This window comes from Artemia sp. Qi Xiang Cuo, chromosome 5, assembly GCF_049724085.1.
Source record: "Artemia sp. Qi Xiang Cuo chromosome 5, ASM4972408v1, whole genome shotgun sequence".
Taxonomy (NCBI): Eukaryota; Metazoa; Arthropoda; class Branchiopoda; order Anostraca; family Artemiidae; genus Artemia; species Artemia sp. Qi Xiang Cuo.
Window position 1 is genome coordinate 59,622,298 of NC_142798.1, and position 72,089 is coordinate 59,694,386.

Here is a 72,089-nt window from a genome sequence, read left to right on the forward strand (position 1 = left end):
GGCTCATTCGAGAACTTTACTTCCACAACAAAGCAAACGACATTTCCGCCTACAAAATAAAATGGAAGTAGGTATCAAAATCAAACAATATGAACAAAAAGATCGGAATACAATGAAAGATACTCTCTTTATGACCATCACAAAAATCTCAGCTGAACTTAAAGAAACAAATATTAAAGATTGTTTTCTCATGTTTGTTTATTTACCTTTGATAATGGAATATTACAATTTATGATATATTATTTAATGTGTTTTGTTTTTGTCCCCACGATGGGATGGCCTCATCCTCCTGCCGACGCCCCTCCTGCCCTCCCTTCCTTTCTATTTTTCCTTGTTTCTTAGGGTTTTGTTATTTTTTTTTTTTAAATCATGTTAATTTTTGCTATTATTACTATTATTATAACGAGATGTCTTGTTTTGTCTATGTCCTATTACTTACACACCCAACCTTAGGAGCTCTGCTCTCTGTTGGGGGTTAATGTTTTCTGTATTTTTAAGTATATTAAATAAAGAAAAAAAAAATTAACTACTTTGAAAAAATAACAAAATGTCCACCATCTAACTGCTAAAATTTGAAGATTCGCATTATATGTTGTAGTCACATAGATATGACAAGTGATAGCACAGATTCGTTTCGAAATGCTATGGGAGCTAAAACGCCAATAATTTACTCAATTTATTGGGCTTCACCTAGCAAACCTATAGCCAGTCACAAGAAATACTAAAAAATGGAAAACCCATCAGAAAAAGTACAAAATCGAAAATCTTTCATATTGCGCCTGATCAAGGAAATATTCACATATTTTGTCTCATCAGTCAGTGTAACTGATTTTACTAACGAAAAAAGAAATGTAAATAAAAACAAGCAAACATCTATACAAAGAACAATGCGCACTCTTTTCGAAAAAAACAAAACAAAAGAATACTAGTCTTTTTCTCAAAACATTAAATCAGGTGCTTCGGCTTCGAAGGGTTTTTCAGTTAATTCTTTGTAATTTAATGTAATTGATTTATATGTAATGTATTTCACCAGTTAAGGTGTAATAATTACACCTTAAGGTTTATGTTTTCTGTGAAATTTTTGGTATGCTATTTTTCTGTTTTCTTACGGTTTTAATATATCACCGAAAAAAAAAGATTTTGCTATTATTCCATAGTTGAGATTTAGGTCTATCCATCTTCCGAATTACTTGTACATTTTTGAAATTTACTTTAATAGTTTTTTAGGTCGAAAATACGCTAAATATTTGTTGAAAATTGCAGAAAAAAGGACATTTTCCTATTTTATAAGCAAGTTTATATCCTTTTCCAAGAACAAGTAATATTACAATTCTGGCTCAGTGGATGGACAGGTCTGAGACTAATGAATACAATGAAATAAGTATCTTCCTTTTGGTGTAAGTTACAGCGCAGCTGTTTCGCAAAACCGCTTGTTTTAGAGAATAATCTCACAAAATAATCTTTTTTTCCTTGTTGGCAGCTCGATATTCAAAATAAATTGTTTGTCTTTCTTTGACTTTAGTCTCAAGAAAATTTTTCTCATGCTGTCTATTGACTTAGCAATACTACTGTAGGCAAAGATAAGGCACTACAGGATCTCTGGAACACAAGAAAACAAAAATATATAGAATCTGCAAACTGGTCCACTGTTTCCTTCTTAGAAAGAGAAAAATCTCATTTGAAAAGCATCCACACTACAAAACAAACAGACAATAGGCGTAACAGCCTATGCAACCATCACTAAGACAGGTAAGACAGAGCAATATCTACTTCCCACTGTGAGTATTTAAGCTAATTTGAGAAATCACTCTATATTAAGATCGTGATAGAACGACAGCGAAAGTTTCAAATAACATAAATTAGGCTACTTCATTGGACAAAATAAATACTTTTGCATCATTTAAACATTTAATAAATGGAAAACGATAAAAGGAACATGACTAAAACTGAACTCTGGTTTTGTTTGAGAATTGTTCAGTTACAGAACTATATATGTCCAATTCGACCGTCCAATAAATCACCGTTGACATAAACCAAACAGGACTCAAATGCACTGTTTTTTTTATGTGGTGTTACTCAATAAAACATTATTGGAGAATAATCTACATAAATCATTTCCGAATTCATACACCCACGCGAGAAAAAAATCAATTTTTTTCAATGACAGCTTAACTTTCTTTCGATGTAGATTTTCAACGTTTTCACTAAAATTTAGATCTTTCTCAAGTCTTGATTCCTCAGATTTTGGCTTCTGGTTTAAAAAACTATTGAACATGGCTTTTATATCTGAGAGGGCAGCCATGAGGTAATAATTTGGAAGAAGGGCATGAGGACCAGATAGGATCTTCCGAACACCCTCACGCGCTGATTTTACAATTTCTGTAGATGACTCTAACTCTTGGAACTAAAAATGAAAACAAAATTAGAAAAACAAAACAAAAACAAATTGGATAGCTAAGTTTAAGCCGCTGAAACCGGTATCGAATAGATATGCGTAAGGGTACCGATACGAGGATAGCTTACACCACTACCCAAATTTAGGATAGTTATAAGCCCCTGTCATATGCTAACTGACTACATATAACTGCCCTGAATATATTGGTGCGTAAAAACCAAATATCCGGGTATTTCCTGTCTCTAGGGAAACCGATGCCGAGCCCGAGGACAACAAAACAAAAATTAGAGTAAAAACACCATTGAGACTTATCTAAAGAAACAAATGAAAAAAGCACAAATATGCAGTCCAATTCAATTTTAAATAAAAGCTGATTTAAGATTAAAAGTCTTCTGGGCTAAGTTTTTCACCGGTGAAATTTTTTCATTTCGAATTTAAATGCATCAACTTCATTCACACGAGTCCAGACATTGTAATAAATCATAAATGGATAATTCATATTGTTCTTTTAATTTTACCGTGTGCATAGCACCTGAATAGTGCAGAGCACGCAAAACTGCGTACCTGCTACGCGATGAGTCAATTATCTATCCCTACTGCACTTCCTGTAACTGCCAGAGTCGCCAACGTAAGTTACTAACTGAACGAAATCAACATTCACTTGTTTAGATAACAAATGCCACATAAAACAAAATTAAGTTTCATTCTCAAAAGCAGTTATCACAATCCGAATTTTCATTCACAATCCAAATTTTTTTTAGCCAAACTTACGGTTCACAATAAATAAAACAACGACAAAAAAAAAAAAAAAAAAAAGAACGCTAAAAAAAAATTTGCTTAGTCAGAAAACATTGGCGCAGCGTACGCCGAGTAGTACATTCATCAAATGACCACGCGGCCGTCCAAGAATAAGATAGTCTAATAGCCTATATCAGTTGCTAAGCAAGGCAAGAATAAGACCAGAGACCCGCGGCTGCTCAAGACCAGATGTCCTGGAAAAGGATGATTACTGCTCTCCCAACGTTGGCGCAAAGCTGCCAGGAGAACTAATTCAAGTCAGAAAGTCAATCAGCCAACATTTCTAAGAAGTTCTAATCTTAGGATTAATTCTAAGAAGCTCTAATTATAGGATGAGATTTTCCTCAATTTAAGGATACAGCCCCTAGGCAGGTGAATTTTGGTGCTGCTAATTGACAAGAAAAATGCCAATCGACTAGCAAAGAAAAGAATATGAAAGTTTAATTGGATCAAATAAAGAAGCTATCACAGCAACTACACACATATGGAAAGCTTAAAGAGGCTTGGAAAACAACAAATACCAGACCAGAGAGTAGTACTAAATAATGAGAAAAATCACAATTTATATAGAGTTATAAACAGTGTAAAATAAAATACAAGACCTGAAGACTGATTATCCTATAGAAGGATAGAAGAAAAGTTCTAAACTTCAGCCGACCAAATATTATATGTTATAAACATGTAAGAAATCAATACAAATTTAAAATAAAAACCAAACAATATCATATGCACAGAGAGAAAAAAGTAAAAATTCGCAAATTGGCCATTAAAACTAACCAATTTCTTTTATCAAACAGTTCGTGGTAACGAACTGTAAGTAAGGAGTGGCCCGGCTCAATAGTAACCAAAACTCCAAAAAACGGAATTTTAATATCAATATTTTAATATCAATATAATATTATATTGGCTTATTATTCTGATTCCAAATATATAAGTTTCATTGAGTTTAGTGTCTTACCCATCAAAAGCTACGAGCCTGAGAAATCTGTCTGATTTTCGAAAAAAGGGGGAGACACCCTAGAAGTCATAGAATTTTAATGAAAATCACACCCTCAGATTCAGCGTATCAAAAAACCCTACTGTAGTGGTTCCTAGCTCTTGCCTGCAAAAATAAGGAATTATTTTATTTTTGCCAGAAGAAAGATCACGGATGGGTGTTTATTTTTATTTTCCTAGGGGTGATCGTATTGACCCCGGTGGCCTAGAACGTCAGAAGAGAGCTCATTCTAACGGAAATATAAAGTTCTAGAGCCCTTTTTAAGTGACCAAATAATTGGAGGGCAACTAGGCCTCCTCCCACGCCACTTTTTTCCCAAAATCGTCCGATCAAAATTTTGAGATAGCCATTTTGTTTACCATAGTTGAAAGCCCAAATAATTATGTCTTAAGATATAACATGACTCCTCACAACTCCAAGGGAAAGGTTTTTAAATTAAAACATTTGCCCATCGTTTAAGTGTAGTATTTGTTTTTGGGAAGTATGCATACAAGTTTAAGGTGGGAGGGGAGGACAAATTTTTTTGCTGGGGGGATTTTGCACGGGGAGAAATTTTCAAGGAGAGGGACGTTTCTAGAGGGTGAACTTTTCAGGGGAAATTTACACTGGGGGAATTTCCCAGAATTCCTATACGAAATTTCTTCATATGTCTTGCTTTCTCTTTACCGATTCAAAATTACGTGTGGAGATGTTAAGGGTAATTGTACAGGGAAGTTTTCGCCAGGATTGTCCAGAGGATAACTCTGTGGTGAGGGGGATTTTTCCGTGGAATTGGAGCTAGACGTCCTGGCGTTTTTTTTTTTTAAACGATCAGAAATTAAATAAAAAAACGAGTTTTTTCAACTGAGAGTAGGGAACAACATTAAAATTAAAAAAACGAACAGAAATTATTACGTATATTAGGGGGGTTACCCCCTCCTTAACATCCCTCTCTTTACGCTAAAGTTCGAATTCTTTAATTCTTTCAGAGCGACGGCTGAAACACAAGGTTCGTTTAATTAGAACAATAAGAAGTTTTTTTAAAGTGCTAAGAAAGTTTACCATAAAGAGCGAGGTGTTAAGGAGTGGGCAACCCCTCCCCCCTAATATGCGTAATAATTTCTGTTCGTTTTAAGTTTTAATGCTGCTCCTTACTTTCAGGTGAAAAAACTCGTTTTTGTTAATTTAATTGTTCTGATAGAAGAGTAAATAAACCTTCTAATGTATCTTATCGCCTGTAAAAATATGGGAGACAATTTCTGGTTCTTTTTAAAAATATCCCTTCGTAGTGCAAGTCTGATTAGACAACGTGGTAAGGGGATAACAGAAATGTATTAAGAATAACCACTTGTTCCATAAGACCCATCGCTAAGCCCCATTAAGTTCCTAAGAGAAACACCAGAAAATAAAAGAGTACAACTACTGATTTGATACCAATGTATCAACTAGATGGTGCAAATATTTATCCAGGAGTTTTGGTGTTCACTTTTGCGCTTAAGTAGGGATAATTTTAATATATAATTAGTCAGTTTGGCCCATAAAAAAAAAAAAAAATTATTTATCATTCAATGGGCAATACGAGTTTTTGAATTTTTGAAAGTTATTTGAACTCAGCATTTGAATGTGGTTTTGTCATTTTTGAACGTGTTCAAACCCTTATCAAGTACTAACTTCAGTAACAGGTGATTTCAACCTTCTGGGTCTTAAAAAAAGAAGAAAAGAAACAGCACTCTTTGGTCAGCAATTATGGAAGAATATGTTGAACAGAAACACATATCAAATTGATTAAGGCTGAATGTAGATTTTTATTTGCAAAGGCTCTTTTTCCGTCATGTCTTTTGACCAATTCTGCTGACACACACAAATGCATTTTTCTCGTTAAAAATGATATATTAATTCAGTAGTACATGATATATTATTCCAGTAGTACATGATTAGCAAAAACAATACATATTACACACATTCGAAATTTCTTTAAGCGAAAAGAGAACCTACAATGTATATTTGCTGAATTGCGTCTTCAATTGCCTCTTCCGCAGAATTAAAATTGACTGATAAATTTAAATTTCTTGAGACCTTCAGCAGATTCACGATCGCTTCACCTGAGAGATCTGACAAATCACCGTTAAACAACAGCACAATATAACAATAGCCAACCAGCACATTGAATACGTTGAACTGAACCAAAGGCGAAGGATCTCTTTTCTAAGAGAAAATTAAATTCAAAACACAAATATACAATTTAAGGTCAAAACTCAGCACAGAAGTATGACAACAAAGCCAGTACTATACCTTTTTAGTTATGTTGATATCCATGACAGTTGTCGCATTGAGGGGCCCTCGAAAAAAAAGAGGCTGAATGTTTTACACATAGTAATCAATTTAATACAAATTAAAACTTATTTAATTTTCTTTTAAAAATAGAGTCGGCAAAGCCTATCGGATGTCATAGATTAGAAACAAAACTCAGCGTAAACTCTTTTACGAGGATCGGGAACCTAAGGATTCTGAAAGCATAAAGAGAGTATAAGAGTGACCAATATATATCCAGTAATATAGGTTAACGACAATATAATATAATATGACTAATTATATAGGTAGATATTCAAATAGATAAGCATAATAAGCATAAGCTGGCCTGAACCATTTTCTTTCTATCTTCAAGAGTCTTCACGATTCATGAAATAATATTTAGCATAAAATAAGCTAAACATTTCCAGTATATTATATTTAGAAAGCCCATGCATAATCAAAATTTACTGTCCAATATTTTTTAAAGAAATAACAGTTTGTAGTATTATTGAAATGTTTGCTCCAAGAGTTATGCACATATTTAAGTTTATTTTTTGCACATATAAAGCCGACTGAATTTTAACCAACATATCTAATTATCTCCCTATTTGGTCGCGAATATCAAGCATAAATTTTTATACTAACATGATTTCATCAAAGAGGAGAACCCTAGAAAGATTTAACCCAATTACCATGAAAACAGAATACATTTCTTCACCTTTGATTACTTCTTTGATATATAGTAACGGTATGATTAATTGGAATCTGGATTTTGGGGATGACTCTGAAATTCCATCGTAAGGCACTGAAAGCTTTATAAGATTGAATGCTGAGAATCAACACATTGAAGTCAAGGCCTTATTCAGGGGAGCAGTTAGGTAGTTTGACCCCCCCCCCAAGGCTTATTCTCATAGAGAATATGGAGGCAAGGGCTGTAATTTATGCCCCGGATGCAAATAAGGTTTTTATGGAAGGGGTGATCGTATTAAATTTAGAGGAGGCTCATTTAATTGTAAGTTGAAAGTTTTAGTCCCTTTTCAGAGCCAAATAGCTATAGAGCAGTTAGGGAGTTTGACCCCCCCCCCACCAAAGAAAAAAAATCCGACTCGTAAAAACGTAATAAAAATGCATAAAAACATATTTTTTATACTTTTTGTAGCCCCCCCCCCCAAACAAGAATTCTGGATACGGCCCTGATTGGACCATATAAGAGCTTATCACCTGACAGGCTTATTCTCATAGGAATGGCAAGATCATTTGGCAAGGACCGAATGCCCAAACGGAAGCGTGCTTTTTACTAGACGAAGAGGCCAAAAGCCGACTCTTTTGTCTAGTTAGCAATAAGAAATTGTTCCAATTTTTGATCAATCCGGGTAGCTTGAATGAAAAACTTTTGTTTCTCCGTCGTGGCTGAACCCGTGTAAGGTGACAAAGTATAGATTCTTTAACAAAATTATTTTATGATTTTAGTTCAAAAATTTGTTTTATTGATGTGATTTTTCGAGTAAGTTTTTTTTTTCTGTTTATTTGTGTTATATTTTATTTCGTTTATTACGGCTATTGAATATATATACAAAATATTAACACATGTTGCAATTACGTATTATTCAATGTCTCCACAAAGTTCCTCGTTATCTTCTTTTTTTTTATATTTACAGCAGGGCGGGTTCAATCTTTTATGGTAAAAAGTACTTAAAAAAGAGATTGTTCTGCTTTCACATTCGACCGTTATTCACACTGCCACAAAAAAAAAAAATTAATGATTTTTTTTTTAGTTTTTGACTTCGAATCTGCCCTACTTGGAGTTTTAACGTTGGAACGGCTGTTCCCAGGATCTGACCCTAATTCTGATTCAAAACTTTTTTTATTTTTTTAGGTTGGGACTAATTACTTTGGTCTTTCAAGTTTCAAATACTACAACTGGAAACAAAGTGAAAATAGGTGCTTAAAAACGTCCCTTTCGACCATAATTTTGGCTGCAGATCTATTCTTTAAAGTTTCACACACGTAACTCAATTAATTGTTGAGTTAGTTAAAAGCCCCTCTTCTTAATCTTTACTTTGATTATATAAAAAAAAAATAAAAATTTTAACTGAAAGTAAGGAGCGATATTAAAACTTAAAAACGAACAGTAATTATTCCGTATATGAAAGGGGCTTTCCCCCCCCCAACGCCTCGTTCTTTACGCTAAATTTTCTATTTTTTTTTAAATGAGAGGTTTAGGAAAGTTTCAACCTTTTGTTTAAGTCGCGAGGGGGCGTGGAGGGGACAGCCCCTTTCATATACGGAATAATTTCTGTTCGTTTTAAGTAATTAATGTCACTCCTTAATTACAGTTAAAAAAAACTTGTTTTTTTTTTCTTCTTCTTAAAAAAAGCACCTGGAATCCTAAAAGGACTCCTTTTGGCTTCTAACTACACTTTTATTCTTATTAGTTACAAATCACTTGGACTCCAACATTTGGTGTCTTTCTGGCTTCCAAGTTGGTAGATTCTCCTCCATGGCATTAGGGGGGGGGGCGGAGAAAACTAAATTGGCTTTTTAATAAGGGCCAAACAATGGAAGCGTAGGGTCCTGCTACCATTTCTCCACAAATTAAGAGTAAACTCGGCAGGTACCTCTACGGCTCTTGCGACAGGACCCTCCCCTTCTTCTGTTTGTCGACCCCTCTTCTTTAAATTTACGATACTTCGGAAGAAGTTACTCACTCAAATAACATCTAAATTCATTAACACACCAATTGCCTCTATATAAAACTTCTTTTCGATGGAAGCTGGCAAGGGAGCATCCACAATCAGGTTAATATCTGGTGGAAATTTATACGGTTGAGCTAGGGCATTCAGTTTATGAATCTAAGGAGTACTTGCTGTGCATTCAAAGAGAAGGTGTTGCAAAGTTTCTTCAGTCAAGTTGCAGAGTCAACAATTTGGGTCACTATACTGCTTCCATCTGAATTCTTCTCTTTTCAGTATTACTGCTAAGCCTTTTATTTTAAAGTGCGCCTGATGCATTTCAGGCTCTTTGAAAATTGGAGCCCTAACAGGAGGAGGATTTCTATAAGGATGGCGGTTTCTAATTGCATCTCTATGTGCGATTGAATAATTTTGAGCAAGCTGTGGGTAGATCGACTTTGCAGTCTCTGCGGCAAGAATGTCCACTTTTTCGTTATAGTGGATGCCTACATGGCTGGGAATATGCTGGAAATTCACTGCTATGTCAATCTTATATAGAGAATCAAGTTGTTCTCTTATCTCCTGCAAATTAGTGTCCTTTGCGTTCCAGGTTAAGGTTTTCATTAGTTTAAGAGCAGTCTGAGAATCCGAACTGCTACTACTAACAACTCACTGCAGCACCAAACCACCTGAAGCCAACAAAGCTACGCACGCTCCTGCTCCATCCCAATCTAATCAGGGCCTCCTTGTCTACGCTCTACAAGAAAGTTCCCATTTCCCTTAAATCTTTCCTTACGACATCCTCTCACCCCAACCGGGGACGACTGGCTTTTCGTTTGGCCGTAGACTGTTGGCCAAAAAGGACAATCTTTTGCAATCTGTCATCCTTCGTCCGCAGAATGTGTCCTAGTCATCTCAATCTTTCTCTCATTATAGCCCTAGAAAGAGGGATTGAATCACAATTTTCACACAGTCTAGTGTTTGAGATACGGTCAGTCAGTCGGGTACCCAAAACAATCCGTAGGCAATTTCTCTGGAAAACACCTAGCAAATCTTCCTCCGTTTCTCGGAGTGCCCCTGCTTCAGAACAATACTTGACCACTGTCATCACTGTACGGAAGAGAATTACCAATTATGCGTATGAGTGTTAACCTAACTTTTGTCTGAACTTACCATTATCTCACTAAGTTTTTTAGTAGTGCAGATCTCAGGACTACCATTTTTCTTCAATTCATCTTTGAAGGCTCCTTCGCTATCGAGAACTTTTGACATTGACCTTGAAAGAAGGTATAAACAATACAAGATAAAAATAGATTTGAAAGACTTCTGAAGAGAGGTATTGCCTTTTACTCAGAGCATTTCAAAAACATGCACCCCTAAAATAAAAATATCAAAGACTAGTAGCCTACTTACCCTTTCCCCTCACTGAGGCCAGTAATCCAACAACTCCATAAGTTATCGTATCTGAGGCCGACATAATGGAACTCAATACAACATTTTGTACCGAGTAAGGTTTTTTTTTGTTGTAAAACTATCATTCAGAGTAAATATATTATCATTTATTTGCAAGTTTATTCATAAATAATAATAAAACACAAGGCAATAAATTACCCCATCAGTATAATTTTTTGCCATCGAATTCCTTAAAAACAAAGAGATTGAACATTGAGCTGTCAAAAGACTGAGGACAGTCGCCAGCCCTAATTAAGTCTAAAATATATGATTTACCATACTTCAGCGTGAGACCTTTCTAACCGTCCATGTATCCTTGGACCCCTCTTCAGTCCCCCGTTACCGAATCGGGTCATTACGTTTTGTCCTCTACGAATTTTAATCATCTACAAAAAAAACAAAGCAAAAGACAAAAACAACTAAAAACACTAATAATTCTAGAACATAGTACAAAGTGTGTATGTCAAATACACCCTCATTATTGTCTGCTCTCTAAGCCAAAGAGTAATAAAGGTAAGTGCTTTTATTGACAGATTCAAACTACAGCAAATATGAAAAAGATAAAACACTGTATGCCTTACTCGAAAAGATAATGAGAACTCCTTGTGTAATATTGCGAAGATATTGGAAAGAGCGTGGTGAAGACATATAGTGCCTTTCACGCTCATAAGATATAAAACATTGATTTTTCCCTGGGGACATAAGATAAGGGTGAAGCCACTGCAGTGCAGCTGCTTTATAAACTGATTGTGAAAGTTATTGACACCGTCGTTTAGGGAATAATGGAGCAGACCTAGATGGACACCAATAGCAACTCTACAAAAATTCTACCACCACAGGAGCCAGGTCAAGATATTATGATTTACGTATTTGTAAAAAAATTCATGCTTCATGCAACTTATGAAAGTCAATGCAAGTTTCTAATCTTTATTTATTTGGTAGATGGACTATCTCTAAAATTAGAGCATATTGTATCAAATAAACTTTCAATGAATAACACTTGGATAAATAATAAAAAAAATACTGCTTTTTAGAATTAATATCTTTTATAGCACTCGATTACTCAGGTTTGAAAATATTTGCGCAAGGATTAAATTTTAATTTGGTAGCATTTTGCAAGCTATTGTAAAAGAAAAATCCATAAGAAGCTGCAGCGCCTACCGAAAGTTCCACCATGGTTTCCATTGTGGGACCATTTTGATAGCTTCGCCGCTAGCGAGAAGTTTTTGAAATTCAATCTTTTCTTCATCTTTTAACAAACTCCAAATTGTGTCTGCGCTGGCAACATCAATTTCAGCAAATTTTTTCTCAAGGTCGTCAACCCCTTCGTTTTCCTCATCTGAATCTAAAAAGACAGATTTAGGTTATTTTGCCAGATCCAGAACTAGGTATTTGTGTTCCTTTATTAAAAAGGATTTTTTTTAGAACCCAACAAACCTTTGCTACTGTTAAGATCACAAAGAAAATGCAAAAAAGGGTCACTTGTTACATGAAGTAATAAAACAGGATACAGAGGAGACTGAAAATCTGTTTGTACGGCACTTGACAGGTTTTACTTTTGTTTTGATGTCTAGTAAGTCTGCAGATCGTTGGGGAAGGTGGAACAATATATTGGTCTCTCACTTTTCTTCTTGTTATGCCATTTGAAACACTAACAGCCTTTACCGTGACAAGCTGACAAACAGGGAGGGATACAAGAAAAAATCATCAGAGTAGGTCAGGGAGTAGATGGAAAAAATCAATCAAAATATACAAAAAAAGTATCATAGGCTTTTTTCTACCTTTTTTCTAAACTAAGGCACAGTCAACACATACAACTCAACTCCAGCTGTAAGGAATTTCGCATACTCAATGTTTACGAAAGTAATTTTGTGATAATATTAAAAACAATGATATTTGGTGATTTGAAATTTAAAAAAACTTCAGAATAAAATACATCTGGATTTTAACTCTCAAATGATCAGCCACAAATACATTTTTTAAAACTACAACAACAGGCAAATTAAATAAAAACTACACAAAAATAAGGGTCAATCGTAAAAATCATGGTACTTGAAAGGAATATGCAGTGCAGGTCTCGAGCCTTCATATCCTGCATACAGCATTCATCCCATTAAATATGATATTTAATTAATCCCACCTACAATTACAAACTTGTTGAACTGTTAAGTCCCTAAAGGCCTATGCAATGGGAAGCACTTTTAATAGCGTCTTTATGTGATTCTGTTTTTTCGATACTGGTTCCTAAATTATCTGGAAAAGAATTAAATCTGCTCACATATGTCAATATTGGAAGCAGTTACCCTATAACGATTAAAAGTCGGATTATTGCTCAAGGAAGAAAACAATTTGAAAAAATATAAATTTAAGCAAGGAGATTCCAATTTCGAAACCAAAACTTGAAAATACAGTCTACTTGAAAATATATTATCCTAGTTCGCATATTATCTAAGTTAGTAAAAAAATTAAGGAAAATTCTACAGGAAAATAATGTTACACTAATTTTAACGAATGAAATATCGACAGTCAAACCTTCTAGCCATAAGAAAACTTGAAAGAAAACAAAAAACAACAACAACTAAGAAACATGACTTTCGGGTTTCCTTTATTTTTATTTATTTTTCTTCTCAGTTTTCCTTAAAAAATAATCGACGCCCATTAATTGCTTGACATCAGGTAGGACATAACCCCAGCTGCCTCTGAAATTGGAATATACAAAATATTTGGGTAGAAAAATGTAAAAAATTTCTGGTTTTAACTTCGGTGTGGAGCATATCCTTCGGTGCTTTTTAGAATGTGACTGGGTCAAGTTGGCTTCCAAAAAAATTGTACAATATCCAAAGGCAAAACAGTCTCTTTTTTTGGAATAGTACTTGCTGCACAAAGTTAATAGGAAAAGATATACTGCATAAATCATGACTTTATTGAGTCAACTAATGGCTCTGAAACTAAAATCAATCTCGCTCATGAGCGATCGACACTTTAAGGCTTAAGGTTCCAGAAACTTTAAGACAAAATTCCCTAGAAATTTAAAATATTAAGAAGAATGTCTAAATACCCAATTTACCAAACATACCAAAGCCCGGGGAAAATTGAGGGTTAGAATAACGCATAAATCACATTGCAAAACTTCGAAGATTGAGCAAAACTTCCGAAAACTTTGATATTGTAATTAGAAATCATACTTTTAAAAACCCATTAAACGTCATTCTGTTTCTGGAATCTAGATTAGGAAAAACTTCGTTTTAAATAAACAGTAATAAAAAACAGAATTTTGTACAGAATTATGTTTTCAAATTAATTGCAACAACCTTACAGGAAAATAGCCTGCTTATTTACAAAGCAGATTACATTTTCTTGTAAAAATCCAGATATTTCTATGCTTATTTGTACAAAATAGATATCCAAGATTATATTAATTACATGATAATTGATTATATATATATATATATATATATATATATATATATATATATATATATATATATATATATATATATATATATATATGCTACAATAATGAGCCTGTATTCACAGCCTGTATTATTTTCTCAGTGAAGAAAAATAAAAGAACGAAAACGATAAATAAAAGTTCAAATAGGGATAAAATCCTTTTAATAGACAGTGATGATGATAACAGTGATAGAAATTCACAAAAATACCAGATATTTCGGTCACATATACAGTGACCGTCATCAGTAGTAAAACTAAACTAAAACAATTTAAAACAAAAGTTTACATACTAAATCAAATAACACTACATATTGTTTAAATCTCTAATTCTTTTCAAAGCAAAGGCGAAAGCTATTCTCTTTGACCTTCTTGGATTCGGTTCGTTAGCGTTCAATGATATAACATTTGGACAAAGGTCAACTACATTGGGTGAATTGAACTTTACTCTGTCAGATTTTAATAAATTATCATAGATAGAGTTCAGCCCATATTCACCTGTATCCCGGTTCAAAGCTATATTCTTGAAATAAATTTCTTCAAGTTCAAGAGTTCGACGAAAGTTTTACTTTAAACCCCTGTCCCTATAAATCAAAGAGACATCCTCGAACAAAATAATATGATCCGGAAAATTAAAAATATGTCCCGATCCGAAAGGGCTGAAGTAAAATCTTCAGACTTAAAATATTGCTTTAAAGCCGAAGAAATAGAATCTTTGTGTTGTAATAATCTCATTTCCAAACTCTGGTTAGTACGTCCCACATATGAGCTTCCGCAAATACATGGGATCTGATAAACCCCACTTTGTTGCCCCAATGAAGTTAGATCCTTCCCGGAATTTAGAAAACTACCCAAAGTATTATTACTCTTTAAAGCTAACCTTAGACCATTGCTTTGTAAAATTCTTTTAAGTTTTTCACTTAGCCCGGGTACACATGGTAAGGAACAAAGAATGCCCTTCTCCCGAGTTGTTTCCAAGACTTCCTTAGAAACCTCTAGAAACCTTTTTCTTCTCTTTGAAAAAGTCTGGTTTATTAACCACTCTGGATACATGTTGCTTATTAGTATTTTCCTTAGAAAAGACAATTTCTCCTCAACAAATTTTGGAGAGCAAATACTAAAGATCCGATCAGTTAAAGAAATGATCAAACCAATTTTTACTTGGCGAGCGTGACCGGAACTATAAGACAAAAATATACCGGCCCCAGAAAATATGTTTTAAAAAATATGAATCTAACGCAATTGTTTCAATATTCTCCACAAAAATATTAGCTAATAAAGGGGATAAAGGGGCCCCCATAGGTAAACCATTTATTTGTTCGAAATACTCCCCTCTAAATTGAAAAAAATAAGAGAACTTATTGCGCAATCTTAATAAATGCATTATTATAGAAAATTCTAAATCGTTTTTGCCGCTAATCAAATCCAAATTTATGAACAGCTTTCCTTCTAAAAGAGTTTTGGCTGCTTCTACATCAATATTTGTGTAAATTGATTCAATGTCGAAGTTTTAAATCAAAGAATTCGAAGAAATTTCTACTGTTTTCAGTTTTTCAACCAAATTCGAAGAATTCTTAATATACGAAATTTGTGTAGATAAAAGTGGTTTACAGATTGACACAAACCATTTGCTCAAAACACTTGTTGGTGACCTTGTACTTGACACAATTGGTCACAATGGTAGGTTAGGCTTATGAATTTTGGGAAGTCCATATAATTTAGGGCACAAGGAACTGCGTGGCAGGCATTTGTTATAAAGTTGAGGTGTAATTTTTCCTTCATCCTTTAAACACTTTAAATCATTCTTAAACTTATTTGTAAAAGAGTCTGTTGGATTATTCAAAAGCTTCTTGTATGTTTTTTCACCATTAAGTAAATTTTTTAATTTTGATCCATTTTCCCCAGTATTCATGATAACTAAACTGTTGCTTTTATCTGCATTTGTAATGGTAATTGAACCATCTTTTTTCAAGTTTTTAAGAGTTCTTATGTCTTTGATGGCCGTAATAGAAAATTCCAGCTTCAATACAAATTTAGATAGGGTTTTAACGGTAGAAGCTCTAACTAAGCTAACATCTTTTGTTAGATTTGCGTTTTTATTCAAAGAAGTTTCTATTGAAGAGATAATATCTTCCATGGGGATTTAATCCGGTTTAATACAAAATTTCGGACCCTTTTCATGCACCGATTGTTCCTGTATCGTTAAAGTTCTTGATGAAAAATTAACCACACCTGGTCCAAGAATTGACGAAGGTATTACAGCATTATTTGTTGATAATTTCGAAAACTTTTTTAGATAATTTCGAAAACTTTTTTCGATAACACATGTTGAAAATAATTAAGCTAGGAAATGGGAGGGAAACAGCCTGAGAGAATTCCAAAAGGCCTGCCTATCGATGTTAGCAGCACAACATATGAGCAACAAAACTGCATTAGAGAATACGAACACATTTTTCAGCTATTTTTACTGTTTAACTGATGAAAAAAAAATTATAAAAGTTATATTTTTTACGTCTTTACGAGTTTTTTTCACAGTTCATAAAAACTCTCCTGGGACCAGGTGCTGGGTTTCCAGCCGAGAATTTGGGGAGAACTGTCTAGCCTAAAGAGCATGGAAAACCGACAAATACAAGCTAAGAAAACAACTTTTCCATCGGAGAAAAAAAAAACAGCAAACAAACAACATTATCTTGTATTATAGACCAAAATTCAGAAGTTAATTATAAAAAATACCAAAAAACATTTTTCTTTATTTTACATATGTTTTTTTTGTGCTTTATTACAGGTTTCAGATAAAAGAAACACTGTGCCAAAAGGAACAAAATGTTGTTCCATTTTAAATCTTTTTTAGTAGAAACTTCAGAAAATGGATGAATCTATTTTAAATTCAAAGGGCTAGTGCCCTTTTTAATAGTCAAAAGGGATTAGTAATATTTTTTTTGTTGTTTAGACCAGGGCTCTTCGCATCGAAGGAGTTGTCTTGGGAACTTCGAAAGGAGCTCATTCGATTGAAAATAAAAAGGGTTGATGCCCTTTTTGGTAGTCGAAAGTGAGTGGAGGGCACCTAGTCCCCCTCCCACACCCACCCTCCCATTTGCCCATTATGTTTAAAAACTAAATGTTGTCTCAGGTTTAAATAAAAATGCACTGTGATAATGCTAATTCCCAATAAGGCATCTCAGCATTATCCCAAGAACGACTGAGGATATTATGTTCAAACTTTCGAGGCTACTTCTGTTCTCAAAATTTAACCAAATCAAAATAGTGTAAGTGTATCAAAGCTATCAAAGAAAGTAAACAGTTTTTTTTTGCGAATCGTATCATGTTTTCCATTTCAGGTCAACTAGAGGAGGTATGAAACTAAGTTAAACAGTACAATTTGTGTCCAGATAATGTCCATCTGTGTCCAGATAATAAATGTTTTTACTTTTATAACTTTAATAAATCAAATAATTTTAACATTTTGATTACTAAATATCAGTATATGTATATTAAACTGACAATGCACAGTCATTTGTATTTTTTCAGCAACGTGCAAATTATTTTCTGGCCATGGGAAGGCATAGTGGTCTTGAGTCCAATTTATGTTAATTTCTACTCGTTTTGAGTTTGACTCGGTTATTTATTGGAATTTCTATTCGTTTCGGGTTTAATTTATTTGCTATTGCTGGTTTGTCGTAGTTTTAAGCTTGGTAGACTATTTTATTCTATTTTTGCTCATTTTTTTTTTAATGGAGTTCTTTACTTTTATTTGAAAAACTGATTTTTTGGAAAAAGTTTTTTTAATTAATATGGCTAAACACCTGTATAATATGATGCAACTGCAGTGGTATCAATTCATGAAAATGTCAGCGGGGGGGGGGGGAGCGGGGGGGTGAATGTGCTTCTCAAGATCTAGAGGGGGGGGGGGAGTTTTATATTTTTCAATGAAAATAACAAAAAGATTGTTTTAATCTAGGGGGATTAAGTCCCCCCTCCCCCAATTTGATTTACAATTATTGCAAAAAAGATTTTCTTGCTTTTGATTTTTTTTTAATTGATTGCTGAATACTCACACAAAACAATTAACTCTGTAAACTAATGGTTAAGATTGTAAAGCTCTAAAGCTGAGAATAAAACTTTCTAATATGAACATGGTAAAACTCAAATAAACTTTCTCATTTTCATATCCCATATAGAGAAAAACCTAACCTATGCAACCTACTGCAAAATACTTGATAACTTCAATTCAAAATCAACGGACTCGGTTACCTCTGATTTTTCTGATTACCTCTGAAAATAGTCAGCAGTTTGTATTAGAAAAAAAAAAAAGAAATCAAAACTCTCCAAAAATATACACCAATAGTTACCCATAGTTCTAATCCAAGCTTTCTTGAAACAAATCGCAGTTTCGGAAGGTGTACAGGATTGTTTAAAAAGAAGTTTTTGCTTTATCAGTTTTTTCAAAAAAGAGGGGGTTTTCAAGTATAATCAGGCTCAAATAGTAGTTGAAAATTCGAAGAAATAAATTAAAAAAATTATTACGCCACAATATACTTATGAAACTGGTAGAAGAAGTCATGAAAAATATTTACCAATGTCTTCATATTCATTGTTTTCATCTTCATTGAATCTTTTCAAAGCTTTTAGAATGTTTACCTCACTTTTATTGAGGTCTTTTCCTCTTGCTTCTAGCTCTTCTGATATAAATTGTCTGTAAAATTCTTCTGAGCAAGCTAAGTGGTCTTGAGATCTATAACAGTTTATGCTGCAGTATAGAATGTTACACTTTGGACAAACATACTTAGATGTAATGGTTTTTCATCTGTAATTGGAGAAAAGAAGAATTATGAAAAGAAGTCAGTTCTTGAAATCTGTAAACGGAACAGAAAACCTCATCCACTTTACCAGTTCTAACTAAATGTATAGAGGTCTGACTGTTGAGTGGCATCGGAGTAGTTTTCCCTTGAGGAAAGCAAACTTAAATATAAAAGGTATGTTTTCGGGGCACGATTTCTATTTTTCAGGGAGTAAGGAGGTCTTTAAACTAATTTTAGAGATGATCTACTATTCCCATTGTCTGCAGGTTTGGTTCTTTTATTAGGCTCATATTGTTGAATGCGCACTTATTTTGCTCTATTGAAAGTGTTCAACACTTAATTTTACATAAGTAATTTGAAAATTGGAAGAAACTGCCAAAGTCTAGCAGACTAACTTTCACTCTCTATACATCTATGGTTTCCTATTGTACCAAAAATCATATTTGAAAGAAAAAACAAATAATAAAGTTTCAAATCTTGTAGCTCCATATCACACTTAAGAAAGGTTTTGACAGGAAGATTATAATTTACCCTGAAATAAACAAACCAAGAATTTTCTATCCATAAAATAAGAAATTAGCCTACAAGTTATAATAATAATGATAATAATTTATTTATGGCCCACCTTTAAACAAAACAAGTAGAGTAAATTTCACTTAAAAGGAAGAAAAAGCAAATACAGAGATACACAAACAACTTGAACCTTAATCTTAGACAAAAACACATGCATAATATTATGGTATGGGCCTAGGGACACAAAGGCCTGTATTGTTTAAACTAGCACTAAGAAACTCAAACGAATGAACAATGTTGGTAGCCCCATACTTTTCAGTAATAAACCTATTACAATATGAAGTTACAAGGTACAACAAAAATTTACAATATCTAAAATAAGCAATACAGATCCAAAGCAAATCTTTCTTATTCAATAAATAATAAACATACCTACAAAAAAAGACAGAATGGTCACAATATGTTGAATACAGTTTATCTAAATCTTGATGTGAATATTTCAAACAGTTAGGTACAATAATCGTATATCCAATCTTCAACTTTTCTTTAACATCTCTCAGAAACTGGGGTCATAAAAAGGGCTCTGATTGAGCTCTGATACACAATAAACTAATAACAAATTTAATAAATGTCAATGAGTGCTATTAAATGCAACTGCCTATTGAATACCAAAAATTAATTGCAATAAGCTTACTGTATGCAGAAATAGACATCTACATGAAAACACTGTTGGTACTTATCTAACAAAAGATGTTTGATTTTCGCACGAAGTAGGCCTATTTAAGGATTTTTAGGTTACTGATTGTTATTGATATAAGGTTACAATTGAAATTTGAAGGTAGTAAAAAAAAAAAAAAAAAAAAAAAAAAAAAAAAAAAAAAAAAAAAAAACGCCTTCCAGTTTCTACTGTAATTTTTAACAAAGAATTAAATTTGAAAAATATTGTAATAAGGAAGTCCAAAAACAAAACTAAGCAAGCAAATATCTTAGGGATAGAAAGTCTGAAAAGGGCTCATTTGATTGTTAATCTTAAGATCTTGTGCCTTTTTGGATTACAATATGGATAAGAGGGCACTCCGCTACCTGTAGCGCTGCAAGTACTCTCCAAACTCCCAATAGCATCAGATCAAAATTTTAAGATAGCCCTTTCAGTCAAAAAGCTTAAAAATATGTATCCAATGGCAAAACAAGGTTTGTGTATAGCCTAAGCTGTTGTATATAGCCTAGAATATATATATATATATATATATATATATATATATATATATATATATATATATATATATATATATATATATATATATATATATATATATATATATATATATATATATATATATATATATATATATATATATATATATATATATATACTCTTTCTACAAAGGTGTTTATGTTACTGTTGAAACCAGAATCATGCAAGAACTCTGAATAGGTATTAATGGAGGGCCCCAACGAGTCTGGAGCCCTTCCCTCTTCTAACCTTGCATACATAAACATATTGTTTATGTATACAATTATTGCCTTCCATCTTATCATATTATACCCAAAACTCATCCGTATTCTTATATTCACCATTCAGGCAGTAAGAGCAATATTTATCACATTATTTGCTCAACTAGTATTACTACATCAATAGTGTTTGTACATGCTGAAGAACAAGATTTAGACCATCTCCCTATCTCACTTACTCTTACGCTGAGTTTAAACCCTGCAAGTTTTTGTGAAGTACCCCGGTCTTCAAAATGGTTTGAAAAAAGTAATTGGAAGAAAGCTGATGTTCCTCTCTATGCGTTAACACTAACAAACCTGCGGTCTGCTATACGAGGTCCCTATAATCTGCTTCAGAGCTCTATACAATTGACTTGCAAAAAGGACCTAGATTGCTATTGTAATCAAATAATTAAATGTCTAAAGATGCCAAGGCAGTTGCAGTGCCGCTGCAACGTGTTAGACGTGGTACGCAAAAACCTATTTGGTCTTTAGATGCTAATTTAAAAACTTTGAAAAATAAAGCTAAGTTTTGGTTAAAAGTCTGGAATGAATGAGATAGACCGCCTTGTGAAATTGTATCTGACCTTGAGCGTAAGACGCGGAGTGAAAATAAAACAGACTTCAAGTCAGTGCGTTATCGTGGAATGGATTTTCCAATGTGAAAGAGAGAATAGTAAGAGGTTACTAATTCTGAGTTGATTAGAAGTGATATGCCAAGTTGTGATTGCCTTCCTGCATCTGCTTGGCCTGATCCGTACTCGTCTATTTTTTTCTCATGTTGATTACCGTGTGCAACCTTTATATTCTCATTCCCTTTCTGATATTTTTTGCACCCGTCTATCTCAGCAGCCTTGTGTTCCTATTTCTCTTTCATCCGTAATTGAAGACATTAAAAAACTTAAATCAGATAACGTTGATAGTGATGGTATATCTAGATTTCATCTTTTATTAGATTGATCCCCCCTTATTGACCATATACACTTACTTCTCCAGATGTGTATTTATACTTCTAGTGTACCAGAGAGTTTTTGCGTGGTACTGTTTCTTCAATTTTAAAGAAGGGAAATTCTCCCTTTATTTGCTCTTCTTACCGACCTATTACTGTCTCTTGCACTTTCAGTAAAGTTCTTGAGCTTGTATTACTACCTTTTGTGACTGATAATATGCTTGAGAGAGATAACCAGTTTGGATTTAAGCCCGGAGTAGGTTGTCAACACGCATATTGTGTATTATCATCTTTGCTCCTTGAAAATTCTTCTAAGTGAAGGAGTATATATTTTTGTACTTTAAAACTATCAAAAGCTTTGGATAGTGTATGTCATAGTCAGCTTTTTTCTGCTCTTCGTGGTTGCGGTGTCAATCTATCGGTTATTTTGCTTCTTTGGTACTGGTACTCTAATTCTTTTCTTTGGCTGAAATCTGTACCAGCATCTATTATTAAATTGAAAAGAGGTTTAAGGCAAGGTCGAGTTTTATCTCCAACCCTTTTTAGTTTATGTATTTCAGGAGTTCTGGCAAAGATATCGGTTACCTATCTCTCCGGTTTTTCTGATGTTTCATACCTGGCTTACACTGATGATCTGCTTCTTATAAGCAGTACTAAAACTGGTTTATCTAACATGGTTTCTTGTGTTGCCACTTCTTTTTCAGACATAGGCCTTTCTCTTAATGTAGATAAATGTAAATTTCTTTCTCTTAGTAACATTTCTAGTACTTCCCTTCACTGTAGTGGCTTTACTATCCCTCTCGTAGATTCTCTTTGATGGCTCGGTATTTTTAATTACTAATAGTCTTCCGAGCTTGCGCCAGCGCACAGTCTCAGATATTAATATGAAAATTAAATTAGGATATGCTAAGATTGTTGCCAATAGAGGTAAATATAATAAACTCGCCTTGGCCAAGCTCTACTCAACTTTTTGTGACCATTCAATTCTTTTTGCTTCTGGAATTTTTCTCCTTCTGAAGAAAAATGTGTTAAAAAGAATCCGGATTAATTATTTTAGATTTTGTAAATTTTTGTTGTTTCTTCCACCTTGGACCAAAAACCAGGTAATAATTAATAAATTTCTTGTTCCTAATATTACTGAAAAACTGGAAGCACTACACAGAAAACTTTCAAATACTGCTTGTATCCATTTTTCTCTGCACCATCACCTTATCAGGTTTTTTTCAGTCGTAAGTTATTTTTCTTTTATTTGTTTAGTTGTTTTTCTCTGTTTGGTCATTCTAACTTTTTTAGTATTGTAAAGAGTGAGTAAACATCAAATAATGATAATAATAATGACAGCTTGTGTCCAATTTCTGCACATTACTACTTATTAGACTCTGCTAGTTGTCAGTTTTTTTCCCTTCCTCTTTTCCCCTCCTTTCATGCTATTTCTTTTTTGTTTTAGTTTCTTTTAAATTATTATGTGTTACACTGTAACTGGTAATCTTTGATTTATATATTGATTTGTTTTGCATTTTATGTGTTTTTCCTCGTGATACTCCACGTATTGTACCTCTGTACAGTGTGGGTTAGAAATAAATAATAATAATAACAATAATAATAATAATTGTATCTATATTGATTCATTACATAAAAATGTCGAATGCATTACATAAAAGAAGCTAAAATTTGAAATTTGGAGTGCATTCAACCATCCCTTATCTGGCTTATCTAGCTAGCCCTTACTTCCCTGGATGTAATCTGTAAGAGATAACAACAAATACTTATCCAGTCAAATGCCAGTTGAAATACTTATGGACAAGAAGGCAAATAAAGACACTCGTCATTCTTCAATGTAAACATATTTTATTTATAGATCCCTGAAGGTGTACCACTGTTCACTATTACTGTTTTTTTTTGTTCTCTGCAAACAATTTCTCAAGATTTTCTTCTACTTTTGAAACAAATGAATTCTTTGTTTACATATGATGTTACTTATCATATATTTTCTATGTATAGCAGGTAAAACTTGCCCAACAACTAATCAGGACCAATTCACAAGTAGAAATCCTCCTAGCCTCTCAGATAATTTATCTCTTGTGAAATGCTAAGAGTAAGTAATCGGGCTTTTCATATATGGTAGGTAATCTTGATATACTTGAACACACAACTGATAATGCGTTGCTTAAAAAAAACTTTTTCCACAAAGTAAGTTTTTCAAAGAAATGTAAAAAACTCTATTAAACAAAAAATGATCAAAAATGATATCATTTATTTATTGATGCTGATTTGTGGTAGTTTCATGCTTGGTAGATTATTTGATTTTATTTTTGCTCATTTTTTGTTTAATGGAGTTCTTTACTTTCCTTTGAAAAAATGTTTTTGGGGAAAAAGTTTTTTCATAATTAATTTATTTTCTTTTTATAGTGACATCATTTTCAGGGAAAAGAAGGCGCCTGGGGGCATTTGCCCCCCCCCCCACCTGGCCGCCACCCTGACACTGCCGGACCGGGAGGTCCGGTATTCACGGGACAGGCGGCCGATGATTATATGGCAGAAGTTGAAGGTGGACAGATGAGTACATATCCCTGTGAGTACAAATGATATCTGGGTTCAAACACACTTGCCAGTTTTAAGAAGTATTGTAGAGTGTATAAGTGAATCAAATGTATGTCAAACATTGTGACTGGCAAGACCTAAGCTTTCACCCACTAATTCCACACCAAAAAGTGCATTTGCTACTACAGGAAGCACATCAGCATAATCAGTTCTTTAAATAAATCCAAATTGATGCAGAGGTGTATAGCAAACTGCTTGAGCCTCATCTTGAAAATGAAGCTCAAGAGGTTTACAGAGAGTAGTTGTAATATTAATAGGGCAAAAAGAGGTGCACTAGGGATGAGCTTTTTCCTTCTTAGGAATTGAAGGAAGTTCTCCAATACCTTAATCAATTTGAGAGCTTTAAGGTCCTCTGGACCTGTAGTGCTCTTGAGTTAAGGACTCCCAGTCAAACCTTTACTGCTTCTTCTCCCACCCTCCAAGCTGTAGAAAACTGGAACAGTCTCCCAGAAAGTGTTGTGAAAGCAGCACCCTAAATGCATTCAAAAATGAACTAGACCAAGTCTGCAAAGAACACATGTACACACACAACTCTTGAACATCTGACTTTATTTACTTAAAACTGCTAACACTACCATCTGTGCAGACTCCTCCAAAGTTGATGTTGTGCTGGCCATACACTCTGAGGAGACCCTTACCCATGATTTAAATTGCAGAATTTCAGATAGCCAAGTATCAGAGACACAAGACTTGACAAACCAACTGACATCCATCTAGAGAGTGCCATAACAGGGATGTTTCCCTAAAGGCACTGAAGATCCTGCAAGTTATAAGTCAGCATCATATCACTGTGCATGCATCTGTAGACAAGGGTAGGTAGCTTGAGATGTTCCTCATCAAGATGGGGTCTAACAAGAGCCTTAAAAAGTTTTATGAATATTGTTGCCTCTTGGCTACTGATGGTTCTTTTTAATAGGCCAAGGATAGAACCATTCTTTTTAGAAGGCCAAAAAAGAGTTTGCTTGGGAGACAACATGCTGCATGTGGCTGTGGAACCTCAACCCCTTATCAATGATCACATCAAGGTCACTTTCTTCTTCTTTTTTCACTAGATGGGCGATTATAGTAGTGAGTGGATTCAAATTGAATAGGTAGCCATTGGGTTATTATGTCCAAGGTGCGGAATACATCATTTGCTAGTATTGAACTGGAGAAGCCAGTCTTGAGTCCAATTCTGTAGCCTGTCTAGATTGTGTTGGATTTTATGTGGGTTAGCAATGCCAGAAAGTCTGGCATCATCAGCAAACAAATGCATATTGTTATCCACATGATTGGAAATATCATTGATATAAATCAGGAGAAGGGTTGGGCCTAATACAGTTCCCTTGAGTACCCCACTCATTACTATGGCCTCATCAGAGTAGATGGGCTGGCCAACCATCTCAAATAAACGGACTTTCTGCTTGTGGTTAGTGAGGAAATCCATCAGCCAGGCTATCAGGGATGAGTTGATACCAGTAGCAGACAATTCCAAGAGCAGTCAACTATGGGGCACTTTGTTAAAGGCCTTAGCAAAGTCTAGCAGCAGTAGGTCAACTGGATGTCCTTGGTCAATCAGGTTTGTAATTATTTCATATGAGTCCAACAAGTTTGTTTGATTGATTTTCCTGACTGGAATCCATGCTGCTTGGGTGACAAGATCTTGTTTGTGGTTAAATATTCAAGCAATGAATCATTAATTATGTGTTCAAGTATTTTAACCACATCTGATGTTAGGCTGATAGGTCAATAATTCTCAGGCTTGGTGCAGTCACCTTTTTTGAATACTGGAGTTATGTTGGCTACTTTCTAGTCTGCTGGGAGATAATACAGAATGTTGAAGGCACAGTGGATTGCAAGAATATCATATGCATCAAAAGTATGTGGCATTGAATCAACAAAGGACTGCTATTTTTTAGATGCATGGCTCCCAAGCAATCAATGCTGAAGGAAGACTTCCATTTTAAATTTTAGATCACTTTTTCAATTGCTTGAGTTGACAGAGTGTAATGCATTTTTGGCAAAAAAGCTAAGGTGTTCAATTCCTTATCATTACAGTTTTGAAGATGAGGATCTGGAAATGAAAACTCAGACTCAAAATGTGCATGCCACTCGTTATCATAGGCTAAAAGAAAAATAGGGGTACCATTTTATTTCTTATGTTACGTTATTTTACAAAACAATTTACATATTTGTGACAATGTACCCATCCCCTACTGGTTATAGATATAGTCATAAATATTGCATTTATTGTTTATTTATATTGTTGTGATGCATATGTCAACTTAGTTAGTTGCGTCCTTATTAGGGGGGGGATCAAAAGACACTACTCTTTTGTGATTATGGTATTTCCTTAAAAAGAGCCCAGATAATGGAGGGTTCTCTACATTTATTTAAAACTTCTGATTATTTCATAATGCCATAAGCTGATGGACCAGTTAAAGAATAAAATGCTTTTTTAACAAAGAGATTTGATAATATAGTAACACCAGAGTTATGGCCCCTCTGAAAGAAACATGTTAATAAAATAAATGTAGTGCCATTAGATTTCTTATTTTACACCCTTTACAAACATTATGATCAAATTTCTGACAATCCTCCCGATTCTCCCCCCCTCCCCCCCATGTCCGGCACTTAGTCTTAAGACTATATTTGTTTATTGATATTTACACTGATTGAGATGTTGTAAACCTGGTTACTCTGTGTAGACCTGAGATATCCAATTTAACCCAAGGGATTGTGAAGAATATTAGATAAAAATATACAATTTTAAATGAGTTAAAAATGTGAGAAAGAATAGAAGGAAACATGATAATCTTATTAACAAAACTATAATACGTAATTCTAAAGCAAGAATTTCATTTATTTAGGCTTTTTTTCGTCTGATTGTCTATATATCCTAAAGCTATACATGAGATCATCAGGGGGCAAGGGTGAATTGTTACAAATGCATGTTTAATTGTAAAAAAGAGCATAAAATTAGCAATCTAAACATGCCTCCCTTATTGTTCTAGATGCTTTTCTCAAGGTTCACCATGTTTCCTTATGGAGAATAAGAGTAGTAAACCAATACCATTTTAACATATGGATGATAATGAAAGTAAACATAATTATCTGATTAAAAGAACTTTGTTGGTGCTACCATTTCAGCAACCTGTCACAAGCATAAAATTTCATAACATCAACCAGTCAGAACCTCAAACCATCATAACACATACAAAAATTTATAAGTTTATATAATAATAATAAGTATATAACATCTTAGAAAAAAATTTTGGCCATATATTTACACATACGGGGGTGGGGGTAAGGCATTGCATATGTTAAATACATAATCTAACCTAGGTATCTTTTTCCCTCTAAACCCCAAAAAACTAAAGTTTTAAAATTTTCAATGTTATGATGATTGGAGGTTCTGATGGAGTTTTTTGGTGATGTTATGATGGATTTTGTACTGCTCCTGATGGTTTGATGTTATGACACCTTCCCAAACTTTCTATAGCTTATAAAGCAAGAATTCCATTGTTTTCTTTTAGTTTTGTATATATTCTGAGGCTAAATCTGGGACCCGCAGGAGGGTGGGGACACTGTGATACAAGCAACCATGATATTTGGAAAGAGCAAAAATAAAAAATCTAATGGTAGTCTATTAGACTACTTTCATTTTATTAACACATTTCCTTCAGAGGAGCTTTAGCTCTCATGTTGCTGGTGATTCAGGCAACAAAAACAATGAATATGAGATATTATTTACTGCTATAGGCTATGTTCCCTATAGGGCAGATGAATGGAGCAAAACTTTTTTGATGGTGACAATTTTCTTGACTTGGAAATCAGATGGTAGTACTACTATTTGGTTATGTTCCCTTCAAAAGAGGTCATATAACAGACTGTTACCTTGAATAGGGAATGATAATAGCCTACATTGCTTTTTTCTAGGCCTATCTGATTTCTACCCTTTCAATGTCACATTCAGCCCCCCCCCCCCACATGAATTTTATTTTAGTGCACTTGTCATATTGCCCCCCCCCTAAGAATTTGCCCTAAATCTGTACCTGCTAGCCTACATTATAAAGCAGTGTTCACAAGCATGTCTAGCCAGAATTCAATGTCTAGGCAATGACCCTTCACACTTTCAATTTCAACTGATTACTTGCTGTTTTCTAGGCCTCTCTGAGTCCTACCCTTTCAATAGCCTACCCTATCACTGTCACATTCAGCCCCCCCCCACATGAATTTGATTTTAGTGCACTTGTCACATTGCCCCCCCCCTAAAAATTTGCCCTAAATCTGCACCTGCTAGCCTACATTATAAAGCAGTGTTCACAAGCATGTTTAGCTAGAATCCCATGTCAAGACATGTGTCAAGCCAGAATTCAATGTCTAGGCAATGACCATTCACAAGGCGCTTGGCTAGACATTGAGTTCTAGACTCTAGAATTCAATGTCTAGGATTTTTTATTAAGCCAATCAGAATGTGTCAAGTTCCACTATTTTCATCATTTTGTTTACCTTTGTAAACTGAAATTTAATTTCTGTTTTCTCATTAATTATTTTTTTTCATTTTAGGCAAATATGCAAAAGTATACATAATTTTGAACCCCTTTAAGCAAATTTCTTGGCTTGTTTCGTCCATTACCCTATGAGAGTAAAAATAGGTATTGCTATTTTGAAAGTTTTTACGGCATAAGCTCTCTTGATTGGCTAGAAATGACAATTTGAAACTAAATTTGTAGTTTTAGATAAGCAACAAATTTTACTTGTGAATGGTTGTTGCCCAGACATTGGATGGTAAATATTTGCCAAATCATATCATTGAGTAACAACTAAAGTGAATATAGGCTACCACTCAGTGCCTTTTTTTATGCTCTTTAAGAATGTAATAACAATTTTTGTCGGACATGACTTTGTGCCCCCACCAATATATATACACCTTCAAGGTTTATATGTTAACAGTGGGGGGTGGGGGAAAGATTATACGTAAGTCTCATTTACCATAGAAATAAAATTACCCCCACACCCCTAATTTTTAAATATATACCCTGAATTGTTAGGCTAGCCTAGATATGGGGTTGGGGACTAAAATTTATTTCAAGCAATAATGATTATCATATATGTAAAGAGCACAAAAAAGGGCATTGAGGGGTATATTCACTTTAGTTGTAACTTAATAATATGATTTGGTAAATATTTACCAATTGGATTCAGGCTAGACAAATGTCTACAAATGAGATTCAAACTAGACATGCTTATGAATGCTGCCTAAGCCTGGAATTGGGGCTCTTGAGAAGGAAATATACAAATGAAACAATTCTTAGCCTAGGCCTACTTCATAATATTCAGAATAAATTGCTGTTAACCAACTTTGACTACATGTCCATTACACTTTACCATCACCCACTAGTGTGCAAATATATAGGCTGGCCTAGCCCAAATTATATATTTCTCATGCGTTTTTCCATTTCTTGATTTTGTCACTGGAGTATACCCAATGGATAATATCTAAAAATTTCTATTCTATAGAATGTAAGAATAATATCCAACCATACTTAGTTATTTCCAATACTATCCAACTAGTTAGCTATCTGAACAATCCTTTTAAGCAAGTTGGGAATTATATAACTTGAGAAATAACAGAAATTTTAAAGAAAAACAGCTTTATCTTGCTAGTCACATAAAATAGAGCGTTAGAGCCAAGTAAGCATCTCCAATTAGATGGATAATACTTTACCTTTTTGCTTCCGTTATATATCTCTAACTAAACAGATAAGTCAATTCTTCATGCAAATTAGTGATAATATCCAACTAGTCAGACAATTTTTTCTCTTAGACATAGCATAAACATCTAACTTGGTGGATAATACTTTATCCTAGCCCTTCTGATATTAATCAAACTAGGTAGGCTAGTTAAGTAACTTCCTGCCTAGTTAAATATATATAAGAAGATCTAAGATTCAGCATTATCCACTTAGTTAGATATTCTTGCTGTGCCTAAGAGAAACAATTTATCTGGCTAGTTGGATATTATCCCAAAACTGCATAGCCTAATGGAATTTACTTATCCAACTTGTTGGATATATATCAGGAGTGTTAAGACTTGGTATTATCCACCTAGTTAGATGTTTATGCTGTGCCTAATGAAATAATGAATTATCTGGCTAGTTGGATATTAACCCCAAACTGCTTAGAGAATCTTCTTATCTGCCTAGTTGGATATATATCAGAAACTCTAAGCAACATTATTATCCATCCAACAAGGTAGATATTCTCTCAGCCTAAGAGAAACAATTTATCTGGCTAGTTGGATATTAACCCCAAACAGCTTAGAGAATCTTCTTATTTGCCTAGTTGGATATTTATCAGAAACACTAAGCTACATTATTATCCACCTAGTTAGATATTCTTGCAGTGCCTAAGAGAAACAATTTATCTTGCTAGTTGGATATTATCCCAAAACTGTATAATGAAATTTACTTATCCTCCTAGTTGGATATATTAGGAGTATTAAGACTTGGTATTATCCACCTAGTTAGATGTTCATGCTATGACTAAGAGTTATGAATTATTTGGCTATTTGGATATTAACCCCAAACTGCTTAGAGAATCTTCTTATCTGCCTAGTTGGATATATATCAGAAACACTAAGCAACATTATTATTGAACTAGGTAGATATTCTTTCTGCCTAAGAGAAACAATTTATCTGGCTAGTTGGATATTAACCTCAAACTGCTTAGAGTCTTCTTATCTGCCTAGTTGGATATACATCAGAAACACTAAGCTACATTATTATCCACCTAGGTAGATATTCTTGCTGTGCCTAAGAGAAACAATTTATCTGGCTAGTTGGATATTATCTGAAAACTGTGTAATGGAATTTACTTATCCTCCCAGTTGGATCTAGGCTATATCAGAAGTGTTAAGACTTGGTATTATCCACCTAGTTACATGTTCATGCTGTGCCTAAGAGAAATGAATTATCTGGCTAGTTGGATATTAACCCTAAACTGCTTAGAGAATATTCTTATCTGCCTAGTTGGATATATATATCAGAAACACTAAGCTACATTATTATCCAACTAGGTGGATATTCTTGCTGTTCCTAGGAGAAACAATTTATCTGGCTAGTTGGATATTAACCCAAAACTGCTTAGAGAATCTTTTTATCTGCCCATTTGGATATATATCCAAAACACTAAGCTATGTTATTATCCAACTAGGTAGATAGGCTATTCTGTATATTGCATAGACAGTCAAATATTCAGCTAGGTAGGTAAAGGTGTAAGAGTCTTAAAAATGTTAATATCTGTCTAGCATGATATTTTATCTTGATACTAAGTGTAGTTGGATAATATTTTTACATTCTATAGAATGTAATTTTTTTAAGAATATCCATTGGGCACCTTCCCGTCTTCTTCTCAACAGCCCAAATTATAGGCTTATATCCTTACTAAAAATTGGTTTTACTAGCCTATGATAAATCCTACCCAGAAAATTTCTACAACGTACAGCTGGCATGGCTCCATGATTTTATCCTGTGACATTCTGCAGTAATTTTTAAAGTTTCGCCAGTGCACCCTAAAGTATTGCCGACACGTGAAAACAAAATGTAAAACAAATTGCTCGAAAAATGTACCAGAGACAAAAAAAATGTACCATATCTCAATTTTTTTCATGTGTTATGCTTTGCGTAACACGTAGATCGTCGGTGAAGTACAGAACTATCCATGAAAATTTTGTTTCAGATATTTTCATTCACTTTCTTTCTCTATTCCTTCATTCTTCTTTCTCTTCTAATACGGTACATGTGCTCCTGGCAGTACTCGAAGAAATTGTTCTGAGCAACAGGTATCACTGAAATAACATTTTACTATAGGCCAAAAAAAAGTGTTGTTTTTGGCCATTTACGACCGTTTATAGCCCCGCCCTGAAATTGGCCCCAAATAATGATTTTAGTATACATCAGGGACAAAAATTAAATTTGAACCTTGTATTCTTACAAAATATTGCCTAAAGTAGTTGATGGGACCTGGTTTTCCATTTAATAGTTTACACACAAATCCTCCTTTTCCCTTTTATGAAGATCTTGATGGAGGGCAGGATCGCTCTTGTAGCCCTCTCCTAATACACGCTTCTGCCTACGAACAATACAGGAAAAACTTGTTGTTGTTTTTTTTAATTGAGACTGATCAAAGAAGTGACTTTAAATATTGTTTAATACTTAAATATTTATTGTCTTTTTATAGTGACTTTATTTATTAAATAAATGCTATAAATATTGACCAGCCAATTGGGAGACCAATCCCAATTAGAGATATTTACCGATGGAGGCTATCAGATATTAATTTTAATAAGATTAATCCTATCCTTTCCCCCTTTCCGAATAAGTATCTTTCTAAAATTTATCATAGAATTTGTTCTGGAACAAATGGACTAAATTTCCTTGCATTCTCATATAAGTTTTCTAATTCAAGTGGTTCAATTCCCCTGTCCCCTCTTTGCAGGCATTGTAATATGAATAATGAAACAATTGACCATTGCCTATTTGAATGTAATATACTGACGTCTGAACAACATACCTTGCTTTGTAAACTGTTAAAATGCTTCAAACACCACAAAATCCCACTATCAGCCAAGAGCCTAGCCAACTATAACTGCACACAGAGCATAGAAATCGACATCTATCATCTTATATTTGAACTCCTAGAGTCGAAAGATCTGCTGAAAGATATCTGAACATATCTAATAAATATGAGGCAATCAAGCCAGTAGCTCTGTAGCCCACAGAGTGAAGCAAAAGGAAAAGGGCTAAATAGTTTTACTGAAAAGCCCGCCTGCTGTTAAATAGAAGAAGAAGACTTTGGGGACTATGGTCTAACACGTAATAATTTTTATGTTAAAACAATATTTTCCTCCAAAATGCCTTTAAAAGATCTTTCACTCACCTTGTAAGGTCGAGTTGGATATATCCCCACAACTGGTAAAATAGACACCATGTCTTTCACTATTTTTGAAATCACTTTAAACATCTAGATAACGGCATCTTTTATCTTTAAAACTGGAACTTGCTTTAGAAACTTTCAGTTGTCTGAAGTTCCAAATACTCTATACTACAAAAACCATACAAAAAAAATGACCAAAAATATGACATTAAACATCACTATCTGAGTAAGAAGCCATGACAGCACTTGTAGTGGCAGATTTTCTGTACCCTTTTCTGGCCTTTTCCAGTATTCCAACAGTTGGGGTGTGTCAACATATTGATGGGGGTTTCCATTCCCTGATAACGGCCCGTTTTGCACCCAGAATAGGATTGAAAGCAGTAAAGCCAAGTGTATTTCTCTTTTTTTTTAAATTGACATCTGAAAGGGCCCAAGCCGAAAACACAAACAGAAAAATCCCGTACAAGCAGAGGACTGTTGCATGATAAGCATTTTCATCATGAATCAACCCAAGAATGAGAAAATTTTGACTTTCGGACCATCACATCCTTTCTAGTGCTTTAAATCAGAAATAAACCGGATAAGAATCTGAACATTTCTTGAGATCAGCACAAAATGGCAGCCTTTTCCATTCTTTGGCAATATTTTTCACATCCGTCTCCTTTGCCAAATTTGCAAACTGGACAAGAATTGGGACAATGCTTAAATTTGAGTGGTCAGGAGACATAGCTATCTTTGGGTCCACTCTGTTTAAGTTTTTAGCCAATGAGTATTTTTAACAGAAAAACCTTTGCCTTATTTCGTTGCTCAGTTCAATCATGTATTCGGTACATATTGTTTCGAAGGCAGTTTCAGCTGATAACGGAATTTCATTGTTGATAAATATAACCTCTACACAACTGCCCCGGTCTACCATTTTCATGTCTCGAAAGTGTTGTGGGTCCTTGAGCTATGCCAAAAGTGCTTCATCGATGAAAGAGTACAAACATTAGTACAACAATTCTGAATTGCGCCAAATTGTACCATAACTTTGTAAAATGCACCATATTTTGTTGTATTGTACTAAATTGTACGAGTAAAGGTGAAATGTACCAAGATGGTACAATTGTGCCACGTCTGGCATCACTGGCAACCGGCGGTTTTAATCTCGACTTTTGAAATCCAGGAAGAAGTTGTCAGAATGTGGTGAATTTTAGGGGAAATAGAAGCAATGGATTTTCAGTGAGAAATTCTGGGAAACCAAATTGAACTTCGTCTTCAGGTTCCACAACAACCTGGATTCGGGTATAGAATGAAGCGTTTTTGCAAAGTAGATACTAGAGCCAAAGCACAAGATTGGAAATCCTATCTGAAAACACTTTGTGCTGAAATTGCAGTAGAAATTCAAAAAATTTTTTCGTAGTAAAAAGAATTGGTGAAATATATTCTGATACTCTGTTGCTTTAGCTTTCATGTTACATCGTCTTTTCTATTTCGTTCTTGTAGCCTGAAAACAAGCTTTTAGATCACTTGTTTTTAGAAAGATGAAAAAAATAAAGCATAAAAAAGGCAATAATTCCATACAAAGTAACAACATCTGCAATAAATTCTTTGAACTAAAGGATATTCTTTTGTAGGCAGACACCAAGAATGACTTTTATATTTAGATAGTAGATTGAATTGCAAATCGAGGGATATGTTCATCAGAGAAAATCATCAGATATTTTGTTTATTATTACATAAAATAAAACTATGAAAATCAATTGAAAATAGTATTTGTTTTTTTGGCTTGCAATAGACAATATGAGAATGGAACAATTGAAAAGACAACATATAGCCGTAAAAACTAGGAAAGTGCACTAAAATCGGCGAGCCATTAAATTGGACTTCCGGATATAATCACAGCTACTTCTTTGGCAGTCTCCGAAATCTTAATAACTGACAACGGTTTAGCCATCTCGCTATTTACGACAGAAGAGGACGAACCCACCTCCGTTCGCTTCATTCTCAATTTGGTTTGCCTAACAGGTAGTGCCTAAATTGTTGACCAAGAGTTTCCTTTGTTTGTTTTCACGTCATTGAGAGTAACTGAACAAGCGTTCTGCCAGGAAATGACCAAAAATTAAATAAAAGGAAGCAATTTTTTCAAATGAATGTAAGGAGCAACATAAAATATAAAATGAACAGAAATTGTTCTGCATATGAGGGTCGACCTCCTCCTCTGCCTGTTGCATGTTATGCTCAAGTGCTTAGTGCTTTAAAGAAGCTTCATAATGCGATTCAACGGCTTTTGAGTTTCAGCAGTCATTCTTACAAAATTGGGAAAAAGGTAAACTTTAGCGTAAGGAGCGAGGGGATAAAAAAAGGATAGATCTCCTTCATATATGGACTAATTTCCGTTAGTCTTAAGCCTTCCTACTTTTGTTAAAAAACTTACCTTTTTAATTAATTTCAATTTGAACCAGATGTGGTGATGAATGAAGGATTTTTTTTATCCTTGATCCTCAAGATTTACTTTTGGCTGTTCATTTGGAATCTGTGGATCATTAAGAAAAATTAAGCAAGAAAAAACGGGTCTTAATTTTAATAAAGCATTGAATAAATAACAACAAAATAAACACTTAATTAAAAAACATTCTGAATATTTCGGCTCCACGTCCGGTAGCCTTTTTCAACGGAAATAAAAAGAGAAAGACAAAAATAAAACTTACTTTAAAAAAAAATACCATACATTGAAATACAACAAAACTAAACACGTGAAGAGAGAGAAAAAACAAAAGAAAAGGAAAGAAATAGATATAAATAAATATGACTAAAAATCACATCTTAAATAGAAAGACAATGAACTGGCGTAATTAATGCAATAAAAAAAAGAAAATTTATATTATGTTAATACTCGTCTCCTCAAAATCAATGAATAAATTGAGATCTATCAAAAAATGAAGAATATATTTATACTTGAACAAAAAAATAAAGGTCACCTAACCCCGGGCCCATAACCCCTAATTAAACCTCACAAGTTCATCAATCAATGTATGAATTATAAATTGAATGGATTCTTTTGGTTGCAAGCCTAGCTGCAGCTCGTTTACTTCTCCCAGCACTTAAACCGTTCTGATCTTTGTTCTCAAGGTCATCATTTGTTTCATAACAATTATTAAAATCAGTACCCGTTAAATATATTACCTGCACCGGTTGAATATTTTAATTAAAATATTACAAATAGAATTGATCCTCAAGACTACTTCCCCTCTATTGATAATAATACCCCCAGTGAGTATCTTTTTTATTTCTATAATTTCTCTGAAACTTTATAAAGTCCTACAGTCGTATCTACCATTTTTGTCTGATCAAATAAAATACTGTGATGACGAAAATTATATACATGTTCTGCACCAGCTGACTCAAACGTTTCCGGTTTTTTATTATGTTTTAGAGAGTAATCTATGGCAGTTTTGTGTTGCTGTAGCCTATTGTCTCAAATCTACTGTGTTCTTCCCACATAAAATTTGCCTCAAGAGCATGGACTTTTGTATGCTCCATTGTGCACATTTCCCGGTACCTTGTCTTTTCCATTATTTAGCAATTATCTCATAGTTTGTCCTGACTTAAATACTGCTTTATAATATATTTTTTAAAAATTCTCTTCTTAATTTTTGTGAAAATAATTGGATTTAAGGCAAAGTTATGTAATTTGTTCCTTGATTTGGCCCATCGTTTTCTAATATTTCAGATTCTATTATCTTTTTTTTCGTTTTTTCAATTATTTGAAAAATCATATTTTCGTATAGCCATTACCTGCTAGAATATCTTTAATAAAAATTCGTTCATTACTCATGTATTCTGGTGATGCTAATTTCAATACCCTATCAACTAAAGAAATAACCACACCCCTCACGGTTGTTATTAGTCAGTTTACGGTAAATTGAAAACGCTAATTCATTATTATTTCTATGGATCAAAACCTCTAGAAACGGTAACTCATTCTCTGTTTCTTTTTCAATTGTAAAAATTAATTCTCCTCCCAAATTATTCAATTGTTCCAAAAAATATTCAATTCATGATTCCCCATTATTCCAAATAACTAAAACACTATCTATATATCTGCCCCAAAATTTAGGTTTTAAAAAATATGTTTCTATAGCTAAAGTTTCTACATACTCTATATGAACATTTGCTAACAGCAGACTTAAGGGCCCTCCGAGTGCTAATCCCCCAATTTGATGGTAAAAATTATCTCTAAATGTAATATAATTAGCATACCTTCTAGTTATTTTAACTAAATTTAATATAGTTTCCATTTCGAATCCTGCAGATAATTCTTTTATCTCATTTTTATGTTCCTCCAGATTTTTTTGATAAAATACTGAAAGATTTATCAAAAGGTATATATGTATACATTGATTTTATATCAAAAGCAAACAATCTATACTCATCTTATTTTTCAATGTTTGTAAGTTTATCTTTTAAAAATTCCTAGTTTTTTTATTTACGAATCTTGGAGATATAATAAAGGTTTAAGTGTCATTACTACCCATTTTTAGATTTTTACCGTTGGTGAATTGGTTCTTGAACTATAGGTCTTAAAGGGATGCCTACATCGTTTTTTTTTTCAAAACCATATGTTCTTGGCTGACTGATCGTCTCAGACAGAACTTGTAATACATCTGTGGTGTGATACTTCCATTTTTTTTAAGGTCATCTAAGTCCTTTCTTAATTTTTTAACATACAGTTCAGTTGGGTCTGAGTAAATTTTTTATATGTTGAAGTATCCTTTAGAATTGTTTATGTTTTACTATCATAATCATCTTTTTATAGAATTACTAGGATTACTATGTTTTTTAAAACATATCCTGTGAGTTTTTATTAATAAGAATGATTTCCAACAAATTATATTAATCTTCAAAAATTCTTTTGAACTTGTTTTAAGATTATATAGTGAAAGATTAAACCAAAAATTTTTGCAATTGAAAAGGGACCAAGAAAAACAAAAACTATCAAACAGTTCGTGGTAACGAACTGTAAGTAAGGAGCGACCCGGCTCAATGGTAACCGAAACTCTAAAAAACGGGAGTTTGATACCAATAGATACATCAAAAGGATCAGATTTTAATTCTGATTTCAAATATATAAGTTTCATTAAGTTTAATCCTACCCATCAAAAGTTACGTGCCTGAGAAAATTTGGCTGATTTTCGAAAAAAGGGGGACAGACCCCCTAAAAATTATAGAACCTTAATGAAAATCACACCATCATATTCAGCGTATCACAGAACCCTACTGTAGAGGTTTCAAGCTCCTATCTACAAAAATGTGGAACTTTACATTTTTTGCCAGAATAAAGATCACGGGTGCGTGTTTATTTGTTTGTTTGTTTTTTTTTTTTTTTTTTACCCAGGGGTGATAGTATCGACCCATTGTGACAATAATAAAGTTGGTGGGGGAATTGGAAAGGAAATTAAAATTTAAATTGCCATTTTTAATTTACCAAAAAAAATGGAGGGCAACTAGGCCCCCTCCCACGCTCATTTTTTTCCCAAAGTCACCCGATCAAAATTTTGAGATAGCCATTTTGTTCAGCATGGTCGAAAATATGATAAAAATGTCTTTTAGGATGACTTGATCCCCCAAAGTCCCCAGGGGGTGGGCTGAAAGTTATGAACTTTACTCAATGTTAACATATAGTATTGGTTATTGGGAAGTATACAGACTTTTTCAGAGGAGATTTTTTCTGGTAGGTGGGGGAAGGAGAGGGTCGGGGGCTATATGGAAGGATCTTTCCATGACGGAAGTTGTCAGGGGGGAAGGGACATTGCAATGAAGGGGGCGCCGGATTTCCCAGCATTATTAAAGAAAAAGATCAGGAATTAAATAAAAAAAACAAGTTTTTCAACTGATCAACTGATTGTGATTAAGAGGTCATTTTTAAAGAACTGGAAAAAAAATTCGAACTTTAGTTTAAAGAGCAGGGTATTGACTAGGGGGCGAACCCCCTAATATACGTGTTAAAAATTTATGAATATAGAAGTTCGTTACATAAGTTAATTCTAAGTTACGTATATTTATTGCTAATAAAAACGTTCGTAAATAAAATTAAACAAGTTTCGAGAAAGCCATTTAACCAAATATAATATGCAAATTTTGTTTTAATTATTCATGTACGGTGAGCCAAAATCAAAGCCTGCATTAATTCAAAAACGTTCAAAAATTAAATAAAAAAAACAAGTTTATTTAACTGAAAGTAAGGAACGACGTTAAAACTTAAAACGAACAGAAATTATTCCGTATATGAAGGGGGCTGTCCCCTCCTCAACGCCTCGCTCTTTACGCTAAAGTTTGACTTTCTCAAAAGTTACGCGCCTGAGAAAATTTGGCTGATTTTCGAGAAAAGGCGGAAAGACCCCCTAAAAGTTATAGAAACTTAATGAAATTCACAGCATCATATTCAGTGTATCAGAGAACACTACTGTAGAGGTTTCAAGCTCCTATCTACAAAAATGTGGAATTTTGCATTTTTTGCCACAAGAAAGATCACGGGTGCGTGTTTATTTGTTTGTTTTTTTTCCCAGGGGTAATCGTATTGACCCAGTGATCCTAGAATATCGTAAGAGGGCTCATTGGAAAGTAAATTAAAAGTTCTAGTGCCCTTTTTAAGTAACCAAAAAAATGGAGGGCAACTAGGCCCCTCCCACTCTCATTATTCTCTCAAAGTCACCCAATTAAAATTTTGAGATAGCCATTTTGTTTAGCATAGTCGAAAATCTAATAAATATGTCTTTTACGATGACTTAATCCCCCAAAGGTCCCAGGGGATGGGCTGTAAGATATGAACTCTGCCCATTGCTTACATTTTGTATTGGTTTTTGGGAAGTATACCGACATTTTCAGGAATAATTTTTTTCTTGTGGGGGGGGGGGGCTGAAGGAGGGGGTTACTCGGGAGAATCTTTCCGTGGAGGATGTTTCTTTTGGGGTAAGGGACATTTCTATGAAGAGGGCGCCGGATTTCCAAGCATTATTTAAAAAACGATCAGAAATTAAATTAAAAAAAAATAGTTTTTTCAACTGAAAGTAAGAAGCAACATTAGAACTTCAAATGAACAGAAATTATTACGTATATGAGGGGGTCCTCCCCCAAGTCAATACCTCGCTCTTTACGCTACAGTTTTTTTTAGTGCTTTCAAAAGAGCTATCTATTCTAATTAAACGGCCTTTGTGATTCAGGGGTGTATTAATTAAATTTTTTTTTTAAATTTTAAAGTAAATAGAGTGGTATTTACTAAGGGTATAACCCAATAATATACGTAATAACATATACGTAATAAAAAAAAAAAAAAAAAAAAAACAAGCGATACAGCACAAAATTAAGCCAAAATTTTAAAAACGGGACTTTGATGTTAATAAATGTATCAAAAGAATGGGCTTATAACGCTGATTCTAAATATATGAATTTTATTAAGTTTAGTATTTTTCATCAAGGTTACGAGCCTGAGAAAACTTACCTGATTTTTTAAAGAGGGGGAAACATCCCCTAAAATGAAAAAATTTTGATGAAAATCACACCATCAGATTCGGCGTATCAGAAAACCCTATAACATAGGTTTACAGCTCATATCTGCAAAAATCTGCAACTTTGTATTTTTTTGCCAGAAGAAAAATACACGAATATAGAAGGTCGTTACGTAAGTTAATTTGTAAATTATGTCAGAACCAAATTTAGAGACAGCCATTTAGCAAAAGAAAAGTAAAATTTTTATGCAAATTTTGTTTACTTATTCAGTGACGGCGAGCCAAAATAAAAGCTGCATTAACTAAAAAACGATCAGAAATTAAATAAAAAAAATAAGTTTTTTAAACTGAAAGTAAGGAGCGACATTAAAACTTAAAACGAACAGAAATTATTCCGTATATGAAAGGGGCTGTCCACTCCTCAACGCCTCGCTCTTTACGCAAAAGTTTTTTATTGTTTTAAAAAATAAATTTATGAGACAGAGGCAAACTTTAGCGTAAAGAGCGAGGTGTTGAGGATGGGACAGCCCCCTTCATATACAGAATAATTTCTGTTCGTTTTACGTTCTAATGTCGCTCCTTATTTTCAGTTAAAAAAACTTGTTTTTTTTCTTTAATCAATGTATAGACCAGTATCATTTCCCAGGCCCTGGTGTGATTAACTTAAGCAAAAAGGAGGTAATCTAAGAACAAAAGAAAATCCTTGAAAGAGGTTTAAAATTCGAACTAAACCCTAAAAAGCACTGATAGAGGAAATTATTTCAAAGATTGAGATAGGGCTTCATAAGTTTCCCAAAAATATAAATAATGTAGATGACTTAAGACTAGGGGTCGTGAATATTTTGAAAAGTTTCGGTAGTTATCAAGAAAACCTTAAGAACAAAGATATAAAAGATTTATAAAAAGATGATTCTCTGATAATAACGAAAGCTGATAAGAGCAATACGGTAGTAATCCTAAAGAAAGATGATTATTATAGTAAAATAGAAACAATCCTAAAGGATACTTCAACATATAAAAAACTTTTGATAGTAAAACAATCTCAACCATAAGTTATGCCAAGGTTTTGCTGCTTTTACTCATTTTGCTTATGAATCACGTTGAAAAAATAGACAAAATACAAACCTGATTTTTAAGTAACTTAGATCAGGAGACAAGCAGAAGAGCCTACTAAAATACACATACTGTCCGCTTTGTGAAGAAATGCATTTGGTGAAATCTAGTTTACTTACTTTGAGTTTACATATCTCTGTACAAAAAACTACCTCTCTCTTTTAAGAGGTGAGTTTTCTCTACTGTCTAGAGACGCCTGCTTCAAATGCCTCATTATTATTATTATTATTACGCGGGGTCGACCCACTAGTATTTGGTCGAGGCTCATGCCGTCAATGCACTTTTTCTCTAAAACCCAAAAAAAAATATTCATTTATGATTGGGGGAGAGGATACTAATGGTGGGTTCAGCCTCCCCACCCTTACCATATATCTTGCCAACTGTCGCTCAGTTGATGATCGATTATGTCCCCTAGGTCTTTCACCTCTTTTTTAAGGGATAATTGATGATCATATGTTTTTAGAGCAAAGGGAGCTTGCTATTTCCTCTTTTTTGTGAATACTACTACTTTGATCTTTTCAGGTGCTAAGCGTAGTTTATGATTTTGTCACCATATTTGGATTTTGTCTAGCATGTGCTGTCCCAGTTCAAACAATATCCTCAGACATTTTCCTCTCAGTAAGGATAGTATGTCGTCTGTATATGAAAGGATATATCCAGATTTATGTTTTAATAAATTCAGCAGGCTTTTCATGAATTGGTTCCACATATATAGGGAGACAACCCCCCCCCCCCTCTGCAGGCCTTCCTTTTGAATAGGCTTCTATTTTTTATTCCCTTTAGCTCAACGACTATCTATCGAGTCCTGAGTATATGAGTATTATATTTCTGAATAGATCTTTCTAATCTTGCTTCCTCCATGGCTATTTCTATGGATTCAAAAGTAGCATTATCAAATGCTTCTTCTATGTCAAGGAAAATGCCTAAGGCGTACTCTTCATATTCTAGAGCTTGCTCTACCCACTACATTGATTGGAGAAACGATGCGTCTGTAGTGCCTCCTATATTAAATCCCAGGTGATTTTCGAGTTTGTGTTCTGGGTCTTCGGATAAATCGTTCTATCTCTGTCAATTGAATGGAGTTTAACTTAATAAGCCTGTTATACTTGGGATTTGAGTAGTCCTCTTTCCCCCTTTTCATTATAAACACGCCCCTGTACTTGAGGCATATACGGGGGCTATAACCCGAAGCGAGGCTTCTCTTTAAAATACCAATAAGAAATCTTTGTATTTTCTCCCATACTTTCTGGAGCATTATAGGGCATATCGTATCAGCTCCAGGGGCTTTATCAGGTTGAAAATCATTCATAACTTTTCTGACCCACTCTTCCCTTATAATTCGGTATGCCATCTCCTCCCCCAAATTTGGCTTTGTAAAGTAACCTGACGTAGAACTATTTTCTTTAGGGCCCTTTACATGTATTTCGACCATGCGGTTCAGGACTTCTTCCGGGTCCGCTTTAAGAGTACCATACCTATTACCTACTTACTGTATTTTAAATGCTCTGCTCTCAAATTGCTTTCATTGCTCCTGGCCTTGATTTGTGAAATCTCGGGTAAACAAGAACCCATACTAAACCATAAAAAAAACTCTTCAATTTTCAAAATCTCCTGTTTCGGAGGCAGGTCCCAAATGGCTTGTATAGAAAGCAAAGTATAAACACATACAACAAGTACTGACAAAACTCTCCAAAAGTGACCCCTCGTACCTCAGCACCTCTAGAGGAAAAATGCTGTACTACTTAATCGCTCCGAGTCAATAAATTGAATTTAATACAGCTTTTACGGAACAAGTATAATCACCTACGGAACTTGTGCATTTATCCCCCAGGTTCGCATAGGTATGGAATCGTCTCCGGAGACGCGGACAAAGGGTCACATTTTTGTGTTGATAAGATAGGTTTTGTCAGTACTTGTTGATTATGTTTATACTTTGATAGAAAGTAATATCTATCTATGAATAGTTTAAGAGAAGAGAAAAGGGCGCCTCAGCTTTTTCATGACATTCCATCAAAAACCATAGAAAGCATTTTTATGGGCCCATGGCCCCCATTGGGAGTTGGAGAGTTGTTTGTGTGTTTGTGGATTTCTTAGGCTAGCCGAAATTGGCTCTTTTGTGTCTACTATTCATTACATAGTTGGGATCTTGCTGAATCCCAAGCCGGATCTATGACTCAGTTTTAAAATAATTTGACATATATCTGATTAATTTTGACCTTTTTTTTTGTTATTGTGCCCCTTAAGTCAAACTTTCTTTTTCCAAGGAACAATAGGGCTGTTTAATGTTATTTCACGTGCTTTTTTAAACAATATAGTGTCCCTTAAAGTTTTTATTTTTGAAATCTTGGACAATCTCTCGCACAAGTCTCTGAAAGGACAATTTCATTATTAAGAGTTTGGTGCTCTTTTGACAGCGACGAATCTCTCAGGGCTACGGTTTTGGGCTTGTATCTGTGTGTATCTGTGTTAGCAGGCGCCGACTTACGTGCTTCTTTGGTCGCAAGCTGCTTTCTAGTGCCTTTCCGCCCGTTGATTGTCCCGCACTTTGTTTTGTCCTAGCCATATTGCTAGTTTGCCACTCTTTAATAGAACGCGATGACACAAAGCTTCATCGCAAAGTTCTTCGTAACAATGTTCAGGGAATCTGAAATCCAGCTATCAGAAGACTGGTTCGTCGAGGTTGTGTAAAACGTATAAACCTGAGGTGTTCTTAAGTTTTACTATGAAATGTTATTCGCGATGCTGTCACTTGCACAGAGCATGCCAAGAGAAAGACTGTATCTGCAATGGATACAGTTTACGTTCTGAAGAATCAAGGTCGTACATTGTATGGCTTTGGTGGTTAATGCAGGGCTTCAACTCTCGAATCTTAAAATTCGGGGATGAGTCTTAAAAATTTGGGGAGTTTTCGGGGACAAGTCTTCAAAATTCGGGGAATTTTTGGGAAAAAACAAAATGGAATTTCGTTGCAAAAATTTGGAAGCCAAAATTTGTTTTAGCTTCGTTTTCAGGCTCAAGTAGGGCTTGGATCCGCGTAGTAAATCAAGCGTTTTACAAATTAGGGTTTAGAGCCAGAGCACGGGATCGGAAATCATAGCTGAAAACACTTATTGCTGATATTGCGGCGAAAACTTCAAAATTGTCTAAGAAAAAATGGTGAACACATGTGAACTGTAAATACCAGTAGCAGTTTTTCATTATTTCATCAATCTCAGTAATTCATTAATAATAATTAAAAACAAATATTGTTTGTGATTTCTATATATGTATGTTAAACAAACAAAATTCAACCTATAAGTATGGAGCAACATTAAAACTTAAAACAAACAAGAACTAAATGAAATTGGTTTTTCATACTGATTCTAATGTTTTAGATGTTTACCCCCCCCCCCTCTGGAAAATACCCCCGCGGGGAAAAAAATTGGGGTAATTGTTAAGAATCCAGCAAACACGCAACGAATCAGATTTATAATCTAATGAAATCCTACTGAAAAACACGTTTCCGCTGCCTGTTGATATATTGCTCACTCCATGAAAAATGTTTATACTGTAGTTTTAGGGTTTGAAGGGGCAAAAAAGGTACCTAGTTTAGATTAGGTAATATATTTAATATATGCTATGCTTTAGCCCCCCCCCCCACCCTCTGAGACTATATAGACACAATTTGTCTATCACCTATTACATTTTTATCACACTTTGTTTTATTTAATTAGAATTAACGAAACTTCACTCATCGCATGTTTACTGGATTCTTAACAAGTACCAAAACCGAAAAATACCCCTCCCCCTCACAAAATTCAGAAGAGAACTTGAACTTTTCTATCTTCTAAGAAAAATTTGGAACAGTATTTTAAATTTTTTCATCTCTTTGAGAAAAATCTGAACTGAAGTGGAAACTTTTTATATTATTTTGGGAAAATAGAATTGATCAATAACTTATTTCATTTTCATTGAGAAAATTCAGAATCGAAGTTGAACTTTTCTTCTTCCGGGAAAATATTTGGAACAGAACTTTAAATTTTTTAATCTCTTTGAGAAAAGTCGGAATTGAATTTAAGAAAATTTAGAATTAAAGTGAAATTTTTTATCTTCATAGAAAATAGTCTGTGGAAGCTTTTTATTTTCTCTAGAGAAATTAGAATTGAATTATGTTCTTTGGTAAAATTCAGAAGAGAACTTTAACTTTTCTATCTTCTATGAAAAATTTGGAAGTGAACTTTAAATTTTTTATGTCTTGATGAACTTAAAACTGAAGTGGAAGCTTTTTATTTTCTCTGGAGATATTAGAATTGAATTATGTTCATTGCTAAAATTCAGAAGAGAACTTGAACTTTTCTATCTTCTAAGAAAAATTTGGAACAGTATTTTAAATTTTTTGATCTCTTTGAAAAAAATCTGAACTGAACTGGAAACTTTTTATATTATTTTGGGGAAATAGAATTGATCAATAACTTATTTCATTTTCATTGAGAAAATTCAGAATCGAAGTTAAACTTTTCTTCTTCCGGGAAAATATTTGGAACATAACTTTAAATTTTTACATCTCTTTGAGAAAAGTCGGAACTGAATTTAAGAAAATTTAGAATTAAAGTGAAACTTTTTATCTTCATGGAAAATAATCTGTGGAAGCTTTTTATGTTATCTGGAGAAATTAAAATTGAATTGTGTTCTTTGTTAAAATTCAGAGGAGAACTTGAACTTTTCTATCTTCTAAGAAAAATTTGGAACAATATTTTAAATTTTTTCATCTCTTTGAGAAAAATCTGAACTGAATTTAAGAAAATTTAGAATTAAAGTGAAACTTTGTATCTTCATGGAAAATAATCATAATCATGGTATAACTTTTCCTATTTTCTACGGAAAATTTTGAAGAGAATTTTAAATTTTTTATGTCTTGGTGAACTTAAAACTGAAGTGGAAGCTTTTTTATTTTCTCTGGAGAAATTAGAATTGAATTATGTTCGCTGGTAAAATTCAGAAGAGAACTTGAACTTTTCTATCTTCTATGAAAAATTTGGAACAGTATTTTAAATTTTTCATCTCTTTGAGAAAAATCTGAATTGAAGTGGAAAATTTTATATTATTTTTGGAAAATAGAATTGACCAATAACTTATTTTATTTTCATCGAGAAAATTCAAAATCAAAGTTGAACTTTTCTTCTTCAGGGAAAATATTTGGAACAGAACTTTAAATTTTTTCATCTCTTTGAGAAAAGTCGGAACTGAATTTAAGAAAATTTAGAATTGAAGTGAAACTTTATATCTTCATGGAAAATAATCAAAATCATAGTATAACTGTTCTTATCTTCGAAGGAAAAATTTAGAACTGAACTTTAAATTTTTTATGTCTTGGTGAACTTAAAACTGACGTGGAAGCTTTTTATTTTCTCTGGAGAAATTAGAATTGAATTATGTTCTTTGGTAAAATTCAGAAGAGAACTAGAACTTTTCTATCTTCTATGAAAAATTTGGAACAGCATTTAAAATTTTTTCATCTCTTTGAGAAAAATCTGAACTGAAGTGGAAACGTTTTATATTATTTTAGGGAAATAGAATTGATCAATAACTTATTTCATTTTCATTGAGAAAATTCAGAATCGAAGTTGAAATTTTCTTCTTTCGGGAATATATTTGGAACAGAACTTTAAATTTTTTCATCTCTTTGAGAAAAGTCGGCACTGAATTTATGAAAATTTAGAATTAAAGAGAAACTTTTTATCTTCATAGAAAATAATCACAATCATAGTATAACTTTTCCTATCTTCTACGGAAAAATTTAGAACTGAACTTTAAATTTTTATGTCTTGATGAACTTAAAACTGAAGTGGAAGCTTTTCATTTTCCCTGGAGAAACTAGAATTGAATTATGCTCTTTGGTAAAATTCAGAAGAGAACTTGAACTCTTCCATCTTCTAAGAAAAATTTGGAACAATATTTTAATTTTTTTCATCTCTTTGGGAAAAATCTGAACTGAAGTGGAAACTTTTTATATTATTTTGGGGAAATAGAATTGATCAATAGCTTATTTCATTTTTATTGAGAAAATTCAGAATCGAAGTTGAACTTTTCTTCTTCCGGGGAAATATTTGGAACATAACTTTAAATTTTTTCATCTCTTTGAGAAAGGTCGGAACTGAATTTAAGAAAATGTAGAATTAAAGTGAAACTTTTTATTTTCATAGAAAATAATCACAATCATAGTATAACTTTTCCTATCTTCTACGGAAAAATTTAGAAGTGAACTTTAAATTTTTTATGTCTTGGGCCTTTTCTTCTTCCGAGAAAATATTTGGAACAGAACTTTAAATTTGACTCTTTGAGAAAGGTCGGAATTGAATTTAAGAAAATTTAGAATTAAAGTGAAACTTTTTATCTTCATGGAAAATAATCACAATCATAGTATAACTTTTCCCATCTTCTACGGAAAAATTTAGAAGTGAACTTTAAATTTTTTATGTCTTGGTGAACTTAAAACTGAAGTGGAAGCTTTTTATTTTCTCTGGTGAAATTAGAATTGAATTGTGTTATTTGCTAAAATTCAGAAGAGAACTTGAACTTTTCTATCTTCTATGAAAAATTGAGCCTGCTAGTAGTATCAGAACTTTAAATTCTTGTTCTCAAATCTATGACCTTTTTAATTGATACGCCGAACGATATACTTTCTAGCATACTCTAAAAATAATGAACAATTAACAAAATCATGCATTAAGTATTTTTAATTAAGTAACGATATATATAATATTACTAGGGAAATACGTTAAATACATTATTAGTACACTTTTGCTTCACTTTCCGTCAATTCAACTTTATATTCATTGATGATATTCTCTGCTAATGTCATTTTTATTCCGGTTGCGAGTTCACTGTCTCTTGTCATGTTATTTTTGCATCTATAGGACTTCTGGCATATTGACATGATATGATTTATGATGTTGGTGCAGCTGTATGCATGTCTTCTTTTTCCTTTTGCTTTCATTCGAATGCTAACACCGGAAAGATAGCGATAAGATCTATCAACGGCTATCATGTTACCAGAGCCAATAGCAAGAATTTGCCCCTCTTCATCAACATATTATTTCTAAGTTGGCATTCTCTTCGACTATTAATTTCTCTGGTAATGTTACTCTTGCACATCCACCGTTTACATGATTGAAATTCTTGGGTACTCTAAAGAAATCTAACTTCTCGCTGTCATGACAACGCATGCATACAGTTCCAATAGTGTTACCACTTGCACTCGTTTCATAGTTCAGGTATTTCTCCTTTTCAGCATTCAACACGACGATGATTTTATCATGTGTACATACTTTCGTCGAATAATTCATCTTCACTTTTTTACAGATATGAATTGTGTGTTTATCCTTCCACTGCGTAAAAAATACTGATTTAATGCATGCAATAGACTAGGTAGTGTCGATAACCTGCCATAGAGTACCAGTGAGAAAGCCACGTCGTGTCTATGAACAAGAACAGAGTACGATTTGTAGAGCCGTAAACATATTTCATGTCATTTTAAGATACGTAAAAAAGTTTAAAAAAATACTGTAAAATGGGTTTAGGAAGGACATTAAGAAAAGAACTTGTTGTGAAATGCCCTTAGAAAAGTATTGCTTGGTGTTGGAGCATTCAAAAAGGCAGTATAGTAAAGTTGTGGGTGAAAAGGATGGGTACTTCAATTTGTAAAATGGGTTTAGGATGGACATTAAGAAAAGAACTTGTCCTTAAATGCCCTTTGAAAAGTATTGCTTGGTGTTCGGGCATTCAAAAAGGCAGTATAGTAAAGTTGTGGGTGAAAAGGATGGGTACTTCAATTTTTAAAATGGGTTTGGGAAGGACATTAAGAAAATAACTTGTTTTGAAATGCCTTTTGAAAATTATTGCTTGGTGTTGGGGCATTCAAAAGCTGTAAAGTAAAGTTGTGGATGAAAAGGATGGATGCTTCAACTTGTAAAATGGGTTTAGGAAGGACATTATGAAAAGAACTTGTTTTGAAATGCCTTTTGAAAAGTATTACTTGGTGTTGGAGCATTCAAAAAGCTGTAAAGTTGTGGATGAAAAGGATGGATGCTTCAACTTGTAAAATGGGCTTAGGAAGGACATTAAGAAAAGAACTTGTTGTGAAATGCCCTTTGAAAAGTACTGCTTGGTGTTGGAGCATTCAAAAAGGCAGTATAGTAAAGTTGTGGGTGAAAAGGATGGGTACTTCAACTTGTAAAATGGGTTTGGGAAGGACATTAAGAAAAGAAATTGTTCTGAAATGCCTTTTGAAAAGTATTGCTTGGTGTTGGAGCATTCAAAAAAGCTGTAAAGTAAAGTTGTGGTGAAAAGGATGAGTACTTCAACTTGTAAAATGGGTTTAGGAGGGACATTAAGAAAAGAAATTGTTATGAAATGCCATTTGAAAAGTATTGCTTGGTGTTGAAGCATTCAAAAACGCAGTATAGTAAAGTTGAGGGTGAGAAGGATGGGTACTTGAACTTTTAAAATGGGTTTAGGAGGGACATTAAGAAAAGAACTTGTTCTGAAATGCCTTTTGAAAAGTATTGCTTGGTGTTGGGGCATTCAAAAGCTATAAAGTAAAGCTGTGGATGAAAATGATGGATGCTTCAACTTGTAAAATTGGTTTAGGAAGGACATTATGAAAAGAACTTGTTGTAAAATGCCTTTTGAAAAGTATCGCTTGGTGTTGGAGCATTCAAAAAGCTGTAAAGTAAAGTTGTGGATGAAAAGGATGGATTCTTCAACTTGTAAAATGGGTTTAGGTAGGACATTATGAAAAGAACTTGTTCTGAAATGCCTTTTGAAAAGTATTGCTTGATCTTGGGGTGGGCAAAAAGTCGTAAAGTAAAGTTGTGGGTGAGAAGGATGGGTACTTCAACTTGTAAAATGGGTTTAGGGTGGACACTAAGAAAATAACTTGTTCTGAAAAGATATAATAAAGCCTTAAAAAGGTATTAAAAAATGGGAAGGGGGGCTCTTTGGAGGTCCGGAGGGCCCTTGGGGGGGCGGTGGTCCTTTGAGAGCCTGGGGGACCTTTGGGAGTCCGGGGGCTTCCTTTTGGGCTGGGGTAGGTGGATCGGAGCCCTTGGGGGCTGGAGTAGAAATGATCCTATTGATCCCACCGGGGCTCCTTATTTGGGCATGGAATCCCCAGGGAGAATGATTGCATAATCGAAGTGGGTCAATGACCTCTTTTTCCAAGGTCGATTTATTTGTTGTTGCTGTTGTTTGGCCAAGTGCACGCTCGGGGTGAATGTTAAGATCTAGGAATAGGAAACAGGATCACGTGTTCCTTCTCAGTCAATCAGAGACTCGGATACATCTCCTTTCTAGACCAATCAGAGGCTCGCTTACATATGGTTTTCCCCATTACATCGCGATTCGTCCTTGAGATTTCGTATATAACGGACATGCATTGCGATTAAATTATCAGAAAGTATTGTGACACAGTTGAAAGAACAAGAATGGATATTATTGAGGAGCTTGAAGTATTGGCAACCTCAATTTACCATGTAAGTTCCGTTTTAGTACATTTTCATTTTTATTTTTAAAATGAAATTATTTTCCTTGGTCACCCTCCAGTATATTTAAGTGAGTCCCACCTCCCCCTCCCACTCTAATACAAACGCCTCCACCATGCTATCTTTATACTCACTAGAAAACATAAAAAATGTTCTTTTTACTACCTAACCCCTCCTCAAAACCCTCCACTGTTTTTACAAGTATAATTCTCGCAATTGAAATATTTCTCTTTTTTCGATGAAATTCTTGCTTGTCTGTATTGTGATCTTTTCTGTAACTGACTTCTGTCAATTCTTAAGGCATTATGCCACTCTGTTTTGACATAAAGCTCCGCGTAAGCTTATAAATAGTTTGTAATCCCTTTTCCTGTGTATTACAATTGCGGCTTAGCCAAAGGGATTGTTTTTCTCCGTCAAATTAAAACACTTTCAGACAATTACTGTTAATTAAGCGCAGGCCTACGCAATCTGTATTTGGAGAAGTGAAATGAGTTATTTTCAAATTAAGGTCTAACAATATATTTAGGACATTTCTGAAAAGGGGGGGGGGACATGCCTCAATTCTATCGCCATCATTGTAAAGTGAAAACAAAACAAAACTGTTTCTTCGCGTTAGGGCAGTAAGAGGGCCGAGGGTTTCTAAGAAAAAAAGATAGCTTTATTATGTCTACATTTACATCCAAGATTGTAATTTAGGCCTATAACCAGCTAGGCTAACAATCTTTTTCTATTTTAAAAGCCTATAGACGGGAAACATTTAAAAAATTTTCTCAGCAAGGTAAAAATAGGGGCATTTCTCGCAAATTTTACCTTTTGCTTTGCTTTTGGCTTAGGGGGCTTCTTAGTGATAAATGCTTTTCTAGACAAAATTATGTTTAGTGTGGGTGGGGATACTAATTTTTCTTCTTTAAAAAAAGGGGGAAATTATTTTGATACTAATTTTTTTCTCTTCTTTTAAGGCCAATTATGAAGAATGTATATACCCTCCAACCAAGAGAGTGAGAGAGGACGAGGTAGCCCCCGTACAACGGAGGGAGATGGCTGGAGCATCCAAAACCGTATCCTCTGTACAACCTTCGAGGCCTCTGGTCATAGGACATACAGGTCCCACTCACACCGTAAACCAATCTACCCAAGCCCGTGATATCGCTGGCCCATCCACTAACAGGAAATTCAAAAGTAAATGGGCAGCTTCATACAGAATGGCGAGCTCCGCTCCAGGTAAAGTCGCTGCCCCACCAACACAAGGTCCGCCGATGGCACAGTATGCTCCGCCTGGGCCTTTGGGCATTCAAATACAGCCGGAATTTGTGAATGTGAGCATTTTTCTTACCTATCTTATAGCAATATCTAAAAACAAAACTATTTTTCAACCTAATATAAACTTGTCTCAGAGATATTAAAATATTAACCCCCCCCCCCCCCCCCCAACCATTGTTTTAAATTTCTCTGCTCCCCCATCCCCGAGAGATATCTAAATATAATTTTTTTTTGTTTTTGCTTTGTTAAATCACTCTTTTTTTCATATTTTCTCTGTTTCCCCCACTCTAGATCATAAACTGTTGCTATCTCTCATAATAATATTTTTAGCTAATTTCTAGTCGCAATGTTAGAGAGTCTTTTTATCTCAAAATGCCGTTTTTCACATTTGAATATTATAGTTTTAAGGATTCGGCCTTCCAACTATCGATTCATTTCATCGCGCAGTAAAAGTATGTCGCAGAGATATTAAAGGACATTGTTCCCCCTTTTCTAGATCAGGTCGATTATCGTATACATTCAGCAGTCTGCCGCTGAATTCTCGTAGTGAAGCTGAAAAGGTCTAGCTATATTCTGACTGCATATTTCCTCATAGAAAATTGCCTTTACGTTATAAACTACGTGTTTATTTAAACACAATTTTCTATGAGGAAAGGCTAACAAGTAAAGACCGCACGGTTTTTTTTTCAAAGCTGATTAGTTCCTACCTTTTTCTTCCATCTTTTCGCTTTTCGCTTTTTTTCAAAACTGTAAAATTATGTCATAGATTTTAAAAGATGTTTTCCCTCCCCACTCAATTTGAAGGCCGTGAGAATATAGCATTGCAATCTCTTAAATGCATAGGCAGTGTTCTAATTTGCGTAACGATTGCCTAGATCAATTTTCGCTGCCTTGCAACTTGCCAAGATTTTGCAAGGGAAACATTCAATAAGAACCGTTAACGGTTCTCGAATTTAATTTTACTGTTTCCCAGAGAATACGCTTGGAAACAGAACAGACGAGTTGTACAATAATCTAGGCTCAGTTGGAGTTCTAGACAACCTTTAACGGGAAGTAGGCGAAACGACTTATTTCCAAATTGTTGTGCCGTCTAACAATACAGTTTTTTAGGATATTATGTAAAAAAGGGGGGAGGGGCTATGCCTCAATTCTATCACCATCATTGTAAAGTAAAAAAAAAACTGTTTCTTCACCATTGGAAATAAGTATGGGACCGGTAATTTCTAAGAAAAAGATAGCTTTTTACGCCGTGGCGGTCGGGACGCGCCGGTGGGCCTAAAAAACGGCGCTCTCCGTACCGAGGGAAGTGCTGCGGGGGAGTGCTGCGATGGCTGGCTCGAAGAGGGAGCATTGCATAGTTGAAATTGAGGGGAGTTGTTTGAACAAAATCAAATTGCCTTCTATGTCATTTTTAAAATGTATTAAGTTGGAACTTTCAGAATATCGATACAGTAGGGAATTAAATGCTACTAAGCGCGTTTTAAATAATAATCCAAATTTAAGAATAGGATGATTTGAACACTTTGAAAATAAGCTATTTTTCATTTATAGGTTGGACCATTTGTACCATATTCCTTATCGCCGGCCTCATCAGTTGGAAAAGTAGAGGAAGAACTCGCGTCTACGGAATTTCATGCCATTCAGGACACTTCACATATCAATGAATGGGACGGTATCGTTAATTCCGATGAAATACCTTTTAATATTGAAGATTTTTAAAATGATTTTTTAAATGTAGATAATAGCGCAGTTGAGCAGGGGGACTTGACTTCTAATACACTACAGCTTTTAAATTATTTTACAAATGAATTAACTGGGAACCCTCCCCCCACTAATAACCTACTCCCACTTCAAACAACTGAAGTGGATTCCCATACCCCAAATATTAAACAATGTGGAGGAGGGGGTGGTGACAATATACAAGAGGGGGAGGGGGTAATGTCCAATTTACACCATTTCCCGAATTTCAATTATCTAATACAATTTTAAATGCAATAGTTGTTTACACTGCGACTTTTGGGGATCCATTTAATTCACTTATGGGAGGAAATTCTGTGTTTGACCCCGTAGAAATTGTGTATGACTATGTAGATAAAATTCGTGCACTGCTGGAGAACCAAATTTAATTATGGGGAGGGGAGGAGAGATTCAATTAAGGTTTCAATTGTTTTAAAGGTGTTCTATTTAAATGAGGGGAAAAGCGAAGTTTACCACCATTATATACACTACGAGATGCGTTTGATCTATCCGAATTTAGAAAATTTTTAGGATGTTTTTTGCGAGTTGATAGGTTACATTATTGCGCATCTTGAGAACTTTAACAAAAATGGGAGCGGCTCTGTAGTTCTTTTTGTTGAAAATTTAAGCGTTAATATTTGTAAATTTAAGAAAGATTTTATTTTAAGAGGGGGGTATAGGGACACGGGTATAGTTTTTAAATATAATCTTGATCTAGTAGCTTGTCGTGGTGTCCAGAAGATTTATTTTGAAACAGGTCAAAAATGTTTCAAGTACGCTCTCCTCATATAAACATTTCAGCCTCTAGCAGATGACCCTACCAAGACGAATCTAGACTATTGAGCTGTACGTGAGAAGGAAGGGTCCAATTTCCCCATTGTAGATTTTTCTTGTTTAGAGGGAAAATACCAAGTAACGCTAAGATCCATTGATATTTTTGAAAGGGCTAATGCCCATTTAAATATCGGCGTTACTGTGGTTCAGTATGAAACTGAATTTGAAGACGAGGGTCGTTCTAAAAAGAAGGGGGTGATTTTCCCAGTAAGGGGCCCGTCAATTGAATTAGTCAAACACTGGGTTTGGTTTTTTTACACACCGCCGTCTAGTGACTTTACCAATTCAATTGGCCATTTTAACCCTATCACAGACATCAGTAGAGTTCTGGGGGAGGGTAAGAAACAGAGTGCCCGTTTCTACTGTCCGACATGCCTGTCTAGATTTTGGACTGAATTAAAGCTGCAAAATCACATGAGGCACTGTAGACGGCATGGTTACCAGACAGTGGAAACGGTGTCAGGGTATAGGGCCACTTTACGTTTTAAAAATTTCCAAAACACCCTCCTCCAGTGCAACAAAATATCTCTGGACTTTGAAGCTAAGCTGGTGGAGGTGAACGATCCTCGATTTCCAAACCGAGTCAAACAACATCAAGCTATTGCAGTGTCGTATGCCCATGCGCAAAGAGACAGTTCTAACATCATGCGGTTTTTAGAAATAGTTGAAACATTGGAGGATGGAGAGTGCAAGATCAAAGCACTGACTAAACTAATCGGCACAGCTAATGGCGCTATTTCTCGTTTGAGAAACACCCATTATCCAATGGTTCTGTCTACAGAGGATCATCTCGTGATTAAAAATCAAAAAATATGTTGGGTTTGTGAGGGGGAGTTTGTAGAGGGGGATAAGCGGACTAAAGGGAAAAGAGGGGGAGGGGAAAGTCAGAGACCACAATCCCTTGTGGCAGGAAATATCCTCGGGGGGCAGTAATTTTAGAGGGGTAGCGCATCAATCATGTAACTTCAATGTTAGCCAGCAGTTTTTTATCCCAGTTTTTATCCACAATGCAAATTTCGACTTAAAATTTATTTTACCGGCACTGGCACGTATGCACAGGGAGGGAGGGGGAGTAGATAGTACATGGGTAGATAATTCATTTACCTATAACATTATTTCCAAATTGGCCGAGATGCTGTTGCTTCTTGAGTTGAAATGGCGAGTAGTGAATAATGGGCATACGTGTTAGAATAAAATCAGGTTTTTATATTCTTTTAGTTTTTTTCTCAAGGCACTGAGTCGGCTGATTCAAGTTCAGAAAAGCGACAATTTTGATAGCTTTCCCTTGCTTAAACAGCACTTTTCAGACAGTAAAATGTATGACCTGTTGACCTGCAAAGGTGTAAACGCATACGACTATTACTGTTCTGGCGCTCACTTAAGTGAGGTGAAACTACCTCCAATTGAAGCTTTTTACAATTCACTCACCAGTAGTGAATGCACAGCCGAGGACTATGAGTTTGCCAAGAAGGTGTGGGCTAAGGGGAATTGTAAAAATGGGCGGGATTATTGTAGACTGTACTGGAAATATCATTTTTATCATTGTTGTTCATGTTGAACAAATAGAGTTTTCATGTTGCAAATAAATGACCATGAAATATTGTCAGGTTGTTCTTGTTGAACAACTGTTATTTTTATCGTTCGTCATGTTGAACAAATAGAGTTTTCATGTTGCCGAAATAAATGACCATGAAATATTGTTTTTTTGTTGTTTTTCTTGTTAACGTAGATAGATCTATGGGAAAATTATTGCTACTACTTATTCATTGGACACGTATGATTTACAGTTAGTTATAGTCCAACTGTTGTCAACAGCAGCAGTAGCATGTATCAATTTAAAATACTCTTCACATCGTTTCTGTGTGGTCCCTCCATGTCGGGAAAAGCAACACATTTAGCTAAAATAATTCAAAATTGTCACAAAATGTTTTTGGAGCAGCCGAAAAAATGTACTAGTGATATAGTATTTGGAAAAAATCCTATGATCAAATAAAAGCTATTGCCACAACCATACCAATACAATTCTTACGAGGACTTGATGTTTTCAATAGTATTGAATCGAACTCGTGGCTGATTATTGATGATATGGCTGAATCCATTGAACAGTTCTCACAGGAAATACTACAACTGTTCACTGTTCGCTCCCACACTTATTCATTGGACACGTATGATTTACAGTTAGTTATAGTCCAACTGTTGTCAACAGCAGCAGCAGTAGCATGTATCAATTTAAAACACCCTTCATATCGTTTCTGTGTTGTCCCTCAATGTCGGGCAAAACAACACTTTTATGTGAAATAATTAACAATTGTCACAAAATGTTTTTGGAGCAGCCGAAAAAAATCTACTAGTGCTATAGCATTTGGCAAGAGTCATACTATCAAATAAAAGCCATTGACGCAGCCATAATCACATAATGCATACGAGAACTTGATATTTTCAATAATATTGAATCAAACATGTTGCTGATTATTGATGATTTGGCTGAATCCATAGAACAGTTCTCACAGGAAATGCTAAAACTGTTCATCGTTCGCTCTCACCATTAACACATTTCCATAACCCTATTTCTACACAATCTGTTTCATCAGAGTAAATGTATCCGAACTCTTGGATTGAATTTGAAATATCAATATTACCTCCAGTTTTTTTTGAGATTCTAGCTCACTAATTACTCTCAATAAACAGATATAGCCCAGTGCCCCGTATTGTCTGCTGTGAGCGTACACTGAGGCGAAAAATAAGCCCTACAGTTATATTTTACTGGATCTTAATCAGACCACACCCGAGGATCTACGTGTAGTCACCAACATTTTCAACAATGAAATTACAGTATATCTTCCGGTGAGGAGTAAAAAAGGCTATTAGTAGGCGTTACGGCATTGAAAAAGCGACTTGAACCATGCCACCTGTTGTCCATGTCAAGCACTTCAGACTCCTTGATTAGAAAGGCTATGCATAAATATGGGGCCGTCAACGATTTTATATTTATCGCATCCGAACGTTGGTCAAATTTAACCGAGTGTAATGCTCTAATTTAATACGATGTTAGACAGCAGAAGAAGCGCTATCATTCCACGGTACGTGCCTTGGATTTTAAAAACAAGTTACAAATTTTTAAAAGAAAACGCCTCCTTCAAGCGGGCTGTAGCTTTTTCATACTTTTACTGTCAATATTTGCAGGACTTGTAAACAGTTTTCTCTAGAGAATGGAAAAACCCTATAAATTGACACCATTTGAACTTGTCCTCTCGCCCGTCGAACATTTAGAAGACAATCTAAGCAAATTCATTAATGATGAGAATAATGCCGATGACAAAAAACTGCTTTTACTTCAAGATGCATTGCGACGTGTGAAAAAGCATAAATCTTATCGTGACAGATCCACCGTCGCTACTGTTACCGATGCCTCCAATCAGTAACCATCTCCTCAAGATGCTACAGCAGCAGTGCAATCAAAGGAGAAGGAATTGAATTCGATTGTATTGAAAATTGGAAACCTATTTCCAGTGACCTATGGAGAACAGAGTAAAAGAGTATTAACATATCTCATGCTGGAAACTGCTGATGATCAAGTTCAAGTCGATAGCACAGGGAAACAAATTGTTATTCAGGGAAAATGTTATAATATATTTGATTTAGTTAGTGATATGGTGTCGAATCGTAAAGGACTTTGATCATTTGACAATAATCTATACACCTTTCTAAGTGTATCAAACTTTCCCAAAAGCTTTATGGGCGATAAGTAAATTCTTAAGAAACTAAGAGAATATAGTCCTTCAACAACACCTACACCACCATTTAAAAAAGAAGAAGATTCAATGTTTGAAAATACTATCAGTAGCAGCAAGAGCAGTGATTTTATACCACCTATGGCTCCTAGTCAGAAGTGAAGACGAATTGATTCATCTCCATTGTGTAAAAGGGGAGTGGACATTACACTACATGTTCATGCTCAAAATGGATGAAGTTCTGAAAGGTGTCTATGAAAATATTGGTGAAGCGGGAAGTTTAAGTTTTCCCAAAACGCTTTCTAAAGTTGTTTCTAACAGCACATTGAAAAAAGCAAAAGAGTATCTAGAGAATGAACCGAGTTACACACTGCATCGGAATCACAGGCTTCGTGGCAAACAATATCAACAAACTAAAGCCTTTTTCCCTCTGCATATAATGCAAACGGATCTTTTAACTGTAGACGCAATTCAACAGCGTCACAATGCACCCTACAAATATAGTATGGTGGCAATCAGTGTCTTTAGTCTCTCTGCCTATGCCATTCCATTACGGTCAAAGAGAGGTATTGAAGTTGCTCGGGCCATTAAAAGTATTTCTGGAACAGGATTCGTATAGAAAAATTCAATCGGATCGTGGTAGTGAATTTGTTAATCCCCATGTGCAAAAGGTTCTATTCAAATATAATACAACACTTTATCATAGTCACAGCCCAATAAAGGCTGCATTGGCTGAACGATTAATAAGAATGATTTGTCTATTAATTTCAAGATATTGTACACTGAAAAATAAACCGGCTTTTATTCATGATTTAGATAAAATCATGCGGATATACAACCATCGACCTCATCGATCTCTATCCAGCTCAAGCCCTCGGGAAGTTCATTACAGTGAAAATACATTTGATGCTTTTCTAAAGCAATATTCCAATGGTGAAAAAGAAAAAAAATGTGAAGAAGAAATTCAATGTTGGTGATACTGTTCGAATTAATAGAACCACCAATATTTTTGAAAAGGAGAATTATTTATGGAGCACTGAACTTTTTAAAGTGTCCAAAATGTTTGACACCAAGCCCACAACTTATCGGCTGCAAGGCACCAAAGATGATGAGATTATCGGTGGTTCTTATGGATATGAACTGCAAAAAGTTAGAAACACTAGTGAAATTTATCAAATTGAAAAGATATTAAAGAGTCGTACTCGTAGGGGCAAAAGACAGTTGCTTGTTCGTTGGCTAGGATACAACTCAGATTTTAATTCTTGGGTCAGTGCTGAAGACATTAACAATGCCCAATGATTTTTATTGACTTTCATGTCCAATGTTTCTGATCTTCTCTACAATAATTTGAATAGAACAAGGGATTTTTGGATGAAACTGTCTCCCACCATCAAATTCGACGGTGCGTATGAAGTGGCTCTTGTCGACTGTATTCTCGAAAATACCTACGACATCCTGAGAAAAGATCGTAAATATGAAATAAAAATTAGACCCTATGATTGGCCGCCACCACCCTCAAGTGATCAAGAACAAATTCAAAAATCAATTGGATGAATTATCCATATATTGAATTACCCTACGAGGAACTCACCTGTATGAATGATTTATGTCGTTCTATTAATAAGAGAATTCCTGCTGGTAAAAAAGGAGCTTTTCATGTCAAGTCTTCAAAGGAGAAGGGTAAGATCTACATGTGTTCACCAATTGCCAGCAAAAAGGTTATTCTCAATGATAAACTAAAGGATGTTCTTGGTTTTAAGCTCAATATAATCTACGGTAAAAGTGTCAGAAACACTAATTTCATTTTTGCGACTGCCCACCTGCCTTCTCCACGGACACTTGTATATTTCTCTACGCTTCATTTGTGGAAACATCTCAGGCTGGTAATTCAAATGTTCCCCTCCTACGATCTCTTGAACGAAAAACCAACCAAGAGCATGTTCACCAGTACAATATAAAGCATCTACAGTATATTTCCGTAAACACTTTCTATTTGGAACTCTGTCAGTTAACACTAAGAACTGAATTGGGCGATCCCATAGGAATTTCAAAAGGCTTGGCTGTGATTACATGCCATTTTCGTCCCATCGTTCAACAAGATGTCTAATAGAAAAGTGGTATTCACTTGTCCTGATATTGACTGCTATATTAATACTCTTGGCCCAAGACAACAGGGCAATGGAATGGACTATTACAAAGGTCGCTCGTCAATGTCTGGCTACGGTCTTGGCAGTTGGTTTGCTAAGCTCTTTCTCTCTGCACTACCTCTGGCTAGAAAACATCTTGTACCGGCTGCGACAGATTTTGCGTCCTCTAAACTATACGATTGGGGCTCTGGCAAGTATTTTAAAAAAAAGTGCCTCGGACAATCTTAGATCCAGTGCGCAAACCCTTGGCGAGAGATTAAAACAAAATGGAAAAGATTTAAAAAGGCCAAGAAACCATGCATCACTCATCAGTCTATACTCAGTTCGGAAAAGATAGACATAATCCCTCTTGTCAAAGAAAAGAAAGAAAAGGCCAACCCGTACTGTAAACAGAAGAAAAAGCCCCAGTAAGAAAATTTTTAGATCAAAACTAGATTTCTTCTCTTAAGATGTCATACCTGCCACATAAGGATTCTCAACGCTCAATCACCTCATCATTGAATCTATTCAATGCACAAAATGTTGATGTGAGTGTCAAGTATGGATACTATGAAAAATTTTATCCTCAACAACCCCTCTCCGATAATATCCACTTTCAAATTTATTCCAATGAAGACTACTTTATTAACATGTCTTCAACATTAATAGATTTGCAAATCAAAGTCCGGAAATCTGATAATACAATGGCGATTCTGAGCGATGGAATATCCTATGAAATTGTATATTACATAATCTATTTCGTCAAATCAGTTTCTACATCAATGGCACACTGGTGAGCACGAGCAAAAATCTCTCAAATTATACAAGCTATTCGCAATTCATGCTGATGACACCCAAGTCATGTAAAGAATTGAAAGGAAGTTCCAACGGATGTGTATAAAATAATAATACTGATAGTACATATACACTTAAAAATGCTACAACTGGCGAATTACATCTAGTATGAAAAATTTATCATGAAATATTTAATATATCCCAATGGATGCCGCTCGATGTTAAAGTGGATATAAAACTGACGCTTGCACCCTCCGATTTCATACTGAGAGAACAACTTGCTGCCAATCCTGATGTAAGTCTCTCCCTCACCTTGGCAATACTTCATGTACGCAAAGAAAAAGTTATGATTTAAGGTTCATTTTACGTTGTAAAACATTCGGCAGAGGAAAACGGAATTCCAAGACTTGGCCCTCATACCATCATCACTCCACGCTTTAGTGCCATGAGCACACGCACCTTTATCGATTATTTCTTTAAAAATTGTAAAGTTCTATCGTAACTTACTTCGATATTTTTGAGAAGCACTGGCGCCATGTGATCATGGACTAGATGTCCACATAAATTCGAGATGTTTGGTCTTCCATGTCTCGTGTGTAAAGTAAACGGCATCCCACTCTACAATCTATCTTTTGATAAATCCTATAGAACATTGTATGAGTTAACCATGCAAACCCTAGATCATGACTCAACTATTTGAAAATGGTATAACCGAAGATATGTTTGCTAAAACACATGGTATCATTGTTCTGGATTTGTCTGGCACACAGGATATGAGCATAGTACGTACGGGGAGTGTGCGTTTAGAGTGTACATTTGCCGACCCATTGGCTGAGAGTATTGCAATAATTTCGCTAAATCAGTATGAAACCTATTGGAAAATCACTCCTCACGGTGTTGTTCTACTAGACTTGGTGCCATGAACACCAGACAAATAATCAATGTGTTTGATATGGACCCCTACATGTCCCAGTAAAAATCCTATTGTCTACCCTCGGACTTTCTTGGAAAAATTCAGTGTCAGCAATACCTTGATTGTTCTTAATAGCAGTCCATCGACTGTGCTGACGGGTCATTGGCTGTGCATCTTTCAAACAATGAAGACGATTGAATTTTTTGATCCTCTTGGTCTACCCTTTATAGTTTACACACCCCACATCAACAACTACATTGAAAGTAGTGGGAAAAATATTATTTGAAATTGAAAGTGACTTAGTGGTCTATCGATTAACGGCTCCGGTTTCCATGCAGTACTATACTTTGTATTCCGTTATCGCAGCTATACTTAAAAGCATATTCTCCAAAGTTATGTTGACAATATACGTGTGAATAATTCTCTAATGAAAAATGTCCTCTCGGACCTGTGTAGTATTGATTCCAGTGCCCTACGAGTAAAGTGCTTAAAAAATGTTTGTGAATTTGTGTATTAATAAAATGCATATATATACAACAATTTCTTTAAATCTTCACTTTAGATTTCTTCTTCTTCTTCGATGTATAGGCAATTGTCGTGAACCACTAATGCCGGTAAATCATTTGGATTCATTTTTGATCTTGATCTTGATAGGCTGCAAAGTAAGGGTCACACTTTCTAAAGTATAATGTAACTTCACTCTTGTCATATCTCTTTGTATAGTCTATGATACTATTTGCATTCATATTATGAAATTCACGAGTTTCAATCCGTCTATTTGAAGTAATATCACATACAATGTTTTCAAATGTTGAATCACATTCGGTAACTGCCAAATAAAAATCACTTGGTTTTTAGTCATAATAGGCAGTGTCGTCACAACGATAACGTAGAAACCAAATTATTTTGTTACTACAACAGTTGAATCGTAGACCAGATTCCCCTTCCCAGAATGATTTAAATCCAAGACGATACCAATCTCGTAGAAATAAACTAAAATCACGTTTGGGATTCTTTCCAATCATAGCGGGGTAAGTATTCTCCCACTGATCACATTTATCATAGTGACAATTGGAACACAGGTACCCTCTAGGGTGAGAGTCACAAATCTTCTCAAGACATGAATTATATCCTTTAATTTGTACTGCATAGCCTCTATGTAATTTACAAGGATTACATAATTTACACTTTTCACTATGGTGATCAATCATTGTGTAATTCTCATATTGAATCCAACTGCCAAGAGTTTACATGCACAGTGAACATGTATAGAACATTTTTTGTTTTCCGATGTCACCTCTCTCGCAGCTAAAACGAAACTGATCGTCCTCGTTCGATCAATTCAAGGTGGTGGAATGGGGAGAGGAGTAATTATCTGACGTTACCTTTTTTAAATGAAGTAGTGATCTACTTTAAATCTATTGGCAGTGTCTACGAACGTATATCCACAATATGATTCGGATTTGTTCCAAATAATATATCGATGAAATGACCATAAACACTTGAGTCAAATCTTAAAGGTTTTATACAATAGTCCAATAGGGGAGAATCAGTCCTCATTATATTGTCAAGTGGTCCGCGAGAGAATATCCTGCGTTGAAGAGATAACTCGAGAAAATCGTCATCTAAAATCAAATGTTTTTCCATAAACACTAGATTTGATCTAATTCTCTCTTTCTCAAATATATTCATTTTTCAATCCTTTCACTCTGGCTGCTGACTCTAGACTGACCCTGATTCGTTAACCCTAACCTAACCTAACCAGAAAAGAAAGGGAACATTTTCGATTTCGAAACAATTTATTGAATAATTACAACAACAATAACAATACTAAGCATTTACAATTAGCGATACAGTTTATTGTCTTCGATATGTTTCACTAATGCACTTAAAGCACATTGAAGTCTATTCACATGTGCTATATCAACTTTTGCAGCGAAACATAATTGATCCTCCATTTTAAATTTGCTCAAGGATATCACATATCTTGCATATACTTCATCCCATTCCAGACAAAGCCGTGATCCTCTCGTGATTTCCACCGCAATGTTTGGTGCTCTTGTATTTTTGCCATCAACTCCACTATCAACTTCTAAGAGGGTAAACATTCCACTCGTCATCAACACACAAATATATCCAAATGAGTAAAGTCAAACCTTTCTTCTTCTCACTCCTTTGTATTCTATTCTCTGACTAATAGAAACTATAGCAAAAATCCTTTCCTCATATTCTCTGCGATCATCCGCCGCTAATATGTAAGCAGCCCTCTGATTGGTCTAGAAAGCGGATGTAACCATCCATCTGATTGGTTGAGAAGGAAATACGTGATCCTGTTTCCTACTCCTAGATCTTAACATTCGCCCCGAACGTGCACCTGGGCAAACAACAACAACAACAAATAAATCGACCTTGGAAAAAGAGGTCATTGACCCTCTTCGATTATGCAATCATTCTCCCTGGGGATTCCATGCCCAAATAAGGAGTCCCGGTGGGATCAATAGGGTCATTTCTACTACTGGCTGGGGTAGAGGACCTCACAACACGGTTCAAATAAAACTTGTGTATTATAACGACCACAGAGTTTCACCCTCAAATCCTCTTCTAAAACATCTTCTAAAATCATCTTTTAAAATGTCTCTAACTGTTTCGCCGAAATAATTCCCTAAAATGTCTAAAACGGTTTCGCCCAAATAACCCCTAAACGTAATTTCTGCGTGTTCTTTTGTTTTTGGTATCCCTGCGCTGTCACATTTGAAATTACTTGGAAACCCTTTCCCGCGTTAATCTCTTCATCTCTAAGATCAAAACATTCGCCCGAAAACAATTCCCCTTTCGTGACAAATCAATCAACCTTGACATCACCTGTCAGACATTAATAAACTTCCGGAAACAATTCTCCTGGACGAACTCCAAAGACATTAATAAACTTCGCCCGGAGACAATTTTCTTGGACGATTACCAAGTTCTCAGAAATCCATTTCCCCTAGGGAGGCTATGCCCATATTTGGTGTGGGCGTGGGAGTCAATAAGGCCTTTCTACTAGGGACAACTAGTCCCCCCGCCACTTCTGCTCTCTTTACCCAAAATCAATTCGATCAAATTTTTGGAATGGTCATTTTGTTAAAATAAGTCCAAAGATCAATTAAAAAAACTCAAGGGTCAACACAAACCCCCAGAGCCCGGGGAAAGTGTTGTATATTATGTCCTGGGGGCATATATGGCTTTTAAAATAGTTGAAAGATTAGATAATCCTGACCCCTACCCCCACTTAAAAAAAAACTTGTCAACGATATTTTATTCCAAAGCTTAAGGGAGCTGACCCCTTGCCCTCCCTGTATTGTTTTGCTTATATAAGTAGCATTTGCACCTGAATTTTCCAAATGTTGTTTTACAGGGATGTCACCACTATTTACACTGTACCTTTAAAGTTGTCCAAATTTCCCTTCGTTTGTCAAAGGTTCCTTTTCTGCCAATGATTCTCCATCATCTCCATGGCCACGAAGAGCAATGTTCTGTCAACCCAAGAAAGCAATTGATTCTATAATTGGCTTCAATCTTGCTCTGTTTTCCTGTACTTGTTGGCTACGTTGTTCCTGTACAAGCCTTGAAATGTTGATTTCAGGGTTATCATATTTTAGGAGGAAAAGTTTGCATGCGCAGAATGAATCGCGGTCATACCGATTATTTTCATGATACACCAAGTCACCATCTTTTCCAGTTAGCTTAGCAAAAGTCACAAGGGGCTTTTTTACCAGCTTTTCCAATTGATTGGAATCTCCAACCCCTCGAATGTTTAACAAAACACTTTACTGAATTTGCACTTTTTACACTTTACACTTTACTGAATTTGCAAATTCGAATTTACGCTTTACTGAATTTGCACTTTACTGAAAATAATATAAATGTTTTTACTTTTATGACTTTAATAAATCAAATAATATGAACATAGTATATGTATATTAAACTGACAATGCACATTCATTTGTATTTTTTCAGTAACCTGCAAATTTTGTTCTGGCCGTTGGAAGGCATAGGGGTTTTGCGCCCAAATTATTTTAATATCTGCTCGTTTCGAGTTTAACTCGGTCATTTATTGTAATTTCTGTTCGTTTTGGGTTTCATTTATTTATCGATGCGGATTTACGGTAGTTTCACGCTTGGTAGATTATTTGATTTTATTTTTGCTCATTTTTTGTTAAATGGAGCTCTTTACTTTTCTTAGAAAAACTTGTTTTGTGGAAATTTTTTTAAAATTTATTTCTGTTCGTTTTATATTGACATAGTCTTTTCAGGGAAAAAGAAAATAATGCTTTAAATCTTTTCGTTTTTTAAAACATGATAGTTTGGCCTGCTATTTATATGCTGGAGGAACATTTTTAGCAATTTTTAACAACATACACCCTTTTATAAATCTGGACACACATAGTACTGCTTAATTTAGTTTCTTACCATGGAAAACTTGATACCATTCGCAAAAAATCTGTTTACTTTCTTTGATAGCTTAGATACACTTACGCTATTTTGATTTTGTTAAATTTTAAGAGCAGAAATAACCCCGAAAATTTGAACATAACACCCTCAGTCGTTTTTGGGATACTGCTGAGATGCCTTATTGGGAATTAGTATTATCACAGTGCATTTTTATTTAATATTAAATCAACATTTATTTTTTAAACATAATGGGCAAATGGGAGGGTAGGCGTGGTAGGGTGGGAGTGGAAAGGGGATTAGTTGCCTTCCAATCACTTTCGACAAAAGATAAATGATGAATTTTTATACGGTATTCGAAGTTTTGTATACAGTAATTTTCGACGAATAAAAATAATACTAATTTCGATTATTAATTCTGTTAGAAAAACATAGCTCTTAGATATTTCAACTATTCTGCAAGGATTCTTAAATGCCACAGCCATTTCGTTTTTACCAGTTTTCTACTTCTCTTGATGAATAATGAAGAAGACCAGCGTCCAGCCAGCGACTCTGCAAAGTTTCTACCTCATGAATAGGTAGAATATCTTGAGTATAATAGTAAGAGTACTTATGCAAGTAGTGTACTAGAGTGAAGAAAGTACAGTGGAGTAAAGTAGTATGCAATAAGTACTACTATAGTCAAGAAAGTAAAGTAAAGTATTATTAGTCCAGGAAGGGAACGGTTTGACCGAGAACAAATTGCAAGAGAAAAGATTCTTTGACTACCCAACCAAACAAATGTGCTGATTCCAAATATGCAAAGTTGGCTCATCTATCTGTTTCATAAATATGTTTTTGTTTAGGTTGAGGTTTATTTTGAGGGGGTGAATTTTGTGTTTCCTATATAGGCGTACAACAACAAAATTGATGTCCAGAATAGTGTAATAGGTCATGGTGATTATGAAAATCACTTTTATTTGAACGTAAATTTAAAACTTAATTTGTTTTTAGGTTGAGGTTGATCTTAAGAAGGTGAAATTCGTGCTTCCATGTAAAGACGTAAAACAAGAAAATTTACGTCTAGACTAGGGTATTAGATCAAGGTGATTATGAAAATCACCTATATGATATGGACGTAAAGATAAAAATTAGGTTTTTTGAAGGTTGGGGTTCGTTTTGAGGAGGTGGATTTGCTTTTACATATAAAGGCGTACAACAACAAAATTGATGTCTAGAATAAAGTACTAGATCACGGTGATTATGAAAATTACTTTATTTGAATTAAATTAAAACTTCATTTAAATATTCCATTAGTGTTAAATCACGCTTAATCTGAAAGAAACCAATCTAAGTACAAAATATCTACCTGCATCTCACAATCCATACATTTTCTCCAGGCATTTTTAGCGACAAGTAGCTGGCTTTCTGATGATCTTTTCTTGAGAAATTCAAACTCTGCGGGTGAAATGATGCTTTTTTCGAGGAGTTGCCCTCCAATCACTTTCAACTATTAAAAAGGGTACTAGCCCTTTGAATTTCCAGTCGAATGAGCTTTTATTGAAGTTTCTACGACAACGCCTTCTTTAATAACCTTATATGCCCCCAGGGCATAACTTAAAACCCTTTCTCCGAGGGTTTTGGGGGAGTGTCCTCCTCAAAAAGATATTTTCTATCTGGAAATCAACAATGCTGAACAAAATGGCTATCTCAAAATTTTGATTGGATGTGTTTGGGGGAATGAAGGGCGTGAGGGGGGGGGGGTAGTTGCACTCAAATCACTTTCGACTATTAAAAAGGGTACTAGCCCTTTGAATTTCCAATCGAATGAGCCTGTTTTAAAGTTTCTACGACAACGCCTTCTATAAAAACCTTATATGCCCCCAGGGCATAACTTAAAACACTTGCCCTGAGGGTTGTGGAGGAATGTCTTCTTCAAAAACTAATTTTCTATCTGGAAATCAACTACGCTGAAAAAATGGCCATCTCAAAATTTTGATTGGATGTGTTTGGGGGAATGATGGGCGTGGGGGAGGGGGCTAGCTGCCCTCCAATCACTTTCAACTATTAAAAATGGTACTAGCACTTTGAATTTCCAATCGAATGAGCCTGTTTTGAAGTTTCTACGACAACGCCTTCTATAAAAACCTCATATGCCCCAAGGGCATATAAACCCTTGCCATGAGGGTTATGGGGGAGTTTCCTCCTCAAAAACATATTTTCTATCTGGAAATCAACTACGCTGAACGAAATGGCTATCTAAAAATTTTGACTGGATGTGTTTGGGCGAATGATGGGCGTGGACGGGGGCTAGTTGCCCGCCAATCACTTTCGACTATTAAAAAGGGCACTAGCCCTTTGAATTTCCAATCGAATGAGCCTGTTTTGAAGTTTTTATGACAACATCTTCTATAAAAACCTTATATGCCCCCAGGGTATAACTTAAAACCCTTGCTAGAGGGTTGTGGGGAGGGTCCTCCTCGAAAACATATTTTCTATCTGGAAGTCAAGTACGCTGAAAAAAATGGCTATCTGAAAATTTTGATTGGATGTGTTTGGGGGACTGAGGGGCGTGAGGGGGGGGGGGCGAGTTGCCCTCCAATAACTTTTGACTATTAGAAAAGGTTACTACCTCTTTGAATTTCCAAACGAATAAGCCGTTCTTGAAGTTTCTACGACAACGCCTTCTATAAAAACCTTATATACCCCCAGGGCATAACTTAAAACCCTTGCCCCAGGGGCTGTAGGGAAGTGCCCTCCTTAAAAACATATTTTCTATCTGGAAATCAACTACGCTGGACAAAATAGCTATATCAAAATTTTGATTGGATGTGTTTTGGGGAATGATGGGCGCGGTGGGGAGGCTAGTTGCCCTCCAATCGCTTTCGACTATTAAAAAGTGCACTAGCTCTTTGAATTTCCAATCGAATGAGCCTTTCTTGAAGTTTATGCGACAACGCCTTCTATAAAAAATTTATATGCCCCCAGGGCATAACTTAAAATCCTTGCCCTGAGGGTTGTAGGGAAGTGTCCTCCTCAAAAACATATTTCCTATCTGGAAATCAACTACGCTGGATAATATAGCTATCTTAAAATTTTGATTGGATGTGTTTGGGGGAATGATGGGTGTGGGAGGGGGGGGGCTAGTTGCCCTCCAATCACTTTAGACCGTTAAAACGGGCACTAGCCCTTTGAATTTCCGATCGAATGAGCCTTTTTTGAAGTTTCTACGACAACGCCTTCTTTAAAAACCTTATATGCCCCCAGGGCATAACTTAAAACCCTTGCACCGAGGGTTGTGGGGGAGTGTCCTCCTCAAAAAGATATTTTCTATGAAATCAACTTCGCTGAACAAAATGGCTATATCAAAATTTTGATTGGATTTATTTGGGGGAATGATGGGCGTAGGGGGGGCCTAGTTGCCCTCCAATCACTTTCGACTATTAAAAAGGGTACTAGCCCTTTGAATTTCCAATTGAATGAGCCTGTTTTGAAGTTTCTACAACAATGCCTTCTATTAAAACCTTATATGCCCCCAGGGCATAACTTAAAACCCTTGCCCTGAGGGTTGTGGGGGGGTGTCCTCTTCAAAAACAAATTTTCTATCTGGAAATCAACTACGCTGAACAAAATGGCTGTCTGAAAATTTTGATTGGATGTATTTGGGGGAATGATGGGCTTGGGGGGGGGGCTAGTTGCCCTCCAATCACTTTTGACTATTAAAGATAACACTAGCCCTTTGAATTTCCAGTCGAATGAGCCTTTTTTGAAGTTTCTACGATAACTCCTTCTATAAAATCCTTATATGCTTGAAGTTTCTACGACAACGCCTTCTATAAAAACCTTATATGCCCCCAGGGCATGGCTTAATACGCTTGCCCTGAGGGTTGTGGGAGAGTGTCCTCTTCAAAAACAAATTTTCTATCTGGAAATCAACTAAGCTGAACAAAATGGCTATCACAAAATTTTGATTGAATGTATTTGGGGGAATAATGGGCGTGGGGGGGGGGGGCTAGTTGCCCTTCAATCACTTTCGACTATTAAAAAGGGCACTAGCCCTTTGATTTTCTAATCAAATGAGCCTTTTTTGAAGTTTCTACGACAAAGCCTACTATAAAAACCTTATATGCCCTCAGGGCATAACTTAAAACCCTTGCCCTGTGGATTGTGGGGGATTGTCCTCCTCAAAAAGATATTTTCTATGTGTAAATCAATTATGCTGAACAAAATGGCTATCTCAAAATTTTGATTGGACGTATTTGGGGAATGATGGGCGTGGGGGGGGGGGTAGTTTCCCTCCAATCACTTTCGACTATTAAAAAGGGCACTAACCAATCCAATTTCCAATCGAATGAGCCCTTTTCGAAGTTTCTGCGACGACTCTTTCGATACGAAGTGCCTGGTTATGGAGAAAAAACAAAAAAACAACACCTTGTACCCACATCGTTCTTTACTTAGGCAGCGCTAGCGCGCTGCCTATGATAGGGGAAGCTGTAGTTAGACGATGGAATCCACGGGTTCTTAAGCAATTGATATCACAAACGATCATCCAGTTTTTCAGTTCTATCGACACAGCCTCCGATATCATTTTCGCAGAAAGTGCTTGTATTTTTGATGTTTGTGTTAGGCTTGGGGCTACACTCTTCAATTGATGCTAACGAATCCTGCACAACCTCACTATTAGTCAAGGCGCTGGAATCACTACTAATACTGAAGTTCTTATTATTTCTATCTTCACTTATGGCGTCGATTTGCCTAGCTTTAGCTTTCGAACAAAGAATGGTCGAGAGTTATCTGCTTTCCGGCGAATTTACTAACGATATGCTAAATTTCTCTTCGGCCTCCACCCTTGGTCCAA

At 35.0% G+C, this 72,089-nt stretch overlaps 1 protein-coding gene across 1 annotated transcript; it reads right to left on the reverse strand.

Moving 5' to 3' along the window:
- Positions 1 to 432: 432 nt before the first annotated feature.
- On the reverse strand, positions 433 to 25,101 carry LOC148952332 (zinc finger HIT domain-containing protein 2). The gene is made up of 6 exons (XM_089089178.1): positions 24,945 to 25,101; positions 18,610 to 18,834; positions 11,747 to 11,930; positions 10,307 to 10,409; positions 6,165 to 6,374; positions 433 to 2,404 (listed from the first exon to the last, which is right to left on the reverse strand). The coding sequence occupies exons 1-6, from the start codon at positions 25,099 to 25,101 to the stop codon at positions 2,063 to 2,065; spliced, it is 1,221 nt and encodes a 406-aa protein (XP_088945304.1). The 3' UTR covers positions 433 to 2,062.
- Between the last annotated feature and the right edge of the window lie 46,988 nt (positions 25,102 to 72,089).

Excerpts from the sequence above, each read along its gene's own strand:
- LOC148952332 (XM_089089178.1), bottom strand. The coding sequence starts at position 25,101 with ATGGATGTCAGTTGGTTTGTCAAGTCTTGTGTCTCTGATACTTGGCTA. Across the intron at positions 18,835-24,944 it reads GGTAGTGTTAGCAGTTTTAA|AAACCATTACATCTAAGTAT; the intron begins GTAAATAAAGTC and ends ATTACAGATGAA. Across the intron at positions 6,375-10,306 it reads AAAAACTTAGTGAGATAATG|AAAAGAGATCCTTCGCCTTT; the intron begins GTAAGTTCAGAC and ends ATTTTCTCTTAG.